We start from the raw sequence: 72,089 nt of genomic DNA, 5'->3' as shown, positions 1-72,089 counted from the left end.
CTTATAGCTTCACTGTCTGCTTGTTGTGCGTCTTTTTTATATACTCGCAGGTGCTCGCATATGTTTGTTTGTCTTTTTGCTTGCTTAGTCTGTATAATTTGTTGTTTAATATTGCTAGGCTCAACTCTTTCAGATGTTCTGACATGATCCGTACTACCCGACGTATATTCTTGTTGTCCTGAAGAGTTATTATAGATTTATTATGTTGTGTTATGATATGATATGTTATGTTAGTGCCTTCAAGATATGTTTGTGTTAGTTTGGTTTTTGAGGCTGTTCACAGCCTCTCTGCTCGTGTATTTGTAATTATGTGTCATGAAAATAGGTACCAGAAATTATAAAGTTATTGAGAAAATGGTAATTTCTATATATTTGTCTCATATTTGATCACAATTTTCATGATATATGCAATACTTTCATCGTACTGTTTAATTTTAATATAGCTGTCTCCCTTTCTGATTTACACTTTAGTACAGGTTTTTTGTGTAACTCTATTTAACACAGAGGATACCAAGAAATTTTATTTATAACAGGTATTTTTAAAAACCAATTCCCCTGTGTCCTAGATGTCATGAAGATATTTGTACCATATTCTTTGTTTTGCTTTTTTATATCGGCCTAGTTTCTCCATACCATTTTCCAGACCATATCTGCGTTTCTATGCTCAACCTTGAAACATATAATATTATTTAATTGCATTATTAATATTTCATATACTATTTTCATATCTACAACTTCCCATATTTCTCATGATCCCTATGTTTAAAGATAATATTTGCATAATAACATTCTACCAAAGACTATCGCATTATTCAAATTTGTATTCACTAGTCTTTATTAGTTGAAGAGGAAGTCCAGGGTAGCTGCCTCTCCAGTTCCCTATCAGCATAATTTCCGTTTTTGCAAGATTTATTTTTTAATCATAAGCTTTTTCCAAGATCTATAAATTCTTTATCAAAATGCATTCATCTGAAATAAATTGGTGCAATCACCTTTATGATGCAACATGTTTATTTGTTTATAAGGTTTGGAATTGTAATCTCTTTTATATTTTTGCTAAATTTTAATTTCTGTGCTCAGTACTTCTGTGGCTTATTCATATAAAAACATTGAACGATAAGAACTGTCTAACTGACCGTTCTATATTAAATGTATCTGGTTTTGAGCCATTTAATTATACTCATGGGTATATGTTTTTATATAGAATATACACCCAATTCTCTTCCAAAACCATATTTCAATAGTACAATATCTATATTGTATAACTGCACACACACACACACACACACACACACACACACACACATATATATATATATATATATATATATATATATATATATATATATATATATATATATATATATATATATATATATATATATATATATATATATATATATATATATATATATATATATATATATATATATATATATATATATATATATATATATATATATTGTACTATTGAAATATGTTTTACTGTGTCTTTATGATCATATTAAATTATGGCCCCTAAAACCCCTTTAATCCAAATAGTCTATTACACAAAGCATTGTTTAGTATATTTCTCCCATCCTCCAAACAAATTTGATAATTGTGTACGATACTCAAGCAAATGTTAATTCTGTTGGCCAGGAGTTTACTTAAGATTTTATAATCTTTATTTAATAAAATATGGGTCTCTAATTTCGTTTTTTTTTCTTTCTTCATCTTATTTGCCCTTATATAAGATAAAAATCATGCCGTCTATCGTTGTCATTGTCATTTCATTATGTAATAATATATTATTATATACTTATTCTAGTATTAGTGTAACTATTGTGTGAAATCCCATTTGAGTCCGTCAAAACATGGTGATTTACCTTTATGTAATTGTCTGATGACCGTTTTTCTTTCGTTAGATGTAATCATTCTTACATGTGTAATCCTGGAAGCATTTGCAATTTGCACAAATCATACTACAATATTCAACAATAGTTTTCTGTTATATATTTTGCTGAGTGGATAATACCTTGTAATTTTTATATACTTCTCTCTTTAATATATGTATTCCAGATTCTGATACATAACGTTTGTCAATTCTACTACCTAGATCTATGTTGTATTTGTAGGTAAATTCCTCTTTGTCTGGGAAAAACATCCTATAGGAGACTTTGTATTTTTTAAAATAGTAAAACCAGTTTTGAGTTTTTGTAGTTATTATTATTATTTCTATTTAAATCCCTACTGGTGAATCTACTTAGTTAAAATCGTCACCTAAAAGTTAATTTTCCACTGAACAGTTTTTAATGTATTCAGTCAAGTTTCCAATAAAGTTCTTTTTAAATTTTCCACATTTACACGCCACGATATGAATTAATCTCCTTTAAAAATTATTCTGTTACCTTACATGTCCATTGTAGTTTTTGAGCTTTAATACATATGGATTCTCCAGGAAAATGCTTGTTTGCTACTGTTGTTCGCTATAATTAGTTTTTCGAATTGTCGCCTAATTGTTTTATATGGGTTGCGTCTGAAATTTGTATTTCTTGTATAAAAATAAATCGTAATTTTCCGTTAGTTCCTCATTATACCCTATTTTACATTTAATTTCATTTACATTTGAGGATATAACAAAAAGATTTTGTTCCCCATCCCCATTGTATCCTTAATAAAGAGTGCTTTGATTCTAATTGTTTGTTTAAACTTTTTGGGTAAAATTTATTTAGAATTATTGTTTATTTGTATGTGCTTAAGTTTATATTCTTCAGCTGTAAATGTATTTCTTGTTACGGACTGTTCTAATACTTGTTGAGGGGGGGATTCATCATTACTGGGTTTGATCCCTCTGTTGAATGCCCTTCAGCTGACGTCATAACGGTTATTTTCCTCTAGAATGACTTTGATGTTGATGCCATGTGGGTTTCCCCATCTCTTCTATCATGGTTTCCGCCTCCATGATAATGGTAATGGAGTTTTCTTCCATTTCTACATTCTATCTAATGATGTAAATGCACTCTAATTGTGATTATATCTTTTCATTTAAGACCGAAATATTTATCTGAATGTTCGTCTATATCCGTCCCTTAATCTATTTCATTGTCTCTCGATTCCAAACTGAATTCTACCTCCTGGTTTGAAGCTCCATTGTCATCTCCTTCGTTTTATTAGTTGCTTATCTATGTCGTTTGTGATGTCATCATTAACACTGTTTACATTGCTCGAAACTTGATCATTTTTACCTGTCTCTGATTCGGTCCCGTTAATCCCCGATTCCAAATGAGCCTCTTTTTCCTGGTTTGGAATCAACTCGTCATCCTTTTCGTTAGATTGATTGTCTCCTGCATTGTTGTCGCTGTCATTACATAATGCTAAGTCTTCCTTGTGTAGTTGATTCACGTTCACGAGTATCTCATTAACAACATTCGTCTCTGTCCGTATCTTTCCTTGTGCCATGTTCAAGAACATCTCATTAACAACATTCGTCTCTGTCCGTATCTTTCCCTATGCCATGTTCAAGAACATCTCATTAACAACATTCGTCTCTGTGCTTATCTTTCCATATGCCTTGTTCAAGAACATCTCATTAACAACATTCGTCTCTGTCCGTATCTTTCCCTATGTCATGTTCAAGAACATCTAATTATCAACATTCGTCTCTCTCCGTCTCTTTCCCAATGTCATGTTCAAATTCTTTCTCCTGGTCAGCGGTATATACATTTGTCTCCGGATCATTTCCCTGATCCTGAGTTGTCTCCCCAATTTATAACATGATATCGGGAAACCTTGTTCCCGACAAGTTTAGTGCATTTATTTTAAATTTCTTCTGTCTCTTAACTTTAGATGATATTTTTAAATCTGGTTTTGAAATAAATTTTATCTTTTGTTTCGTTTCCCTCTTATTTATATTAGGGTATTTGGTATCTGCGGATTTGTTATGAAAATATATAAAGTTTCCCCAGATGTCTATAGCGGTAGAAACTTTCCGTCTTTAATGGGACACGTGTGTTCTGTGGATATGAGCAATATATATATATATATATATATATATATATATATATATATATATATATATATATATATATATATATATATATATATAGCAATTTGATATATCAATACTGTTGGTATATCAAACTCTTATTCGCTCATTGCGCAAAAATACGAATATATAAACATGAAAGGAACTGTATGCTCTCGTTTATAGGTCAGCATTAGATACAAAGTTTATATTATTATTGTTTACGAAAAACAGTCAGGTCAAATTGAACTGAATTTCTGGAAAAGAAAAAAATATAAAATCCAGTAAATAAAATTACATTACAATAGGATATAAAGGAATATAAAAAAAATATTAAAACTAACAAACAAAAAATTAAATTAAATCAAATACACATAACAATAAAAATTTTTTTTTTGGTATTTTGCTATCTTTCTTGGAGGTTAATTTAAATGTAATTAGAGCATTGCATAAATATTTATTATTCGTATTATATTTTTACAATAATCCATCTGTTTTTGTTCTAACCTCCCTCATGGAAAACTATGTATGAGTTTCCTCTAAGCGGTTTGCATTTTATCCACGTACAATTTCATCCTGTCAGACAGTGATCCCATATTTCATCTCAAAATTTTGTATGGAAAGTGTGAAATAAACATTGAATGACACTGTATCAAATCATTTTAATATATTTTGGTGTTGTTTCGCTCTGTTTTAATAATAATAATAATAATAACAATAATATATATATATATATATATATATATATATATATATATATATATATATATATATATATATATATATATATATATATATATATATATATATATATATATATATATATATATATTCAATATGTTTCCCTGTTTGTAAAGATCTCTACATAAGTCCGATTGTTAAGTATTGTTGCATTGCTACATAATTAAATTATCTAAACTTTCATGACGATCTTCAAACATGGTTCACTATCACTGAAAAATGCTTGCAAATATTCATTGTTGCTACCGGAAAATCTATACTTACTTATATTTTACTTAACTTACTCTCTAAACCTTCCCGTGATAACTCAGTATAAATTATATGTGGATTCATCTTCTAAATTCTTTTCTTGTTCGAATATCTATTGACATTTTTATCTCTCGCATGGTTTGGAATTGTTGTATCAAGTCTCGAATGTTCATTTTGATTTAATTAACTCTACGTATTTTTTAATGTATTTAACTATTTTACAACTGACCTTAATGATATAAACTTTGACCGTATTATACATTTTTGCAGTGTCCACCTCATTGTTTTATTCATTTTGTCCTGACGGTAACTATATGCAACTGCACAGCTTAGCATTCACAAGGGAGTGACATTTAACTACACGGCTTGACACTCACAGGGGAATGTCACACTTAACAACACAGCTTGACACTCACAGGGGAATGTCACATTTAACTAGATAACTTAGCACTCACAGGGGAATGTCATATTTAACCACATAGCTTTACGCTCACGGGGGAATGTCACATTTGACTACACATCTTAACACTCGCTGGGAAATGTCAGATTTATCTACACAACTTAGCACTCACGGGGGAATATCACATTTAACTGCAAAGCTAAACACTCACAGGGGAATGTCACATTTAGCAACACAGATTAGCACTCACAAGGGAGTGTCACAGTTAACTACACAGCTAAACACTCACAGGGGAATGTCACATTTAGCAACACAACTTAGCACTCACAGGGGAGTGTCACAGTTAACTACACATCTTAACACTCACGGGGGAATATCACATTTAACTGCACAGCTAAACACTCACAGGGGAATGTCACATTTAGCAACACAGATTAGCACTCACAAGGGAATGTCACAATTAACTACACAGCTTAACACTAACAGGAGAAAGTCACACTTAACTAGACAACTTAGCACTCACAAGGGAATGTCACTTTTAACAACACAGCTTGAAACTCACAAGGGAATGTCACATTTAACTGCACAGCTAAACACTCACAGGGGAAAGTCACATTTAACTAGACAACTTAGCACCCACATGGGAGAGTCACATTTAACAACACAGCTTAAAAATCACAGGGGAAAGTCATATTTAACTAGACAACTTTGCACTCACAGGGGAATGTCATATTTAACCACACAGCTTTACGCTCACAGGAGAATGTCATATTTAGCCATACAGCTTGACGCTCACAGGGAATGTCATATTTAGCTACACAGCTTAACACTCACGAGGGAATGTCATATTTAACTACACAGCTTAGCACTCACAAGGGAGTGTCACATTTAACTACACAGCTTAATACTCACAGGGGAAAGTCTCAGTTAACTAGACAAATTAGCACTCGCAAGGAATGTCATTTTTAACAACACAGCTTGAAACTCAATGGGGAATGTCACATTGAACTGCACAGCTAAACACTCACAGGGGAAAGTCACATTTAACTAGACAAATTAGCATCCACATGGTAGTGTCACATTTAACTACACAGCTTAAAACTCACAGGAGAAAGTCATATTTAACTAGACAACTTAGCACGCACAGGGGATGTCACATTTAACAACACAGCTTAGCACTCACAAGGGAGTTTCACATTTAACTACACAGCTTAAAACTCACAGGGGTAAGTCACAATTAATTAGACATCTTAGCACTCACAGGGGAATGTCATATTTATCAACACAGCTTGAAACTCACACGGAAAATTCACAAGTAATTAGGCACCTCAGCACTGTCAGGGAAATGTCACATTTAACTACATAGCCTATCACTCACAGAGGAATGTCTTATTGAACTACAGAGTTTAGCACTCACAGTGGAGTGTCACATTTAACTACACAGATCAGCACTCACAGTGGAGTGTCGCATTTAACTACACAGATTAGCACTCACAGTGGAGTGTCACATTTAACTACACAGATTAGCACTCACAGTGGAGTGTCACATTTAACTACACAGATTAGCACTCACAGTGGAGTGTCATATTTAACTACACAGATTAGTACTCACAGTGGAGTGTCACATTTAACTACACAGATTAGCACTTACAGTGGAGTGTCACATTTAACTACACAGATTAGCACTTACAGTGGAGTGTCACATTTAACTACACAGCTTAACATTAATGGGGTAGGGGGAATGTCACATTTGTCATTTGCGTAGCAGATATTTATCTACAGTCCGCTATCTTTGTGTTCCGCAAATTATAAATTATATTTCACCATCTCCATCTTATTTGAATAGTAAATTAAAAGCTGTGAGTTTGGGAGGTAAGATGTTCTATTTTAAGGAAGTATCTACAGTACTCTGGATTAAATATTAGACCCTTTTTTAATCATTCTGTATATAAATAATTGTTCAAAGTATGTGAACTATTTTTCAGTGTCAATTTATGCAGCTGATTAATCACATTATGTTATATTATGACCATATAGTCTTAACCTAATTAACAAAACAGGAGCTAAAACCGTCAAATTTTGTAAAATTCAAACAATAATTTACTTCAATAGAATACAGCTTTGACATTTAAAAAGAACTTACAGTATTGCGAATTAAATCTAAAAAATCCTAAAAGTTTGACCACAAGTCCAAAAAGTATAGATTATTCCAAATGAATTCCAGTGGAGTTGCAAATGAATTAAATCTTGAAAAAGCTGATTGACTGGAGTAGTGTTGATGTGCTAACAGTATTAGTGTATCACAATGATATGTTTCAAAATGTCTCAAAATGTATTCACAATAATCCCAAAATAGTGATTTAGTCCTAATATATTACTGAACGATTTGTAATTCCAGTAAATAATTTAAATAAACAAATCCTCTTAAATATAACTTAAACACAACTAAAGTTGATTCCTCTAAAGATTGATATTAAGATATAAACATAAAAACCCTAGGGATAAAACCTAAGCATAATAAGACGAACATGTAGAGGGCATCCTAATGGAGATTTCCATCACACTGTAAACACAATTCGTTTCTGAAATCTTCTAGGGTTAGAATCAAGACTGTATCTGGACCTCAAAACCAAGCGAACATGTCTCTCCTACATAACATTTCGCATGTTGGCCCAAACTCATACCCTCAGTTATAGACAAAGGTCAATCACACCATACAAATTAAATATACACAGCAGTTACTTAAAAAGATATCATAATAACTGAGAGCAAACTTCATGGAGACTTACTATGTGCGATTAAATTGATGTATGCTAATACACATAGCTTAAATATACCGAAACTTCAGCGTCTGCCTATATGCTGAGCAACACTAACGGCAGCTAAATATGGACATATATATGCAGATCTTATTGTCATAAAAATGAACGTGTTAAATGTGACAAAGTTTTGGGTGTCCTTACTGATAATACTTTATGCCGGTCCTTTTATCAAAGTATCAAAGAAACTGAAAATGGTTAGCGGTCCTATGAGTTCATCTTAAACGTCTAGAATACAGATGGTGTTGGTAGTGTTGTTGGTATCTAGAATACAGTTGTCACAATGCATTTTATCTAGTACTGTACGGTATTGGGAGAGACCAGAAATTCGTTTTACATGCATAGACTAGAATCGTAGAAAATAGAGCAGCCAGAGTGACTTGTCAATGTTAAAGATGAATTAACATCGACATATTTTCGTTTCTACACTCTTAGATTGAAGTCTATTAACGACTGTATTATTTGTTATAAAAGCCGTTCTTACGTTCAAAGTTTTAAATAATTTAGCATTATAAATATGAATATTTTGTAACCTTGCAAGGAACATTAGCACACGGAATACATAGTCAAGTTACATCATTTATTTGTAAATACCAACACATATTTTACATATCTCGGTACAGTCTAATGCGTACAGTGTACTACATGTATACGAGATTAAACACAACGATCTCGTACACGTATTGTAATAAGGATAGCCGACACAACCCGTGACATATCAATGATATTGCTAAGTGGAAATGAAGTAGTTGTATGTAATCTTGTTGATCTCCAGACTCCAAAACGCCATCTGTATCGTCGTGGTTCGTCTTAAGGGATATGTTACCATGTAGTAGAGAGTACCATTTGGCACCGAAAGTAGTCAGGCTATTATAAATTCTATACTTTCAGCAATGTCTGGGTAGAATGTATTTAAAGGTCTACGGTTGCAGTTTCTCTTATAGTCTTCTAGCTGGGTATGACTTTGGCGTACGAAGACTCTTTTGTGTTCAGGAGACTGCTTGGAATGAAATGGGTATTTAGGACGCATTAAGTGGTATGGTTTCGAACGTAATAGTCGTCTAGATAACTACATCAGGTACGGAGCCAGTGTCTATTCATAGTTCAAGCACCGTGATTCTGGCATCAAATTATAGAATGAGGCATTTACTGTAATTGTTCTGCAAAAATGTCTCTTTGAAACAGCGAGTTCACGTTCATGTGGCGTTCATGTGTATGTATAAGCCTGCATGTGTTTATAAGAAACACGATGGTTGGACGGTATGTTTTCGATTTTATTTAAAGAGTCACTTTTGTGCATTAATGAATTATTCAGTTGGCATACGAGAGTGGCCTAAATGTGTACAAGTCAGACACTGATTTTGATAACGAACCAGAACTGTTCAGTGGAAGTACCAACACAATGACCCTTGGAAAAACTGAATAAACTCATCTCAAGTCACCTTTACACAGATTCGGACCCATAGTTAGTGCTTAAGTGGAAGCTGTTGCTACTTTACGAATCAACCAATTTATTTGTAGATGCCTTTTCGATATCTTTTTCTTTTGATAAGCTCACACGTCGACAGTTACAATACCGTGGTTGTCTAGATTAGTACCTTTCATGTTGTATCTTCCATCACAAGAAATTGATAATCAAGACTGTTGTCCTTTTTTATCTTTAAGTTGTAAACCAGACAGCTCGGAAGAAATGTAACTAAGAAAAATGACGATTCATACTGGCAACGAAACGAGTTATTTATTGCACGCCTGTAAATTGCTCGTGTTTTTGTCTTTGCAAATAATTTATGCTCAATATTTAACAAGATATTTTATCTCGTTTGTTTCTTATTCCCATTTTTCGGACGCGTTGCCATTGGTAACTTCTCTGCATAACATTATACGTAATGATGAAGGCATAGTATGCTTACAAATGATGTAGGTGTGTATAGAACGGGTATTTTAAATTCCTTTAACAAATCTCATTTTTATTATCTGTCATACCTAAAACTTTCATAAGGTATCATGAACAAATTACACCTGAGCTTCAGAATTGCTTATTTAATACAATAAGCTTTTGTATATGACTAGCTTAAATGTCTGTTCTTAAGGGTAAAAAATGTTCCATGGAACAGTGGCAAACAAAGAAAGATTATTTTTTGTCATATTTCTGAGCAAAACATCGAAATTAAAATAGCGTATAAGGAGTAAGATTTACCTGATACTCTTAAAATTCCATGTAAACAAAAACTGGGCTTTAGTAAATTAGAATGCAAAAACAATTCTTAAAACAATTGACAGAATTAAGATACACAGCTTCCGTATTATGTACCACGTAACAAACTGTGTATTATAGCAACAAATTGTGAACAAGCAAGGAGTTACAATCCTGTCTCATCTCTATGTCAACACAAAGTAGATAAAGAAACGAAAAACAACAGAGAAAAGAATTAAAATTAATTATGTAGATCTGAAAAAATAAATGTCAATTTATAGAAGAAAGGATAAAAATGGAAAATGCCACTTTTCCACTCGAAAGTTCACTACATGTCTCTACAAGTTAGTTCGGTCCATAAGTCCAAACTGTCCTGTTTTCATTGGAACTGCTTTAACTTGTGTAACTTTTTAAAATAAGGATATGTTTCAGTAATTTTAATCGTCTCTCATGATTCCTTTATGATAGTAGCATCCTTTCATAATGTAAACCAGGAAGAAGTGTTTGTCATTTTGTGTTGACTGTAATTAAGAGAAAAAATAATGTAATAACATTCATGTGGTGAACGATGTAGAAAGTTACCACCAGCATTCTACACTCAGAAAAGAAAAATGAACACACACACACACACACACATACAAACACAGAAATGTTATAATTAATATAACAAAAGTGCACAGCGAAGCATATTGGGATAAAAACTGTGGACATTATGGAAAGTACGGACTTATTGGAGCAAAACACTGTGGACATCATTATACATTAATTAGTACGTAGTGAACAAAAGGTCAGGACCTAGCGGCAAGCAAAAGGTCAGGACCAAGCGGCAAGTGCAGACACGATAGAATAAAATTTCTTGTTATAATTGAACGTAATACTACTAGAATGTTGTGGGCGTGATGGAACGTGCGATTGTACTGGAGTAAAAGGATACGGACATTACGGAACGAATAAGTGAGTGAGGATACAAAGGAATATGTAGACAAAATGGGACACATCAGTCGCAACTCTGACATGATGTATGATGTATTCTGGTCAGATCGTCACGAAATAATTAGGTTTTTTCTGGTTCACTTTCCGAATATAATATATTTTAAACACGTAGTACATATATTGTCTACATTAAATCATCAGCGTAAAGATAGATCTTCCTTAGAAAGGATACGTTATACCATCTGTTCTCTAGACGAAACATTTCCAATTTATTTTATTTTTTTAAAAAAATATCTTAGTGGAACTAAGGAGCCCAGATAACGTTTATATATCTGGGTTTATGTATATATCCTGAACGGTTAGAAAATTGTTTGATGTTTGTGCCGAAAACAAACTTGGAGAAATGCCTGAGATGGATTTAATTTTACGAATAACCGCTCGAATAGTTAAACCAATCGAAAATTAACTGATATAAATGCGTTTGTAAAAGGATAAAGACTTGCAGTTTGTAAATATCTTTTTAAAGCAATATTCTTTAATCAAACACGACTCACTTGCCTAGTAACCGATCAAACCACTTTTGGATAAGCTATGGTTCCAGCCATCCATACATTTATCAGCTTTGCCTTCAGAGCATTTTACAGCATAATCGTGCCCTTATGACATTAAATGGAATACAATTAGATCATAAAGAAAGCCGAAACGCACAAAATTTAAAAATAACAAATAACAAAAATATATCCGTGCATAGAAACACCGAAACGCACTAAAACACTGAAACGCATCGAAAATACCGAAATGTACATCAGTTGTCATATATAACATAGTGTATCATTGGTTGTGTAAGTATAATTAAGACATGTTTACACCGTGAACCCCAGCTGTATGCTTAAGTATAAATCGAAGTTAGATCGGCCAATTTTGCTTTATGTTTTACAGACTCTTGTTAGTCTAAGGTAGCAACAGAAATGGTTATCTCCCATACTAGGGCGGAGTTATATCTGCTATGCGGAGAGTTAATTAAGTGCATGATAACAGTGCATGCATTCTACATAACAAGAAACTGTTTCTAGTATCATTAATAGTGCTTAGTCCATAGACCCGTTACTGTTAAACCACAATTATTTGTTTTAATCAACATTTCTTCGCTGCGAATTGTATGGACTGTAGTAGTCCTACAATGTTAGACGTCTACCCAGATAATTACGTTGGCCGCGTAGACGTCTTCATTCTTAATAAACGGCGTTGTGTAGTGTATTTCACATCGACTTACATGGGAAAACGAGGCCAAATTTTAAAACATTCTTGCACACTTGCAAAGGCGAAACAACCATATAGCAAGAGTATGCAAAGCATAGGTGGTCTACGAATATTTTTTTTTACATTATTGATTCGGCAGGGGCCCATCGACAAACTATGCATATTTTCCCGCATAGGGGCCCATATATCTTAGCTAAACCACTGCGCCCTTGGCATACAATATAGACACTTTGGAAGAAAAAAATAAAGTCTAATTGCTTTAAGTGCTTTAATCTGTCAATACTTATTCTGGTGTGTTTTTCGTGTTGGAATCAATTCTGGCACAAGCTAGTTTTTAAGTTCGGTTGACATACAATTGAGGTGGTTCAAAATCAATGAAAGCCGAGGAATGCCGAAGTCTGTTTTAACAAAACGAATAGAAACATTCTAATATACACAGAAACGATTTTGTTAAAAAGACTCAACATTCTTTAAGACGACTTAGATTTTTATTTCATACTATCACATTCAAAAAACACAATATAGACAATGATTTCATTATATTAAAATTATCTTCTGAAATCAAATTCTCTTGTTTGCGAATATTAATACACATTGAATACCTAGTACTCAGAGGAACGTGGCTGTCACTAATACCATGAAATCACATAAGACACCTCACTTTGTGGGGAAAATAGCTATATATACACTGTCACACACTAACACTATCTGGATAGGAGAAAAGAAATACACATTTACAGTACAGTATTGTAAAAAATTGCCCCATGATCAGGTCATACCCTTAGCTATATAAACTGGAAGCTAGGAGATATGCAATCTGATTATTTACCTAATTATAATCCTATCTCTCACTTTGGATTAAAATGAATTTGATGTTGACACAAGCAATCATCCAATGCTAAAACTGTACACGTAACTGTTTCCATTGCTTTTTGAAGAAAATGTGGAATCAAATAGTTGTGCAGTTTTGTAAAAATTCTTCCAAAATGATTCTCATTAGAAGGATTACTCAGACTAATAAACAACTATATTGAATAAGGGCCATTTTCTGTACCACCCCTCCAATGTCTTTATATTATACACACAGCACGTATGAGATAGTTAAAATTTATTTCTGACATCAGTTTTGTGCTCACGTGCCACTCGCCATTGCTAGAAAGTGTCGAACAATTATCAGTAAACAAAACTTCATGAAAAATGGTAATATTTTCATTCTACTTTTCACAGATACTGCTTTACCATGAACTATTCGCTGAATTAAAAATTACAATATGCAGCTTTATTATTCTAGAGGTTATAAAACTATTCCGAAATCGTCCCTAGTAAACAAAACAAAAAAAAAAAAGAATATCTCTCTTATACGCCAGCTAAAAACTGTGCTAAATTACAGTGACGAAAAAAAGAAACGTTATCATAAAATCAAAAATGTTTCTAAATGAAATATTGTTAAGTATTATTAAAAGATTGTAATTGTTATGATTGTAAATTCGGCGCTAACAGGCTTGCGTTTTGTTATTTTATCTTCACTGGAAATGACAACTGTTCTTTATGCATTTTTGTATTTTTTATCCTTATACTGTCATGACAATATCACACACACACACACACACACACACACACACACACAAAGATACACACACACACACACACGTTTGAGGTAACCTTTACTCAAACTTGAATCTATATAAATAAACTGTATATGGGTTTGCACAATAATGCGAATGCCAAGTCATATTTAATAGCCCTTACACAAACACCTTAGTATATTTTATGTATTCTTGTGACGTAGTAATGGTAAGGCGCAAACAAAAATCATCTAGTGTTTTGTATTGGCAGCGCAAATGATGATGGCGCGACCACACTGTACAGAAAAACGGTCAGGAAGCGCAATATTCAATTTCAAAATCTAAACACTTGGTCACACGGTAGTAGTCGGCTTTCATAATTACTCTACAGTCTATATCGAATTAGTTAAAATAACTGCAAATAAAGAGAGTTTGAAACATCTATGATGCATACCACTACACTGATTCTCTAAGATATTTAAATAAAATTATTTTATAAAGTATCTTCATTTGAGGAATTGGTATGTGTATTCTTCCCAACTTTATGCTTCCGTAGAAATATAATATGCATATCATGTCAATAAGAAAGGAAACAATATTGGTTCAACACTAATAACGAACTTATGAAAAATGTGAAATGATGTTTTGTAAATGTGCACATCGGAAACAGTGTGTGTTGCGATTCTTTCTTGAAGGTTAAACTCGTAGATTAATGTTACATTTAGTGTTCTATTTGTAACTTTGAATCTGACAGAAGCAGTGGAATGAAAATTGGTAAACTTCTACACATATGTATAGGCCAGAGGTGGGGATGGTTGTATTTGTTTGGAGCTGTAATTTGCAAACTTTTAAAGTAAAGTAATAAACAAAAAGTATGGTATAGCTGTACATCGTGACTTCATGTTGTCACGTGGCATTTTCATGAACCAGTCTCTAAATGCCATGTCTCAGTTCTCAGGTCAATATAATTTTTGTGTGTGTCCAAACTGTCAGTCAAAAGCTTTTGTTAAGATCATGGAATTAGATACTGTCAGTCAAAAGCTTTTGTTAAGATCATGGAATTAGATGTTTTCCCTGTAAAAGCGTAGCTTGAGGATGTATCACTTGTACCTATCATGAGTATCGATATCATGGTCCCATCAGCTAGATCCCATTCATGTGTGAAGTTTACTCACTCTTCATGTTGGGACTGTAACTCTCAAGTCATTGCAGGCAGTATAATTAAACTTATGTTTAAGTCGTAGCTTATTAATGAATCATTCAGTTTTCATCGTCTTTTTCATCAAGAATTAGATCAAAGATCAACATTATCTAAAAATTTTTATGTCTACCCTCCATTCACAAAGTCTCAAGGATAGTGAGATGTCACATAACACAATTTTATGATCAATTTGAAAGACCAATCTTAGTTTTTGTAAGTGGGCTGTAGTTCAGATGCTATTTAAGTAATTTAAATAAAATATTTTGGATGTTTTGCCTTGTACCATCCGCAAAATTAAGGTCATGATTATCGCAATGTTTTTTTCCTGTACTGTCTTATGAGTAACCTAAAGCCATTAAAAGTTGTATCATCCAACAAAACCCATATTTATAGAAATTAAACTCAACATGACTATGTCCATCATAGTCTGACAGTGTTTCATATACCATTTTCATGGTCCTATCTTAAATGTGAACCGATTCATTTTTTTTTTAAATCCAGACTGTAGCTCTGAAGCGGTTTAAGATATTAGGAAAAACGTATATATAAAAACAGAGAGTGTGTTGCATACCATGTTCTATGTCATTTGTCTATTTATGCATTAATTTACAACCGTTGTAACTTAGATATATTATGGGAAAGCATCATCTCTCCGTCCTTCTGTCGTCTTCGCTAGCCAAGGTTCTGATATGTTAACCCCATCTACACCTTAGCGTGTCGGGCAGATATTGCTGTGCTTCTATGACACCGCATCCATGCAAAATTATGTTGTTCGAATTTGAACGCTGTTCCTATATGATAGAGACAACGGGAGCACACAACTTCAATGGACTGAAAAATAAGCAATTTTGAACTGCCGGTCAATGTTTTCACAAATGCCTTTCACCCAAATGCATCTGCAATTGCTTCCTCCTGGTACATAGTTATACTTCCGATGTTAAAATTACAAAGTATCCTTTTTGGGTCAATTGCCTCCAGCATCTTCGGTCGACACCACGCTATTGGTTAGCTGGCATTACATACTAAGAGAGGCAACTCATGATGTCCAATAGATGTTGCTGGAACCAAGCACAAACATATTTGCTCGATCCGCCAAGGTGTAGATAGGTGATCTTATCGAAACCTTGGCTAGCGAAGATATAACTATGTTAACTTTCGCTTGCATAGCCCACAACCGTGTGACAGCTGGAGGTATGTCATGAAACAATGTATATATAGCGACTAGACGGTGTTACCATATACAGTTCCAACTAGGTCAAGTTCACAACAGGTAAGGGGAAATGTAATTTAATGATTCTGTACATTTTCTGATGGATAACTTTATGAAGGCATTTTAATGAAACTTCAGCCAGTTTATATATCATAATTAGAGCTACCATAGTGATGACTTCAGTTTCAAGCATAAGGTCACAGCCAGGGAAATTATCAATCAATCTCTTTCCATGTACATAAAGAACATTTAAACCAGTCGGGGTATTTTCATGCAACTTTAGCCTTCTGTATATATGGACTTAATAATGTCTCCTGTATTCGTAGTCATTCCCAATAACTACAAGATTAAGGTCAAACACAAGAAATTTCAGTGGCCTGGTTCCTTTTCTAGGCTATCATTTTTACCTACCTCGCATATTTTTTATGAAAGTTTATACAGCTCCACAGTTGCAGCTGTAGGTTTGTGGCTCTAAGAGCAAGGTCAGTGTTGAGGAAAAGGGCACTAGACTGGCCTATAATGTTCTATTGAGAGAGAGAGAGAGAGAGAGAGAGAGAGAGAGAGAGAGAGAGATTATTGCGTAAACTTTCAAGTGGTAATGTTTTGAGATGACACCCACGATCCCATTACACATCCAACTACCTGCTTTATACACTTCTCCAAAATTGCGTATAAAAACTTCTTTACTTAAAATGAGAGCACGTTACTGTGGATTAAAACGAGAGAGAGAGAGAGAGAGAGAGCTGTTATAAAGTAAACTTTCAATCTGTAATATGTTGAGACAGCATTATAGCTCCCACACACTTACACCTTAGATTATCATGTTGAGGCAGGCTCTATTTTCAGACGAGGAATGCCTTGCGTACTTCGAGGTACCACCGTCTTTAAATGCGATTTTCATTCTTATTAAATTGAGCACAAGCGTGCTATTAGTTTATAGCAAAACCGTTATAAAAGTATGCTGTAAACCAAAAACCTGTTTGAAAGCAAAATTCACTTTTGTAAGATTTTATTAGTATGCCTTGTAAGACTAGAAAATTAGTTCTGATAAAGAATCCACTTTTGAAGTTGTCAAAAGATATCGAGGAACCAATTACTGGTAGTTGCAATTAAATGAGTGAAAACGGTTAAAGGAACGCAAACATTTGCAGTGGTATTTCCAGGAAAACTTCTTAGGATCAGTCTTGATTTGACACAGATTGAGTCAAGTATTGCACATCTGGGAAATTAGAATCTTCATCAAGTAAGTCCAAGGGCAATTTAATTGCATCAATATCACCAACATTATTCAATTAACTGCTATTCAAACTTCTGGTAAACAAATATAATTGTTCAACTCATGAAGGAAGGTAATACAAAGTAACACATCGATTCCAAAAGAAGTGGATAAAATATTGGAAGGAAGATAATGAACTACCCGAAGAAAAATATAAAATGTAATAATCATTGCAACATAGTATAATTAGGACACATTAATAAAATCACAATAATTAAAATTTATTTTATTACAATAATAATAGATATACTTTGGTGACATACAGATTGTCGCAGTAGAGCCAATGTCACTGCTATCAAATTCGCTACCTTAGCCTGATAAAGGCACAGTAATGGATGAATGTTCAAAATTATTACTCGTTGTTATGTATATTTAATTTACATTGTGTGTTGGCTTTTGTCCATGATTATATGTTATGTATATTTAATTTATATTTTGTGTTGGCTATTGTCCATGATTATATTATATGTATATTTAATTGGAATTGTGTGACCTTTTGTTCATAACTGAGTGTAGGAGTTGGATCTACCTGACTCTTCAACTTTTGTTAATAACATATTGCATAACTAATTCGTGTCCATGATTTTGGATTAAATTTTAAGATCATTATTACTTCCCTTGCTTACAGAAGTTGAGTTCAATGCTAGTTTGTTTTAGAATGTTCTAGAAGCAATTTATTTAGAAATTTGATTGGAAAATTACACTCGTCCTGGTTCCGTTATTGAGTCTTAGCTTTGCAAATAAATGTTGTTTATTTTGATATTACTCACTCAGTATCCTTATATCAGTCTTAGTGAAATCAATTTAAATTATGTTTCAATTTAAATTATGTTTCAGTTAATATTTGAGAAAATTTATGTATTTAAATTATTCTTTGGAATTACAACATGATTTTTAACTATTTCGAATCAACTCGCTATTATTGGAATTATCGTGAAGTTATTCAAGGAATTTTCAATTATATCATTGTAATATATCGCCATATAACAGACTATTGGTACATCAGTACATTAAAAATGGAATATTCATTCGGGAGACAACTCGAATAGATTAGGAATAGTCTATACTTTTGGACAAGTGGAGTATAATTCAAAATACTGTAATTTATATATATATATATATATATATATATATATATATATATATATATATATATATATATATATATATATATATCACTTTGTATACTAAGGAAATTTTTAAAAAATTAATTTTACAAAATTTATTGGTTTTCGGACTTGTATGTTACTTAGCTTAAGACCATAGAGTCGTAATAGAAAATTGGGGTACTCGTCCACGATTCAAATTTCTTTAAAGTAGTTTAGAAAATTTCCATTTTTTACAAAACATTTGTATTCGCTCTGTTTCGGAAATTTTTAGTCTTTGGTATTTTATTTGCACATATTTGAGAATTGTTTAGAATGGAGAACTTTCTTTTAAATCCTAACTGGAATGTTTTGAGTGTAGGAAAAGTAATTACAGCTAAACAGAGGGAATTATAGATAAGTTTTAAGCTTCAGAGAGAGAGAGAGAGAGAGAGAGAGAGAGAGGAGGGAGGGAGAAACAAATGCAATTAGAGAGAGAATAGTGAAAAACTCAAAGGCAGTGAAAAAGAAATCGCTGACAAATGCAAATAGAAAGTGGAAAGAGAAATGCAATATAGATTAAAAGAATTAGAACTCGATGGTTTGATGGTATTATAAATATTAAGTTAGTCCCTTACTATGAAAAAAGAAGCTGGTTAATGTTTTTCATTTAGAGAAAATTACTCAAAATGTTAAAGTATATGGCAAAACACGTGACATTTACATTCCACTGTCAGTACAACAGATTGCTGATTATGACGTGGTTATGGAATATATCTTGAAGGATTATGTATTTGGTACGTGAGACAAATCAGCAAAAGTTTAGGAACTGAAAATGGACACTGGACAGACCTATGTCGAATTTCCAAGATAAAGAGAACGACTACTTCAAAGAAGGTTTATGATAACCTCTGTCAGCTCATATAAACTGAGAGTTAAAGTAACCCGAAGAACAATCTTGAAGGCTAAAGCTGACGATTATTCCTTGACTCACAAACTTTCATTTGTCAATACATTTTCCTATTAGCAGTTGTTTTCGGTTTGAAAAATCCATCTCAATCTTATAAGAGCACTTCTTAATCTCATTCTGGCACAAGTTATAGAAATCAAACCTCTGATAACATTGATCATAAATCCTTATCTATCTTGCACGTATTGCGCGTTATTTCTTATTGTTCCAGATTGAATAACGAGCAGTAGAATACATTCATATATATATATATATATATATATATATATATATATATATATATATATATATATATATATATATATATATATATATATATATTGTTTCTAATGCTCTTTTTTCCAAGAGGTCATGGTCACGGTCATGTATTGAAAGCAGCACATTTGCTGGATCAAACACTCTCAGTCTGACTTTATTATGGAGAATTATTAACCATTCATGTTGAAAGGTTCTTTTTCGCGTATTGTTGATTTTTTGAAGCTTATCAATGTTTAAATTTTAAAGGAAAAAGGAGCTTTTCAGAGTCTGTTATTATCAGGTAATGTTCCTTTATCTAAGCAGCCTTCTTTTAGTAAAAGTGTTCTTATTCAGTGGGTAGAGCACATTTTTGTTAATATTCCCCACGTTCGTGTACATTTATCATCAGACTTAGTCTCAGGACACGGTACAGTCGCAAAAGTGACTCACTGGTCCAGAAAGAGTATTCACTTAATACTAGGCCATGTAGGTAATACGGGGATACGGTTGTGGTTAATCCATTTGTAACTGGCAAGCCTAGTTTGGTTCTTAAAGTACAACCTGTTGATATTGAAATCCATTATGTATCCACCGCTTCTGCAGTAATATGGCTATTGCGAAAAGACCTAATGGGAATGATGCTGATCAGGAAAGCACTCCTTTAGCTGACACATATTGGTCAGTCTTTTGACGAGGTAAATGTTATTCCTTGCAACATTCAGTCATAAGGTATTAATCACAGTGATCATCTTTAAAATATCATTCTCTTTCTAAAACTCAGTGTGTGTGTGATTTGGATTTTTAACGTAGTTTCAAAAACATTTCAGTTATATCGCTACGATGTCTGCAGTGTGGCAGTTTATAGTGATGTCTAGCACTAGGGCATCATGCCGCAGACATGTAGCGTGATGTCCCATCCAGTCACATTATCCTGACACCAGGCCGACCTGTCCTAACACTAACCTCTTAATTCTGAGCGACATACAAGGCAGCTGTTAGTATCATTTTTATAAGTCTTTGGTATGACTTGGCCGGGGATCGAACCCACGACCTCCCGCATCCGAGGCGGACGTTCTAATTACTAAGCCACCGGAGCTGTCTCCTTTCAATCAGAAGAAAAATGACAATCACTTCCGGTCGAATAACAACAAGAGTGAGATCCCTTGTTTGTTTCAGGTGTATGTTATCGAAACTGAAGCCACACAAGCCCCTGTTTGTTACTTTGTACCTGAGGTACCCGCTGTTGGCGACTGGTCAATGAAATATCATATTGTTGTTCCTAAGGCATATCGAAAAGAAAGTTTTAGTCTAGCCCATGAAACTCCCTTCCCTGCACATTTAGGGGTCAATTAAGATGTATCACATAATTTTAACTCCTTTTTATTGGTCGAAATTTAAGCGTGATATTTCCAATACCGTAGATCATGTTAGAATTGTCAAATGGTTGGATATACCAGTAAGAAGATACATAAAATTTATATGCAACCTATTTGTGTATTTCGCAGAAAAACTATGCTGGTCATCAACCAATAATTACTGACCACAATGTGTAAGTCCCTAAGATTTCCAGAGAAAATCTCTTTGAGGAATATTAAAACTAACACCATATTATAAGCTCTGATAAAGCTTTCTATACACATTTAGGTCTTCCCACGTCTGTCCAATCCGATCAAGGTTAAACCTTTATGTTTGGAACTTTCCAGCAAATTATGCATGAATTAGGCATCCATAGGTTTAAGTCTTCTACCTAGCACCCTGAAAGTCAATGGGCTTAGAAAGATTTCATCAGCTTTGAAGAACAATATTCCTTCATATTGCTTCAGTTACTGTTGTTTGCTGTTTGGGAATATTTCAAGAATAATTACGTTTTAATCCTGTTGAACTTGTTTTTGAATATTGATATTATTAAAAGTGAAACTTCTTCTAACAAAAGATTCAGAAAATAATCTTCTTGACTATGTCTTTGAGTTCGAATACAAGTTGTCAAAGGCTCATGACGTAGCTAGAACCAATCTTCACACTTTCAGTAGAGAATGAAAATATTGTATGGCAGGAATAAAACATAAAGTTTTCAACTTGGTGATAGAGTTCTGGCTGTCTTTCCCATACGTCAAAATCCTCTTCAGGCTAAGTATAATGGTCTGTATACAGTTGAAAAGTACGGAAGTGACTTAAATCATATCATTAACACTCCTGGAAGGCGAAACGAGAAACAAATTTGCCGCATAAATATATAAGCAGTATGTTGATAGAGATAACACCATCGACCAATCGGTCTGTTTTATGTGAACCTGTCCCACAAAGTGAGAATTTCATTATATCTTATTGATAATTGTAGTTTTGGACTTTACCTTGTCCTTTTATAAACGTCAAGGAAAATCCCCATGAAATGCCGGTACTACCAGTTATTTACAACATTTTTTAAATTATAATTTTAGTAACATACCTTCTAATTATAATTAAGGTTTTATCTTGTAAATATTAGGAATCTTCCAGAATGACATTTTGCTGTTAATTAAAATTTTTTAAAATAGAAAATGCTATTTGTAACCTGATGTCAAGCAGAGAAATATATAATCTTGTTTATCTAGAAATTATCAATTCTTGCTGTAATATCTGAGAAGAATCAGTTGTATTATTGTTGTGTCTAGTGCTTCATTTAGGCTGGAATGTATTTATTAAATTTTATTTAATTCAAGTTATTCTTCTCTAGAGATACAAAGTGATTAAAATTAACATTCTTGGAAACTGAGACTTGGGTTTATATTGAAATTCATAAAGGTTATATTCTTGGATCGTATTGTTGTGATTCAACAAAAGACTGTTAGCACATCATTACGACAATGGCCATCACAGGCACATCAACGCTTGGATTTATTTTGGATTGTCACTAAAGTTTACTCAAAACATTAATAACGAGGACTTGTGTTAAAACTTATATGATTATTTGGGATTTAAATTCGAAATACGTAAGGTCTTTCTACATTTTTCACGTTTTGTATTCACGGAAATAAATCATCTTGCTGAATTTTACAAAATTTATTGGCTTTCATTTTTTTCTGTTGAGTCGTAATAGGTTAAAAAACGGTGTCTAAATTTTAATGGATCGAAAGTCCCTGTGACCTGGTTTTATGAAGATACACTGTACATGCACTCAAGAGTCACCAGGCCTATCAGCTGTGTTGCTTGATGTAATCCAAACAGGTTAAAGGTTATCTATATAGCATGGCTAAAATGTGCGGTGGAAACGGATGGAATGTACTATGCAATATTAGAAAATAGATGCATTTGATTGAAGTCTTAAATTTAAAAAGTTTTGGTGAAAAAAACTACGGTCAAGACATCGTGCAATGTAAGATAATGGTATACATGACTCTGTATTCATTTAACTGAAGAGAGCTGGGTTTGGTGAAGGTTTCATCACGATGTTGTATATCGAATTAAGGAAAAGAATAGAACAGAGGGTGATATACCCCCTTCATTACTCTGTATTACTCTACAGTTTAAAAGGACCAGACTTAATTGAAAAGATATTAAATACTTTAATTCAACACCATCTTTTGCCACTTAAATGATTATAATTGTTTTTTGTTCATTTAAGAAAAGAAAAAGTAAAGGAAAAAGTTGTAAGGGGGTAGTCGAATATTTAACGATCCTAACCATTTAAAAAATGAATTGTTTCTTTGTTTTAAAAAACAAAACGCCGAATATCAGTCAAATACTCTTAATAATGGATGCGCATATCCCTTTGAAAGATTATACAATAGCGTCTCAGAAAATGAGCCAAATGTAAGAGACTGGGATATATGTCCGTTACGTGACTGTGTGCTCTGTTTGCATATTGCGTGCATGTGTGTGCATGCATCTGTGTGTTTATCAGATACGTGATACTGGCATGATAGGTTTTAACAATTTTAGACTAGTCCTTTAAGTGCGTTGATAAATCTGTGAATGAATACAAAAGAACTAAGTTATGTACGGACATGTATTCATCAGACACGGGAATCAATAATCAGCCATAAATGGTGCCGCGAAGCATAGTCGCGCGGATTCTAGGTTAAACGAAGGGGGTCAATCAAAATGTCCTGACTAAAGTCACCTTCATTTTCTCGAACCATATGGTGTGTTGAGAGGAATACATTATGTCGTACCCAATGTAGTGCTTTAGTTATAAAGAGCTTTTCGATTCTCTTCATTGTTAGACAAGATCACTGCTAATATTTGCTAACAGTTAGAATGACGTGGCTTTACAGAGTGTTTCCTCTGTTGTTTTGTCTTCCAGCCCTGTCCTTACAAGCGATGGGTGATAATGATATATGCCCTATTGAACTGAAACCATCCGATGTGGAAGAAAGGTAAACTCTCTCTCTCTCTTCGAATCTATCAACTAATTAAACGATTTCGTTAGACTTTCTCAACAGAGACAGTGTGTTTTTAAGACCAGACCAATATGCGTAATTAAGACAAACAATGATTAGAAACGTATACATATTTTAAAATATCTGATCACAATTGAATTTCCCTTTAGAACTTCGTTAGAGTTTAGTTAGAAACTACTTTTACAGAGTTATATAATTTATTAGATCGTTGGTGAATTTAGTTTTGTAATATGGCATATAATGAAAGGACTATGACCCCTCTATGTTCAGGCCCGGTCCTAGGATGCGCGGGGCCGAAGGCAGCAAGCGATGAGCTCTGGGCCCCAAGCAAATAAATTGCGAAAAGAGCAAAAAGCATGAAAACGCACGAATATATGGTTTCGTTGAAGGAAAGTGTCACTGTAGTTTGTAATTTAGTAAATTCCCTGTAAATGATGTTTATGAAATAATGAGTTCGTCCATCATACATATACTGAAGATTTGTTTTGTTTGAACTTAAACATTTGAGCTCCATACATTGTTTTTGCATTTACAAAGTGGAATCAGAGGTCAGAGATCGAGCGCGTGTCCACTGTGTTAAAACCATTGAACAAAATATACTATTAAATTTTGTCATAAACGAAATATAACATTAAAGTGGACTCTACTTCTTTTGCAATAAACATTTCAAAATTATATTTGCATGAAACGCAGCATAGAGCCTTCCGGTGAACCATGGATTGTTAGGCGGCGGGGCCCATTACGGCAAAGGGAAAACGTTATTGTTGTTGTAGTGGTGCTTAACGCCATTTTCACTCACAGAATAGGCTATACATAGTTGTTAGTATACCTGGTGGAGTAAGAAGCCGGGATAACCCAAAGAAGAACCATCGAGCCCCGGGAAGCTACTGGCAAGATTTCTCACATACACACATTGGCCAAGCCAGAGACTCGAACCCACAGAGACAGAGGAGAGACGGCGGTGATCCGTAATGGTGAGCGCTTTAGACCACTCTGCCACCCGGAATAACATAAGATATGAGAAATATAAGACGGGATTGTGTGTGTGTGTGTGTGTGTGTGTGTGTGTGTGTGTGTGTTTGTTTGTGTGTGTTTATGTGTGTGTGTGTGTGTGAGAGAGAGAGAGAGAGAGAGATATTGAAGAGATTACTGCAGATTAGAGTGGTAAATATAAGCATACTGTTTTTAATTTATATTTCCCAAACCATACTCCATTAGTATTATACTTATACTTTATATTTATTATTATTATTGTTGTTGTTGTTGCTCATGTTGGTAGAATTATTAGAGACCGCTCCGGTGGCCTAATGGTTAGAGTGTCCGCCTCGGATGCGGGAGGTCGTGGGTTCGATCCCCGGCCGAGTCATACCAAAGACTTACAAAAACGGTACTAACAGCTGCCTCGCTTGGCGCTCAGCATTAAGAGGTTAGTGTTAGGACTGGTCGGCCCGGTGTCAGGATAATGTGACTGGGTGGGACATCATGTTACATGTCTGCGGCATGATGCCCCAGTGCTAGACATCACTATAAACTGCCACATTGCAGACATCGTAGCGATATGACTGAAAAATTGTTAAAGCTACGTTAAAAATCCATATCACATCACATCACATCACAGAATTATTAGAATAGAAAAAAACGGCAATTATATTGTTTACATGCATGCATCTTCCTCAGAATCAAACCTTTGATAAGCAAGCACGAATCGGCCTTACTCCTGTTACTTGGTTTTGGCGGGTTCTCTATTCTTCTTGCTTATGGATACAAACTGATTCGGAAGCACGTGTACCGTGATTCACACAACTTGGACACAGTCTTCGATGCCGGAGGTCGCGTTTCTCTTAGTCTTACAGCCGTTACAGTGACGTCACAAATGCTATGGCCAGCAGATTTCCTGCAAAGCTCGACTATGATCAGCAAGGTAAGATATTTTGTGACGGAAGCAAACTTTGGAGTCCTTCTTGCAAATTTTTTATTCATTCTTCGTCTTCTCATTCTTGTAGATCACATAACTAGATGTTTCAGTAAAGCATGGGTACACATTACAATGGTGGGTATTCAAGCTTACGAATTATGTTTATAGAAGTAAATCCTTCATCTTCTCAGCTACGGGCGCTCATACTTTACAGTCCAAAAGACGAAACAGTAAAATAGAAATTCTTATAGGTGTTATGAACATCGACTTCCATCGATATGCATCTCCATCTATTTATCATATATGTCTAGTTTCAAAATGTCTAAATATCGATAGATTGAAATAGCTACAAAATAATTTAAGGTATGATACAGTGTAAATAGTTTTCCTCGTGTAAAATTTCGCTTGGTAGGGTTTGGTAACTGATAAAGTATTATCATATACTTCATGACACTTCTTTGTTAACCACATTTTAGTCCAGTTACGACAAGAAAACGTGATTACTGGTTTAACAGTGATTGTAAGATGGTTAAAACAGTAAGGTACAAGGAGGGCATAAATTACGTTTCTATAGTGAGTAAGTACTCATTGTACAAAATTGTTTAAAGATCTTGTACGTTTCTCTACTTTATACCTAGAGATTATCTTCAACATGAGGGATAGAAAATCGAGGTGTTTGCAGACTTCATTTATAAAAACCACCTTTGCATTGTAGCAGTGTCGAATCTAGCCAGAACCATCACTTGCAAGACAATATCGGCCCATTCCTTCATAAACATACACATGTACACATTATTTCATGAATATGGGTCCCACAACAACAAAACGTGTCATGATTAATGGTTTAACAGTGATTGTAAGATGGTTAAAACAGTAAGTTACAAGGAGGGCATAAATTACGTTTCTATAGTGAGTAAGTACTCATTGTACAAAATTGTTTAAAGATCTTGTACGTTTCTCTACGTCAATTCTACTGTTATATGTATTTAATTTGTACTGTGTGCTTCATCTTTGTCTATGATTATTGTGTACCTGATTTTTTTGTTCGACGTTTGTAACCTGTTGTTGTTGTTGTTGTAGGGTTTAACGCCATTTTTCAGCACACGATAGGCTATACATGGCGGCCAGTATTAATGGTGGAGGAAGAACCCGGGAAATGCCCAGAAAGAACCACCTACCCACGAGAAGCTACTAGCAAGCTTTCTCACATACCCACATTGGCCGAATCCGAGACTCGATCCTACGCAGACAGAGGTGAGATGGCAGTGATCCGTAACGGAGAGCGCTTTAGACCACTCGGCCACTCGGGGCCCTGTTTGTAACCTGTAAAAAAGCTGTTACTGATAACAGGGTCTAGCAGCTTTATTTACAAACTTAGAATGTTCTGAAAGCGAACTTGTGACCCACCTCCTGGTCATTTTAGGTTTTTATATAAGAATGTAATAAACAAAATTATTCATTACCGTTTTAAATCCATTCTGAGGAATCTCTCAGTGTTGTGCTCAGGTAAAATTTGATAGGAATCATTTATTTTAATTATTAAATGGATTTTAAAAGTGCTTATTGACTTTTGGACTAAAATACTATTTTGGGATTAATGGAATTCGCTAAAAGACATTTTGGATTATATCATTTTGTCACGTTTGCTAAGCCCCAGCTATAGAGCAATGTATAGACTATAATCTACCTGTCTTAGGAATATTACTGCTTCGTTGCGTTTAATCTCTAAAGATTGCCACGGGGTTAGTGTTGAACTCTTACGCAAGGTTACCATGACCAGCCAGAGACCGGAAACTTGAGTTGGAAAATCGACCGGTCACGTCACTTAACAAAGGTTTGCCGTTATCAAACCTATATGTTAAAAGTTAGCTCAAGGGTCAAAAGGAAAGTCCACTGGGTGAACGGTGCGTGTTCTTATCCGTCCCCACATTGATAGACAGCGAGAGGGACATTGTCCGCTAAGTTTGATTAGATCGGTCCACAGCGATATCCAATATAAAACTTGAAATAGAGGGCGTGATTAAAATTCAGATGCGAATGGTACCGTCCGAATCGTAAAAATATAATTTAGTATTCGCCTAGAAGGATTGCTGATCAATAGGGTCTACTCTGAGAAACGAAGCCACTCGCAATTTGGCGGCTGAACATAGAGGTAAATTGTAAGGAAAGAAAAAGCTTCAAAAAGGAAGAGTTTTAGGTGACAGAGAACTTCCGGTTCCATCGAGTCCCAAGTCTTCAAGAGTTGGAGACGGAATTGAGACTTGCCGAAACAGTCGAAGTCTACAGAAGTTCAGTCGTGGAGGAGAAAGTGGAGGAGAGATACAATTTAAAAATCTACGCTGGCAGAGTCATTAGTAAACCTGTAATTAAAACACGCTGAAATAAAAGAAGTAATTAAATAAATATTGCAGCATTAATTGATTTCATTTAATATTTATTTAGAAAGCTGATGTCACGAAGAGTTATAACAAAATTAGGAAAACTAGTTCATTTGAAACCAGATTCGACACCACGTGAATGCAGTAGTATCTGGCATAAATTTAAATGTGAAGATATCTCAGTTTTGAAGTGTCAGTTGTTCCTGTGAAACACGCGGCCGCTGGTACAATTTTCTGAGAATATTAGTCAAGGAAGAACCTGGAGAAACCCCAGGAAGAAACACTGACCCACGTGAAGCTACTGGCAAGCTTTATCACATACCCAAGCTGACCGAGCCGAGATTTAAAACTACGCCAACAAAGGCGAGATATCGGTTATCTGTAAAGACGAGCGCCTTCTACCGCTCGGAAAACCGGAGCCCCAGCCGAGTAGTAAAGTTTCTATTAACCAAACGAGATTAAAATGGTGTCAAATTGGTGGAAATGTTTGAAAAATCGAAGAGAAAAATCAAGAAAGAATTAAACGTGAATGTGAAAATAGTGAACAGTCTTATTTTATAATCAAGAGAAAGTCCAATGACGTGGTATTTGTTTGAATCTAAGCGATGGGTTACAAAAGATACCACTTCATCGTCCCTAAATGACCGTTAGAAATACAGAAAGAAACTAGCGTAGCTCCTTACCCTTGTCCTGTGATTCATTTTAACGCAGCTAATCAGTTTAACTCATCTTAACATAGCACATGGAACGTATTTAACGAAATAAATATTTGCTCGACTGAAATTCAATATCCCTAAATGCTAGGCATTAGGTTTATTGCCACAATTTAGAATTTGTCAACGATGACTCTATGAAAAGAAATAGATCACCATTGGACATGAGCTTTCGGTAGAATCACCTAAACTAGGCAGTGTGGGTGGCAACATCTGGTTGTGGTATTTCTTACTGGAATTTTATGGACAAAATTGTGTAAGAATTTTTCAAATCATTTATTACACATTTCATGTTTATTTGCATAAACTGCTGCCTGAATGAAAAACACCTTTACCTGATGACGCCACATTTAAATCAAATAAAAATAGGCATATATATGAAGCAAATTAATTTGATTGGAAGCAATTTTAATCTTCCAAGGGAAGAAACAACTACTTGTTTAATAGTTGGGCCAGGAGAAGATTTAAATGTACACCAAAGTTGTGGAATCTACATTTGATGTTGTGTTAGCTGTTTACCAAAGTAACTTTAAATATTGAGAAAGTGTCGATGAGTATTCAGAAAAATTGCCACCTTAATGAAATTCTATTGCACAAGACCATTAGTAACATACTGGCTGTACTTTGTTCTTCCTGCAAGATAGCAACATTATGGTAGAATTTCGTCACTACAAGTTAAATAGAGACATTATAATATGCCTTTTAGTGGCGACAGTGTCTTTTTGTTACTTGTGACATTAGACTCTGCCTTTTAGTGACGACAGTGTTTTTATTTTGTTATTTGTGACATTCGACTACGCCTTTCAGAACCGACGGTGCATTTTGGCTACCTGTGATATTAGACTTTGTGTTTTAATGCGGCAACAGTCTAGTTTTGTTACTTGTGACATTAGACTACGCTTTATGGTGGCGACAGTGTCTTTTTGTTACCTGTAACATTAAATTATGCGTTTTACTTGTGATAGTGTATTTTCGTTACTTGTGGTATTAGACTATGCTATTTAGTGCTGACAGTTTCTTTTTGTTACCAGTGACATTAGATTATGCTTTCTAATGGCGACAGTATTTTTGTTACCCGTCACATTAGACTTGAGACGACAGTGTGACAGTGCCTTTTTGTTACATGGTCTTAGAAATAGAAATATTGTCGGCTCCAGTAGCTTATTTAAATTCTGCTTAAACCCTAACATCAATAGGATGCAGAAACGACATGAATAGCAAAGGCTGATAAACAAACTGTGACAGTACAAGAAATAATATAGAAACAATGACAAAGTGTGAAATGTAAAAATGTCATAACACGTGATAAAAAACGTATATAAAATGAAACGATCGCGATCTTAAATATGTACGCAATATGCATTGTCAATGGCTATCGTGTGAATAGCTTTAGGCCTAACGTGCAAATCAGATAAGGGACTGAGTTTCGAATGAATCCCATTAAACGGCATCGTTTAGGCTATTGCATTCCGTGTACACGTGTAGATATTTTGGCAAACGTTCATGCCATAGTAGAAGGTATTAGAAACATATTGGCCTGCATTTCAAAGTGCAAAATACTACTAATTGTAACCTGTTTTTTATATTTGAAAAAAGAGTACCTTCCTAATGTTTACATATCAGGGCCACTTAAGCCTTTGAAAATCCCATCCCGACAATAATCGGTTACTGATCAAATAGTGCGAGATAGTAGAAAAGCCGTTTGTTTGATAACGTTACTTTTTTCGTTAAACTCGAAAAAAAATATGTACAACCGTATACAGTTACTCCAGCCTAGCTCTAGAGCCCTCGTCATAATTAACCAAACGGACAGTGCACATACTGATTGCCAACAATATGTACACTTGCAACTTACGGTATGAATAGAAAACCAAAATACTGAAGGTTGATATCCTTTGATAATGATGACAGCCATGATTCATCTATTTCCATAACCTGGGATGTATCCCTTTGAGAGATCCAATCCATGAACCCCTTTGCTCAAGCATGTGTCTACTATAGACAATGACATACAAAAAATTCGTTTGCCGAATCCACGCTCATGCCATATAGTTTGACTGTGAACTTGACCTCAAGGTCAAAAGTCGTAAACAGGTGTGATGCAAAATAATTGATCCACCCCAAGAATCCATCAAATAAATAATAATAAGCAAATTAAAAACTTTATGAAAACCTAACAAAAAATCTTCTAAGTCCGTTAATATGATCCCTATATCAAAAGATTGGGTAGGTGTGTTACAGAATGAAACTTTTACTATCATCCTTAGATCAAAAGATGACATTGGTGTGTCAAAGAATGGAACATTTGCTTAATAACACATAGTATCATGTATGAACGTAATCCGTCAGGTAGTTAAAGAAATATAAGTTCCACTCCGACTCCCACCCCACCCCAAAAAGTGCTTATCAACACCCACAGACAGTGTTTGATGGGTGTCATAAATATATTAATAGCTTTTCCTTTTATGACTCCATATAATATATTTGGTCACAACATATTAAAAAAGTCACCATAATAAATTTCTTTGTAGCTAACATGTGATCTTTGAAAGAGTCACGCGGGTGTAATGGAATCACAAAATCCACATTTAATATACATCCAGTATCGTTCTTGGGATTGTTTGCTAAAGTGGTAGTCATGGTCATGTGTTGTTTGCAACAGATTTTCTTCTATCCGTTTAATTTATTCATCCGTTGCCATTTTAAAGAGTTTTGACCCGTATATATTGGCTCATGGTCCAGCGTAGAAGATTTTAAAATCTGATGTACACTATGAATGCACTTGGCCTTGACCTTTCGTTTCAGCTTTTCTGAGCTGTCGATTCCGTGTATTTGACGTAAGTATAATTTTCTCTGACCATCTTTGTTGAGTTAGTATTACTGATTTGCGTATCTATGTAGTATCAAAGATAATACCACTGCTTATACCACTGTTACCAGAAACATAATACAGTCTGTTCAATATTTTAACTAAGAAACTAGAAATCTTTATTGATACGTCATCTGCTAAAGTAATACTTGATAAAAATATTGTTGTATCGGTATATGAGACTTAAAAGGAATAAAATTGTTGTCAGGTTTTCTCAATATAGTTACTACTAATATTGCAGTCCGGACTTGGGGGATCTTTCTGGTATTCCATCTCAGCTGTGATTGGCATCCTTATGTTTCCAATTCTGTCATTTCACCTGAAGACCCGGGCGCCAGGAGCCAAAACTTTTCCACAGGTGAGTTGATATATTTGGTGGTTCTCTTATCAGGGACATATTTTACTTTCTCCATTTGTCAGATATGTTTTTACCTTGGTTGTGAATGTGTAACTTCATAATGCCAACCACTATGACAACGAGGGTTCGGCAGATGGAATAAGGCAGACACTGAGGTGATAACATGTTAAGCACTGATATACCATTATATGATCTAAAAGAAGGTGGTAGGTAACGTCACCGTATCTTTTCCTCTTGTAAACAAAACCATGTTTCTTACTGACAAATTTTAGGCCGCAACATGTATTTAGTGAGAAAACCAAGAGACACCCACAGTTATGTAAGTTACGAATGAGACGAGAAACATATTTCACATTTAGACAATGTTTGGAGTTTTGTCGTTTTCTTTCTCATGTAACCAATCTATATCCTTGGTAATGACACATTGGAATATGGCGAACGGGTGAACGACCCTGGAAATAAGCATTTATCATATCTCTGAAAAAGATATCATTACGTAAATGAATATATATATATATATATATATATATATATATATATATATATATATATATATATATATATATATATATATATATATATAAGTGTAACATGTTTTTCAAGGTTTCCTGAAATATTTAATAGAAAACATGATAAGTATGTTTTGTAATTATGTAATTGAATGCCATTCACGTCTAAACTGCAAGTACCTGTTATACTTAGGTTGGAAGTATAAAGTCTTGAATTGTAACGGACAACAAGAGTACCTTCACGAGTATATATTCTTTTTCAAATAATAACTTTTTTAAAGGCAGAGAAACTGATAAACTATACTACAACTATCCATATAGGTTTTAGTATGATGATAGAATAACATGCATGCCAGCTAAAGGACATAAAATATTCCATGTTAGAAATAATATTGTTTCAGATAAAATATTCCATGTTAGACGTAATATTTTTTCAGACTGACCGTGACAATCGCTGCCTTGCTAAATATGAAATTTAGAATCCCGGCAAACTTTGCCACGCACTTGTTTAGTTTAGCACTATTTTATGAGAGTAAGATTCCCAGCAATCAAGACTGATGATGAAAACATACTGCCTGATCCATCAAGCGAGATTGAATTAAATTAGCAGGTAAAGTAAGCAGTTCGTTAGAGCATTAAGAGGGGATTTTCAATGCAGCTTAGTTATTTATTTTTAGCTAGTTTAGGTAAGAAACAAAAGCATACGAGAGCACAGTCGCTGCTAAAGAATGGCAATGCTTTGTCATAGCCAGGTTAAAGTTCGGACAATCTGAATCAGTAATATTTGTTTCAACAGTAATGTTCAGATTAAAGTGTGGTTTCAGTGTGGATTATCTGTGTCATACGATTCTGTATACGCCAATGAAATATCACACTAACATACCCATTATTTCTGTTTAGCAACATGCCACGTAATGTATTAACTTTTCTGCTTCAAAGTGACCATTATATCTGGTTTCGATTCTTTGTGCATGTACTTTCAGATTGCGTATGCCCGGTTTGGGAAAGCTGCGCACCTGGTATTTTGTGTGGTAGCTTTAGTGACTAACCTCGTTGTCATAGCCAATCTTCTTCTAGCTGGGAAAACCGCGATAGAGGTCTTAACAAAAGACATCAACACTGAATTCATTATGCTGATTATTGCAGTATTGTTTGGATCCTACTGTCTCATTGGTGGACTTGGAACGACATTTTACATTTCCTACTTCAATACTGCTTTAACTTTCATCTCAGTTACGGTTTTCATCCTGAAAACGACCTACTCCAGCACGCCTACTGAAGATAAATTCGTTACTACAGAGACAATGTACAAAGCCGCTAGGTGTATTCGTGGTCCCGATGGCAACTACAATAATTCCTACCTGACATTTCGAAGTGAGTCAGGTATCATATATGGGGTAATACTTCTTGTTGAGGCTACTTGTCTATGTTTTTGTGATCAGGCAAACTGGCAGAGTCGGATAGCAGCTAAACCTACCCAGGGAGTTCTCGGATTTATCTTAGCGGTGTTCTTCTGGTTTTCACTACCCACATCTATCTCGTTTACAGCTGCTATGGCCTATTTTTCCTTGAGCTTCGATAACAACCAGACGCATCTACTATCCACTGCTGACATAGATAATGGTAAGAGCAGAAGAAAACTAAACCGGAAACTCCTTAATATAACGAAATTCATCCGTCACTATTTTCCTTTGTAAGATTGTGTGATTAATGGACTTCTAGACTGGTTTCTTATTTTCGAAGGCATTGCTCATGAGTAAAATTTCGGAAAGAGGGAACAGGAAATTAATAGTATACATAAGCGATGTTGAGGAGCATTATATGGCTGAATTCCATTGCAACAGCAGTCACTTCGAGTAAAATTCGGGATCCCGATTCAAATGTATGTGTAGTAGTGATATGTAACATATCAATACATTTTGTTTGCCAGGCGGTAGTACTTAGCTGGAATGTTTCTATAGAATTTATCGTCTTGAGGAGTATGCATGTACTACTTATTGCATTTGAAACGGAATTCCAATCTTGTCGGAATGTGCTTCGATGTTACGTATTAAAATTAGGTAAATCATTAAAATTAGGTAAATCATTAAAATTAGATAAATCAATAAAATTAGGTTAATCATTAGGTAAATCATTAGGTACATCATTAAAAATAGGCAAATCATTAGGTAAATCATTAAAATTAGGTAAATCATTAGGTAATTCATTAAAATTAGGTAAATCATTAGAATTAGGTAAATCATTAGGTAAATCATTAAAATTAGGCAAATCATTCGGTAAATCATTAAAATTAGGTAAATCATTAAAATTAGGTAAATCATTAGGTAAATCATTAAAATTAGGCAAATCATTAGGTAAATCATTAAAATTAGGTAAATCATTAGGTAAATCATTAAAATTAGGAAATCATTAAAATTAGGTAAATCGTTAGGTAAATCATTAAAATTAGGTAAATCGTTAGGTAAATCATTAAAATTAGGTCAATCATAGTTTTCGACGCGTCTGCTGTATGCCTTTGACAAACGTAGTACAACTGGGTACTAATTTTCTCTGACCCTTTAAACTACCTATTCCATATGAAATAAAAATGTCAAATATGTTATATTTCTGACAGCATGTAAGAAATGCTGAAGTATAACCGTTGTATCAAATATCTGGCAGAAAGGATATAATACAGATGCAGTCATGTTGATTTAATATGCTTGCCATCACCCTGTATGCAAACACCACTTTTAATATTACATATTATAAGCACAATATGTTATTCTCTCACTATCTGTTACATCTGAAACATAAGTGAGAGAGCAAGTATAGATTTCACTTTTTATTCATAACTTACCTGTTTATGATAGGCAGTTGTTAATCGAGACAATTATAAAATTAATGATCCACACGAAGCGGTAGGTAAAAGGCAAGCTGAACAAAGGGCGAGCAATATGTATATCATATTGGAAGGGTTTCATACCCGATAGGTTCCAAAAAGAAGGTAAATAAACAACATTCTAGGTTTGTAGACAACTTTATATATATATATATATATATATATATATATATATATATATATATATATATATATATATATATATATATATATATATATATATATATAGACATAGAAACTGCTGTTCAAATTCGAGAACAGCTTGCCCAAAACCTTACGACATGTTTGTTAAACACTGCAGCAGCTTACGAATATGACATCATATTTGTAGAAAAGCATTTCCCATAAGAATGCAAGGAGAACGTTGCACGTTTAATGAAGGATTAATAGAAACATTGTAACATCAACTAATGATTCAAATATACAGTGTAATAAGAAACGTGCACAGTGAGTTACTCCGAAGATTATTAGTACGGTATGTGGCTCTTTCAAAACATCAATTTGTACCTAAGATATAATCGTTTAGTTTCATATTATTGTTTTTTATGTTTTACCTGACCGTGAGGCTAATAATCTGTGTGTGTGTGTGTGTGTGTGTGTGTGTGTGTGTGTGTGTGTGTGTGTGTGTGTGTGTGTGTGTTAATTATATTGCATATACTGAATTTTGAATTTATTTGAATTATGCGAATAACTTCATTACACCAATTTGAGATTATAGAGTTTTATTAGAACGTACTGACCTATAGCAAGAAGACATACAAAAATGGACTTAACATAAATAAACTGAAATACAACTCAAGACAGAAAACAAGTAACAACAACAAAATTAAACACACAATGATATTAATATTAGCACCCTACACAACAGCAAACCAAACTAGAATGGACCTTTGATCGTTATATTAGGTTGGATAAATCAATGGAACGAATAGGTTTATCATTTTGAGGAGACAGAACTAAATATCCTCTTGAGTCTAGTGTTGTAAAAAAAGGCAACCAATTCATTTCCACAAAATAATGAAGTGCAAACCAAAGGCACACATGAACAGTTTGATCAACAGGTTGAAGATGTTGATGCTATAATTGATGACTATCGCGGAAGAATTCTAAGGGATGAACTTCCACCTGCGGTTCAAATGTCATCTAAATGACAAGAGGATCAATGTGTTATATAAATGCAACATAAGATGTCAGTTTGAAATTATATTATATGTAGCAAGCTGTAGAAATCATACAATCAAATGGGTGGAAAACCAATGAAAAAGGTAATAAGACACGTCAGCAATTATACCCCCAAAACAGAACAAGTGAAAAGTGTTGAAAATAAGGAACATATGTATGTAGACTTGTATGACAGTTGGAGAGTTTTCACAGAAAATTCAAAAGTTACAGATCAATTTATGTTAGGGTTAAAAAATAGCAACAAATGGTCTGATGATTGAGGTGCAGCCTTGGAATGACAACACATGCTATAAAAGGTTTAGCACCCCATCTAGTTGGAAAGACTATATCATCACTGTTGTAGTGTGGATGGCAACTTTAGGTTGATGTATATCTTGCTCATTTTAATACATGACTGCATTCCTGAGTTGCTTAAAACTGGTGAGAGTTTTCATAACACATCTGACAAAGAAACTGTACAAGTTTGTGCCAATTGACGATATATTTCATCCCACTAATAATTACATAAATCTGCAACAATGTAACATAGTATGCATCATTATTAACACTCCACTCCTTTGTGATGAGTGACTTGTTGAATGAAGTAATACAAATATAGTTGCTGATGAAAGGGGCAATAACAAACATATTAATCTTTATCTGATTTTAAAAGGAAGAAAAAAAAAACTAATTTAAGGGGCAACGAAGAATTTGATTGCTTTAATTGGTAGTTATGGAACGTTAAAGCGCCGTACAGCTATTTAATGGGAAAATATATACCGACGTGTCAATAAGATGGACTTAGTTCTTTCTGCAACGTATCATCAGAATAGTACAAGGTTAAATCAGTGTTATTCTTCCGCAAGATCCACTGGTCTCCATGACACTGATCTCATTTAGTGTAGTGAGATAATTTTCACGGGCGATTATCAACTGTTACACAATTGACCATATACTTTTTGTTTTATCAGTGCATATCCTTTACTTTTAATTTTTTTAAAAAAAGTTTCAAGAATTTTTTTAATTTGTATATTTACCTTTTTTGCCATATAGGAATAATTCTTGCTGATAAAACATGTTCGTTATATCCTGTCTCGTTATGTCTGCCGGTTTGTAAACAACTGACTCGTTTGTATTCTGATTTTAATTAGTTAACTGGTAACGTTAGCCACTGTTTTGAATTTTGATACTCCGAGTCTATCACCATTTTTAATTTAAAGTTTTCTCAAGGTACCAGTTGCAATAAATAAAATGATTTATTTGTATTTTTGATATGTTTACTTCATTATTTATTTTTTTACTCGAATCATGGATGTTCAACTGTGACTAGTGCTATCATATCCTTCTGTTACCTTTGGTACGACAACACTCCATTTACGGGTTTTCATTTTGAGTTAAAAAAATACTTCCCGTTTCTAGGATTTTTAGCTTTTAAGGCCTTCTTTAACAGACTAAGTTAAAAAGTATTTAACTTTCTTGTATATGTAATACACATTATATATATATATATATATATATATATATATATATATATATATATATATATATATATATATATATATATATATATATATATATATATATATGAACGCTGTCTTTTTTTCGCACATTTACATGTGAATAATATCTGTCTGACACAAGTTATCCATTTGGCTAACTCTTTGATAGGGAAGTCTTTTTCTCGCTTGCTTGTGTAACGTGTATGGAAATCGTTTGTTAAAATATCCTTCAAAATCTGTGTATTTTTTATATTGCTCAGTTATTTCTTTCAGTTGATTTATATTAGTGTAAGCCACTGGAACTTCGAGATCAGAGTAGATATATTTGAATTATTGTTCTTTGTCGATCATTCAAAAGACATGGAAACCTCTTAAAATATGTTCAGCTTGATAAGCTGTCTTTTGGTGTTATCGATAAGCTAATAGTCGGGCAGCCTAAAACAGGAACACTTTACTTTCAACAACTGGCAACAGTTCTTTTCAGTCCTTTTAAACGTACGAACGATTTTAAAGTTCTGCAAATTTTATGGTTGAATTTAAAATAGCTACATCATATATGTAGTAACCATGATCTATTTTAGTTACAACTTCTTCCAAAAAGTTATATCTATGTTTTTGCTGCATTAATGCAGTGTCACGTGCAAAGTTAACAAGAGCTTCAAGTTTTAATGCAATTTGATCTAAGTCAAATTTGTACATATATCCGAATTAAATATAGCTATCATGGTTGACGCTACTTAGCACGATATAATCGTCATTGTAAGTAATTTGTAAGTTCAGAAACATTGTAGCATATCTTTTTTTATGTCTGAAATAATAAATTATTACGATTATTTTGAATGTTTTCTTCTAACTCAGCTAATTTTAGTCACAGTTTTATTCCGTCACAACTTATAAATAAATATGCGTTATCACGTGATACCGATATTTTTGTTCCAGCGGTAAACTCATGTACTTATTCTATTACCTATCGGAGTGATATTGAATTCAATACTGTGTAACTTTATGCCATTATTAATATCTGGGAAAAAAATTAATTTATTAATTTGTGTTCGCAGAGCGATTGTTTTCACAGCCTGATTGCACTAGAGAATACTGACGTTTAGTATAGTGTTCTCCTATTTAGCTTCAACTGTTTTATTGTGAACAAATATTATACTCCTCTGGTAAATATGAATTATGCATTTTTGGTATTGTAGGATAAGACTCTCTAGGGTAAAGAAAAATAGTAGGCAGCGATAGTCATTTTTTTAAATTAAAAAAAAGTTGAGTGTTCTGATTTGGTTGCAAGAAGGAAATACACCAAAATATTTTGTTGTTGCTGTTGTTTTGGTCTGTACGCCACGTTTCAACAAATGATAGGCCATACATAATAGAACATGATGGGCCACACATACCGTAATAGGCCATTTTTTATAGGCCATATATAATAGGCCAGTGTCTCGGGTGAAGGAAGAAACCGAGAAAATCCACAAGAAAAACCCACGACCCAAAGCTAGTTTACATATTTCTCAAATTTTCACGTTGGCCAAGACCGAGACTCGAACCCACATGGACAAAAGTGAAATGACAGTGATCTGTAAAGGGGAGCCCCTTAGACTCCCACAAAACATGACTGCAATAGCAATTTTTAATTTTGATTTTTAATCGTTTCATATATAGGTGTAAAATTATTATACATAATTAGGTGGCTTTTATATCCTTACTAGTCACTTCGAAAAGTTTCGTTCGGGGATCTCAATTTGCCAAACCATTTCCTACAAGGAACGTGTAATAATGATATAAATAGCTTAGAAATAATTTCTAATATTAACGACAATCAAGCCCAATGCCTACAAATAAATATGCAAATAACGAAAATCTTGTCTTCGCTCAGTATTTGATATTCTATTTTGGTGGCGTTATGCTCTTAGTAACGTTACAAATCCTTTTTCTATTACCAAATGCCAGCTAATAATTATTAGTTTACTTATATAGCCTCAAATGTCTGTTAGAGATTACATTGATAAAACGATTTAAATAGTGGTATATTCCCGAACTGCTAGTGCTAGAGCGCTCTGTACTGGTAATATGTATTGTGTCTATATTCTAATGTACATTGTGTTATATCAGTAGGTCTAACTCTAACATGGACAATATCAAGTGTGCTAAGTTCTATACGTGTCAAGTGTGCTAAATTCTATACGTGTCAAGTGTGCTAAATTCTATACGTGTCAGAAGTTAATGGAAAACTTTGCGTTTTCTATATAACCTGTACTTATTGCTAAGTTTGTAAGTATGAAAGTATGTGTGCATTTTGCATTCAACCGTCATTATAATTTACCAAGTAATAAAGTAGTAGATACAATTACATAGGGGTTGAGGTAGACAAATGTTATTTCATTCTATCAGAAGATGACGATGTGAACAGCCATACTTTAGTAATGGGTTTGTCATCTCTAGTTATATATGGTAATGAAACCATTTGTGATGGAATCATTCCTGGGTTCTACATGCTGATTACAGTTTATTTGGAATATATTGTATCTAAATGACATACAGGTTCCATTAAGCCATGTATCGTATAGTTTCTCCACTCCGTGTATTGCTGAATATTACGTAGGATGATCGGTATAGGTATCACGGTACCAATTGTTTTTCCATAGACCTTAATGCTAATGTTTGGGGAAATAAATATATTTTCTATCCTACTTTAGCATGCATGTCACACACTTTTCTAGAGAGCAGTGTTAGATTGTCAATTTGACAATGACAGAACCAGGTACTCCATTGCATTTAAGAGAGATAACTCCACTGGAACTAGACAGGGGTGAGAGTTATCTAGTCACAACAGGCACATTTTCAGCCATGTGTACCATATTTTTAAAAAATCATAAAAAATACAAAATATAATCTAAATAGAAATTAACATACACTCACATGTTGCCAAGAGGCTACACTTTTTTTTAAGCCTAACAGAAAGTATAACTCTTACATAATGCACAAATCACAGCTAGTGTTGTTCTTTATTTCTGAATGCAATCTTCCCTACACCTTAGGCTCCGCCCACCTGGTCTTGCGCAATTGGTACCGTTATACCTATAGGATTATTTTATATTGTTTTGAGTTGTTTTGTTTTTCAGGCTACACTAAGCCCTTTGTACCGATATCCCTACTGGCGACTACCGGCGATAATTGCATATACAAGTTTATTGATATATATTTTATATGTATTATTTAATATCCATATTTCATCACGAATTATTTGACGAGAGATTTGATACATATTGTACTTCCGCCGAGAGGGAGGGATATATATGTGACACGTGTCCATCCGTCACCTCATGTCCCGTCCATTCGACAGCCATTACAATTTGTTCTCACTTCATAACCTTAGAAGGACTTAATAGATTGAAAAGACCTTTGGATAAGGCCTTATATTCTGAAGATGTAAATAACTTTGAATTTCACCTTTATCAGCCAAACGTTGACTGATTTGAGGACCTTATTTCACGTAGAAGTTTGTCCTTGCATCACGACTTTTGGCTCCGCTAAATCTGTGTTGAAGATTTTCATGCCTGGAAACCACGTTTGACGAGAGTAGATCAGTTCAAGTGTGATTTCACATTTCCCTAAAACATTTACAAATGTATGGCTCTGTTTGACTTAAGTCTTAGCCATTACAATGCATGGCTCTGTTTGACTTAAGTCTTAGCCATTACAATGCATGGCTCTGTTTGACTTAAGTCTTAGCCATTATAAATGTATAGCTCTTTTTGACTTAAGTCTTAGCCATTACATCAAGAAATACATTTCCACATAGATTTAAGCTCTCCATGGATTTTTACCGAATCTGAATTTGGACTTCATATCAAAAAGACCTATACTAACCTTTTATTATTCATTGTTTATATTTTTAAAATAGGAAATATTTTATGAATTTAAGATTATGTTGACCCTGTTTGACATTTGCTTTTTTAAGTGGGGGAACCATCAGGAAACTTTGTGCGTGTATATATACTACTATCCTTTAGTCGATATCATACAATTTGGTAACCTTGGGTGACATCATTGTTTAGTCATTATGCACAAGCCATCAATTGTAATCATATTGTATATTTTGTGGGAGTCAGTTTGGAAGAGATGTTAAATGGCATGATAAATGGGTGAAACAAAATTAATTAAAAACATATATGTTGTGTCGTATGCTTCATGTCGCACAAAGGTAAAATAATCGATGTTCATGTATACGACCTTTCATTGAGTGACATGGCATAATGGTTTAAGTGTATGTTAGGACGCAGAGGTATTTCGTATATATGACGCATTAAGTTTTGCTTGCGGTATCAAATTGCAACATAACCAGAAGTCTGACACATGTAGCCTTTTGTTTCAATGCCATCATTACCTTTCCTTATTGCAGTCATTTCAGGACGTAAAACTTTAAAATTGAAACATTACACTGTTGTTCCTTTTATTGAATGCATCAAAAAAGTAATTCCAGGTTAGGAATAACTATTTAAACTGGCTATGTTTAAGCTTTCACATTTAGTACTAAAAATTCTCCGTAATGAACACGGATTTATTTTTAATCTACTGAATAGACGTTTGTTGAATAAAAAGTCATTATGGATACTTATTTATCATGAAACGTAGTCCTTCCAGAGATCGGATCACTAATTCATCTCCCATGAAATGTAATGTTAATATATTAAAACATGAAAAATAATTTGTGCATTAGACTGGTATACAAACTACACGTGCTTTTATCAATGACAAAAGCACCTCTTTCAGCCTTGCACACAGATCGATGGCGGCATAGTGGTTAATCTGCTGGACTGGTTACTATAGAGTGCAGGTTTGAATTTCATCATTAGATAAGCCCCAATAGGCTACCACCGTGTTTCCTCTGTCAAATCACTCAAATCCAATTGCCTCGGCAATAAATAACACGAGTATGTTGCTGTGCTGTAAAACCAAAACGAACCAATCAGCCATGAAAATTTGTTCTTTCCCCGGCATGTTTTTAAGCCTCGTGCTAAAAATAGGTCTGGACCTAATAACACAGATTCACACGAAAGGTTCATATAATATCTGGTCAGCATGAATGAACAGGATATCAAAATAAAAGTAAATATTTTCTTGTCAACACAAAAAGTGCATCTCGAAAGATTAAGCACTCTAATTGTAATTCATTTTTACTTCGGGCAACATTAAGTTTCCGACACCGAATTTGTGTTTAATTTGTTATGTTTCGCCCATTTTGTGTGTGTATATATATATATATATATATATATATATATATATATATATATATATATATATATATATACGGGTTTGCAGTTTACACTTAGTATTGCTAATGGCCTACTAGTGGGAGCCTGATTTGTGATGATGTTTATGTATTTATTGTATATTGTTAAGTCACTTCTAAGCATACATATTCCACGTCAGGTTACATTACGCCCTACGTAATGGAGTCCCTCCTTGGCAGCACCGGTGGGTACCTGCTTATGACGATGATAATGATGGCTCTGATGTCTACGGGTTCTGGGGAGATAATGTCCGTCTCCTCCATCATAATCTACGACTTTTATAAAATTTATATCAACCCATTCAGGTAATATCTGTAATCTATACGATGAAAATAATGACGTACAAGTCTTTAATTAAGTCATTGAAGAAAAAGAACATTTCTATGCTGGTTTTCAAATGAATATCAAGTTCCATGTAGTTAAGATACATCCACCGCTCTTTACAACTCACATAAAATTCAGTTTTATTGTTTACAGCAGTCTCTTGAAGCACTTAAAGCACATGTTAGTTTGATTTTCTTTGTCATCGAATAACAGTTTCTGCCTTTCTGCTTTATTGACGTACGTTTGTACACTATGACGACCGTAGTCCTACCTTTGCACTGGAAAGTTGTTTTTATCAACGTAAGCATCATATAAGATTGTTGCCGATCTGACACATATTGAAATTCTAAAAGAAAGATTACAGAGACAGCTTACAGTTTGTTTTGCAAGGGTATTTCTCACAGCTGGCCATTTGTACAGCGAAACCCATGATTTTCCTCTTATGCAGAATGTTGCATTACGATTAGTCGGGGTTGTTAATAATAGCCTCATAGGGAAATCTTTGGACGACCTGGAAATAGAATTCTCTAGATTGACATGGGAACTGGTCAAATATCTACCAAAACACTAATGACAAAACAATCTTCAATAAAACTTTATAATAGTGCCGATCAAAACTGTGTTCCAGTCAAGAAAAGGGTGGGTTGGGGTGATGTAATATTGTTCCCTGTTATATAATCCTGAAAAAGTTTATACATATTTTCTGAGACACAACCATGCCAAAAGCGTCAAATATTTAGTTATCTGTTCCGATCGAGAATTAGTCAACCTAAGCACGTGCGAAAACTAGTGGGTAACTTCTTGCCCATTAGTTTGCTTTATACATTATATACAGTTAAATATGGCCCTGTTTCAGTTATCTTGATTCTGCTCAACTGAGTATATACCCGGTTTTTGCTCGGCTCACATCACATGACTACAATGAATTATCAGAGTGTGGCTTTTCCTAATTAGCACGCCACCAACATACAGATATGTTTTCGTCTCTGTGAAATTCGTTTAAGATGATCTTCATGTGATTCACAGAGGATTCAGTATGCATTTCTTACATTCAGATTTTGTTGTCGTTGTTGTTGTTATAGGGTTTAACGCCGTTTTTCAGCACAAGATAGATTGTACATGGCGGCCAGTATAAATGGTGGAGGAAGAACCCGGGGAAAACCCTGGAAAAAACCACCGACCCACGAGAAGCTACAGGCTAGCTTTCCCACATTGTCTGATCCTGAGACTCGAACCCACGCAGACAGAGGTGAGGTGGTAGTAGTGGTGAGCGCCTTAAACCAATCGGCCAATCAGAGCCCCCATTCAGATTTTGAAAAGACTTGATTTGCGGGAAAAGTGAAGAATTACTTATTTATAATAAGAAATGTACAGTAAACATGTTTAAAAAAAAGATTTGATTATAAAAAAGGGCATAGACGGGGCTTAGATCAAATTTTGGGAAGGTTGATATTGTCATATTCATTAGATAGTGAATCGTGCAAAACATTCATGATAAATAGGCAAGTGCAATTAAAAACATTCAATGTTCGTGTTTTTCTTTCCTTTATACTAGTATATTATTTCGATAATGAAAAGTAATTTCAATAGCATGCGGTCTGATGGACTGAACTAAGTTGTCACGAGTAATTTATTAACACACGAATGTTGAAACAGTCTAGTACTTTACCCTTGCTTTCACTCGTAAATTAGCTTAAATCAAAATGTTAGCTGAATAGAACACAGTGTATAGCATTAAGGAAATTATACTCTATCCAAAATATATACCATGACTATTGAAAAACAGAACTCCGTAACTAGTAGGGTTTCAAACAAAGTCTTCTGAGAAGTAGATTTGATGGCTAAAAATGAATTTAGTCAAAACGTCTGAAAAAGAGAGTTTCACGTGAAAAGCAAGTCAATAAATGCTTTGTCACAGAGGTACACAAATTAAGTTCTTTATATTTCTTTCATTTATTTCCAAATTTGTGTTAAAATCCAGTGCTTTGGTTATAAGTTCTAATGCACCAAATCTGTCTTACTTACGTTAGGCTCTAATGTGGACAAAACATATACAAAATAAGCCTGGTTATATTGCATTTTCTTAACATAGGTGCATCTGAATAAGACGAATGGAAATTCTAGTGCAAGTAACATCTCAGGAACCGGCCGAATCACACCGGTTTCCTTTATCATCTTACGCACAAAAATCAAGAAGCTGAACTCAGTAAACGTCTTTTTTTTTACTCTTTGGTGTTTCATTATGCTTTCTTTGTAATGCAAGCTGTTTAGTAAATCTCCGCTATATATATATATATATATATATATATATATATATATATATATATATATATATATATATATATATATATATATATATATATATATATTTCTTAGTGACTGTTTGCTCTAGAGCGGTTTTCTCCAGAGTTAACTTCTCTAGGAAGAGAGAGCTCTAAATGTAGGGTCTTGTCATATCGTAATGTATACATGGAAGGTCCAAGCACAAAGACCCCTTGACCTAAATATTCAAGGAATGAAGCTTCATTGTTACGGCTAGGCTATTTTGTTACAATTAAACCTTTATTTTATGAGTGATTTTTATTTTTAATTTGAGGATATTTTTTTTGAAATATTTTAATTTAAAGAAATGTTTAAAAGTAATCATTTTTGCAAAATCTCCCCCTTCCTTTCACATGTTCTGCAACAAATATTTTTGTTGAAGTGAGATGTCTCAAAAATGTTTCAAATGATACTTCTGATCTCCCAATAACTGGATCTGAAGAAAGTGTGTCACCTATGGTGCAATAAGAGGTACTGAGATCCATGGCCCCATCCAGAAATATCAATCTGCGCAGGTACTGGTGGCCTTGGCCCCATCCGGAAATATCAATCTGCGCAGATACTGGTGGCCATAACATTGGTATTATGAATCACAAAGTGTGTCATAAATCCATTTGTATGCTGAGTTCCAATTTTCGGAAGATATTCACATTAATGATGACAGCGAATTCAAGAATTTGATACATTCAGAGCCAAAATTTAGTCAATAGTATTTGTGTTATCTTGAATAGATAAATCGAACACTATTCCTTCATAATTTTAGCTACGATAATCGAAGCATTATGCAATCTATGCAATCAAGTTTTATTTGCATTCAAATGAAGTTTCAAATAAATTCCAAGCTATGTAATCATGCCACCAGTGAATGTGTGTAGTAGGTGCATTTGTATGAAAGAAGTCTCAAACTGATGCACCTGTCTTGTAAAAGGGAATAGCCATATTTATCAGCATTGCTTTCGTTACAAATTTGCACCGAACAATTGATTTATGTAATTATTTCTATGATTCTGAAATAATTAGATTTGAATGCTTCCCGGATGCTTCATTATCAAAACAATGTATTCACCATGGATTGTTCCCCTTTATGCTTTCCAAGGTCTTACTACACTAATTAGGTTCCTCTTATATTTTCTTCAGTCTTCTACATTGTTCATAAGATCCAGTGCATACATTATAAGTTTTGATTCACCAAGACTAATTTCCTCATATTAAACACTAACCTTGAAATAACATACAAAATCATCACAGATTATATTGGATTTTCTATTATATTGGATTTTCTAAACTATTGTTGCATTTTCAATGAAACGACTGGACATTTTAGTTGCAAGTGACCTTTCCAGAACCGACCGAATCACACCGGTTTTTTTTTCCTTCTACGCAAAATCCAAGAGGATGAACATAAATATTTTATTTTCTGTTTGTACTTAAAAAAAATTCACGTGAAATATCCTGAAAGGAAGCTTCAAAATAAAATTCTCAAGACAATTTCTTATTGCATAGTCCATTGGACGAGAGCATACTTTAAGATGAACAAGAATGACAAAATATGGTGATATGAGCAGCGTTCAAGAACTTTAAATTTAAGAGACCTCTCGCACTACATAGTTTAATAGTTAATAGGTTAGATAGCTTCTGCTTCTTTCAAAAGACTATTTTCTCGCATCTCAATACTGCCTCTTGCAAAAACGTTTTACTTTTATTTGTTCTCTACGACACATACAGACTCTCTCTCTCGTTACAGTTCTGCATGTACAGAATAATATTGCTGTGTATTTCTGTTAGCACGCTATTCATAGCTTATGACATTACTTTATCGGCTGCTTCCAGAAAAACCAAATCCCCAACCTGCTGCACCTTGTGTGGCGAAGAAAAGGTGTCAGATGAAAGCGGTCCAATTTGCAGATGCCCAACATCTGAGAACTGCATGAGCTGCATAGAAGACATTGAGTTACTTGATCATGGCAAAGCGACACTTACACTTCAGTATTCCTGTGAGGTCCACGGTAAATACCGCCATTATGAGGACCTTCTAATGAAACAAAAGGCTTGGTGTATGATTTGGTTGTTGATTCTGATTGTACCATATGGACTGTTGATTTCTGAGACAGGGGTGAATTTGAACTGGGGATTGTACGTCGGATCAACAATGTTCAGCCCTTTTCTTCCATCTATTTTCCTCACCATGGCATGGGCACGTGCAACTTCCGCTGGTGTTATTTCAGGTACAGATATTTGCGTATATGATAGACTTTCTGTGTTCTAGTCAATAACGACTGACGTTTGAAATAACAGTCCTCTTGTATGCAAAAAATGTAATATCTGATTGAGAATAATTTAACTACCACATGCTTTTATAAGGTGCCACGTTGAGTAGAATTTTGAAAGTTATAACTTTACTAAAATATTCTAAAATTCATAATGCAGCCTTTATCGTTCCAAATGTTCACATTGGCATTAAAATGCTTCCTTAATGTAATGTATTTACATCACCTTTTGTCTGCAGTTGTATGACTGAATTTCAGTCTTTGTTTGGTTATCCTTTGATGTGTTTTTGGTGTATTGCAACTATTTTCATATTTTCAGGTGGATTAATAGGACTCGCGTGTACAATCATAGGCAATTTGGCCACTGGATCAACCTACGAAGGTGGGCTGGGGGATTTCTTTACTAATACAGCACGGGAATATAGTTTACTGGTCGGACTCTGTGCTGGGATTGCAGTTAGCGGAGTAGTTTGCTTGATTGTGTCCCTTTGTACACACAAAATAAAGTGCAAGAAAGATGCTGATAAAGAGTGGGAGAAGACCATGAGTATCGACAATCCACTGAATCCTTACAGCGCCCTCTATCGACAGGAAATAGAAGAGATTGATGCCGACACAGTTCACATCACGACAAAAACGATGACAAGAATCTTTCGGAGGGCGAAGAAGTATGCCATAATAGCAAGCATCCTAAGTATTATTATATTCCTGGTAATTTTTCCTCCCGTTGCTTTGAGTTTTGAAGTATTGAGTTACGAGCAGTTTAAAGCCTGGCTTTCAGTGTTCCAAATATGGAATATGGTAGCGACTGTGTTGGTTGTCATTGTACCTCCAATTGAAGAAGGGATTCAAATTTTAAGACAAGTCAAACAAAAAAAGAAGACGGACAAGGACAAGACGTCGAAGAGAATGGTAACGACTCGATCGGAGCTAAATTCAATTCTTTGAGATAACATGGTAAACATGCCTGTAAAATGCTCACAATACTGTTTTTAAAGACACCATCGGTTTTCCACGATTATCCTCTGGAATTATAATTGTATCGAAAATTGATGTTTATATGATTCTATATCATAATGAACTCTCAGATATAATGAATCAATGGGATCGGTCTGAATCTTTGCCCTGAAATAAATGATTCTTCGGTAGCCTGCATTTATGCTGACTGTTCCCTTCCTAACTCAATCGAACACTAAATGTGTATATATTCATATGCTTCCTCAGCTCTCCGTGCACTATATATTGGACTTGAAACCAGAAAGATGACACTAATTTTTTTGCAATCAGTTTATGTTTTCTTTGAATTCACTTCTAAAACGGAAATACCGTATAGGTTTAAGCAAGTCTGAAGATATGGGATGTCAAACATGTGTTTAACTAATAGATGTAGATGGAAAAGTAATAGATTTTCATTTTATACCTGTATCATTGTATATCTGCAACAAAATGTTTGGAAATATATCACTTCCAAGTCCCAGTAAACTTTGAAACAATGAGACAACAACAAATGGAAACGATAGAATACTAAGCAGACGATTAACAATGGCTTTGATATATAAAACGTCGCCTCGGCAATATATTACCTTCCTCTGGTACAAAATGATCGTATAATAAAGTGTGTACTCCTTGAAATGGTCGTGTAAATATGTTGGTATTTCCAAACCTACCTCTAAAATCACACTGTGTCACTAGCATGAGCGCCGTTCAAGAAATTCTTATTTGTTCCTCACTCGACAACGAAAGCGTTTCGCCGGCATCTATTAGCTCGTTGTCTGGTGAGGAATATAAATTTCCCAAATAATGGTGTTTTTGTACCGTCACAGAAAAAAAAAAGATCATATTGCAGTTCATCTAGAATGCATCATATCGGTTTGTTAAAGAGATCCCAAACAGCCGTATTATATTTGGGTTAGAGTGTACGCCTCGGATGAGGGACGTCGCTGGTTAGAACCCCAGCTGAGTCATACAAAAGACTTGTAAAATGCTACTAGCAGCTGCCTTGCTTGGCGCTCAGCACTAAGAGGTTATTGTTAGGACTAGTCGGCCTGGTGTCAGATTAATGTGACTGGGTGGGACATCATGCTATATGTCTTCGGCATGATGCCCCAGTGCTAAACATCACTATAAACTGCCACACTGCAGACATCGTAGCGATATGACTGAAAAATTGTTAAAGCTACGTTAAAAATCCAACACACACACACACACACACACACACACACACACACACTCACACACACACTGTATAATATCTTACATACGCATCGGGGGCCCTTAATAATTTAACCAGGTTAGGGATCGCGTTGGAGCGAGCACGGAGAAAACACTGTAAATAATATAAGAATGATGGAAAGTCATTGCATAATGTCAGCTAAGAACAATTCAAGTCGTTGACGTTAACGCAAGTGTAAAAACAAAATGAAAAATCCAAAGATGTCATTGATACTGTTGAGAAAAATCCAATAATGTTGTCGACAGTTGAGGAGCCGTGCTCACTCCAACGTGATGACTAACCATGGTAATCTCTTAAGTGCTCCGGATACGTATACGTAGAGGCGTTGACACAGAAGGCAATAACATAATATCCAGCACCAAGTTGATCGGTATTTCCGATCCAGATAAAAGTAAACAAAATTGTCTAAAAAGCAACTAGATAAATTAATATTATTATAAGTATAATTTGACACCTGGTCATGGATGGTGATCTGTGCCACCTCTAGCACTGAAGTCACGAATGATAAGCTTGTTTGTTTTTGGTACTTTTGCAAAAGGAGACTCAGGTCTACATAATGCGTGTGGTTTGGTCAATAGGGGGTGTATAGGTACTTATGATAGTTCCATGTCTTTCTGCTAGACAGTGAGATTCTTATTTGCATTAATCTGTCATTAATGCCCTTTGGGAGATTTGTAAGCATGCTAACTACCTGTAATTCGATGGCAAAGCCAACACCTGGTTCATATTGCTTTTCTATACTTTGGTCACTCCAGGACAAGGATTACGCGGCTCCGGCTTCGGTGAGTTGTCTTTCCTCTGCTCTGCAGGTTTCACGCAGGGCTGCTGTCTTGATGCTGAATCTGGGGAGTTCTTTACCAATTAGAGTGTTCCTCTTTCTCTGTTTTCTGATGTACTGCCCGTTAGCGTGCGTACGTCCCAGGTACCAATGGTGAAATGCGTGACCTTTGTCCTCATATGTTTTCGACCACTTCAGTGGATCCCTGAGAGCTGACCAGGGTGATGTGAAGGAGGTAACGTTTAAAGTATCTTTACTAAACACTTCCTCCTGTCCTGTGATCCTAAAGAACTACTCGGTCACGTACGAGGTTGCAGAGCTCCACTGTAGCTACTGCTACCATATTATCCACACCGTCTGATTATCTGTTCCAACATCATCACAAGACTTGATAATATCTGATACGAGAATGAGAGTAATGTCATGTCTAGCGCGTGAGGTGATTTAAGCAAAGGAAATCTGCGCAGAGTCGCCCACACTCTCTCGTTTAGGCCTGTATGAATCCAGTGGCAAAACAATGTCGAGACGCCTGGAGACAAGTCCGGATGCAGCGGTTGGCCTTCAGTTTCTTCTGAACCTGTGCTGATGCCCTGTGTTATATTCACATCTCTTGCCATCTACCTTCATGAACATATCTGACCACTGCCTAATCTAACAGAACGGACTTTCCATAGGGAGCCAGGTGTATCTAATCATTCTGGGCCACCAGTTACAGGTAGTATCCTTGACTATTGTTTTTGTTTAAAACTGTTTTCCGACGCGACGGAGCAATGATCCGCCATTCTAATATCGAACCTCAGGTGCTAGCGTCCCCAGCCCAGTTGGCTTGTTTTCTCTCCCACGAACATGATTATGACCCGCGATGACATAAGTTAGGTTTTAGTGGGACACACAGCTTGATTGAGAAGGAGCTTTCAGCTCCAACGATGAAAACTTGGCAATTACTTCCACATCACTGGCGCTTCCAGATGAACCGCTGTCAGTTGATTAAATCTACAGTCGCTAATTTTTCGCTTTATAACCCGCGTGTGTAGGATGGTCACTTGCGCAGACAACGACTCGCACCAGTATTTGATACATAAATATGTGTCTTTCCCAAAACCACATAAGCATACATGACGTTTTGGTTGGGTTATCTATAGTTCATCAATTCGCTGCATTTTCTCAATTTCAGCCTGGACAAGCTCGTCAACAATCCATCGTTTTACAATCACTCGTCGATACAGTGACACTTCCCCTGAAAAACCTGACAAGTTCAAACTGTCCACCCGCAAAGGAACTATCCGCACGAGTATATCAGCGACAAGAAAATGTTTTTCGAAAATCATTTGCCACCGATTGAGTCCAACAATTCGTCGCCTGGAGAAAAGTCTGGTGCGGGATTGGGAGTAATGTCATGTCTTGTGAGTGAGGTGATTTAATCAAAGGAAATCTGCGCAGAGTCGCCCACACTCTCTCGTTTAGGCCTGTATGAATCCATTGGCAAGACAATGAAGATGCCTGGAGACAAGTCTGGATCCAGCGGTTGGCCTTCAGTTCCTACCACACCTGTGCTGAGGCCCTGTGTTATATTCACTTCTCTTGCCATATGCCTTCACAGCTGGAGGATGACCATAACTGACCACTGCATGATTCACCAGAAAGGAATTTCCAGATGGTGCCCGGTGTCGCTATTCACTCTGGGCCACCAGTTACAAGTAGTATTTTGACTGTTGTTTTTTTTCTTATGCTTTTTTTCCGATGAGACAGAGCACTGATCCACCATTCTAATATTGCACCTTGGGTGCTAGCGCCCCCAACCGAGTTGACATGTTTTCTCTCCCGCGAAAAATTTTATGACTCGCGATGTCATACATAGATTCTACCGGCGACACATTGCTGGATCCGTGAAGGAGCTTTCATCTCCAACGATGAAAACTTCGCAATTATTGCCACATCACTGGCGGTTCCAGATGGAACGCGGACAGTTGATGGAAATTCCAGTTGTGCTTTATAACTTACGTGGGCAGTATGGTCACTTAAGCATTCAACGAGTCGCAACGGTATCTGATACACAAATAAGCGTCTTTCCTAAAACCACAGAAGCATACAAGACGTTTTGGCTGGGTTATCTGTAATTCATTGATTCGCTGCAGTTTCTGAATTTCAGCCTGGACAAGCTCCTCAACAAATCGATCGTTTTACAATTACTCGTCGATTCGGTGGCGCTTTCCCTGATGAACCTGACAAGTTCAGATTGCCCACCCGCAAAGGAACTATCCGCACAAGTATGTGAGGCCTTCCATTCGTCCGTGTCCCCAGAAGCTATTTTAGCCGACGACTACGGGCACGTGAAGAAAGTCTTATCCGTGTTCAGTTGTCGGAATCTCGGTGACTATCACGATCTGTACAATATGCACACATGTCTCTGAGGCGTTCCGTGATACAACCATGCGCGTGTAGAAGATCTACGGAGCTTATTACTTCTGATCACCGGGAAAGGCAAGTGATTCACTGTTGTCGAAAGTCTGTGCCGGGTTTTAACTGCTTACCAACATTGATCAAACTTTGTCCTTCGAACTTGATATCTGAGTCGGAATTTCTATGGTGAGTCACCATTGTGCTCGCGTAAACAACCCACAGATGGACGGATGCGACCCCATCCTCTCAATGAGTCACATCATGTATCTTGATGGAAACAGTGGGTACAGAGGTTAATGATACAAATGATGCCCGTAGGCGAATTTCTGTGAATAGATCCTGTATGGTGATAAAACAAAATATATGCGACTACGACGGTAATAGTGACGTCGAGTATTTATTCCAAATCGACCTCAGTTATCCACTGGCCCCAGAAGCGTTGTTGGTGCCAATTGAGTAGTTGTACTCGTACCAGTGTAGGGTTGTAAACGATTTCGGAACGCACCAAGCTGATTCTGATTCTATGTGGTCCATGCATGAAAACTGCAGTTCTATATGCGGTTGAGGATGAGTATGCTACGAAGTGCTACTATTCCACCAACTCGCATGGATGGCTTATTATATTCTGATGCATAAGGATCTGCCAGCCACCGCCACGGGCGAATTTGAAAAGGACTTCTTCAAACTTATAAACAATGTCCGGGTAAAATGAATTCTTGTCGATGTCGTCAATGAAAGTGATCAAGATAAATTTTGCTGACTCATTCGCATTCGATTCACGCAAGATGTTTGTAGATGAACTCGTTGCCGAACTCACAGTCGCGCATTAATAACTGGTCCTGCAGAACACGTGAAAGCTCAACTGTTGCTTAATCTAATCACGTGATGATCAATCTGGGGTCGGTGTACGTGATTACAGTATTTGAAAATGATCATCTGTGTTACAATGTACTCAGGGAAATCGCGGACGCGCTTGCGTATCATAAATATCATGATTCGTCAGCCAGCCTTTTCTTTTCTACGATTGATGAACCTTCCACCGTTCACGACCTTGACCCGGACCTTAATAATATTGTCACGTACGACGATGTGACCCTGGACAACTGTAACATACTGATTTCGTTTCTTAGATTTTGCCGCTCAGGGTTTCATTGGACTTGGTATTCTGATGACCATTTGTGCGTTTAGTTTCGGAATATGTTCCTGGAGGTCACCAGAGACCGGTAATGTTTCCCCACGATCGATCTGAGTGGTGATTGAGAAGAATAATCGTGCGGATTTGGACTCGCACGTGTTTCATTTAAACGCATCTCAAACTAATATGTAAAGCAATTTAACAACAACGCGCTGTATATAGTGACGAAAACTGCTAGCAATGCCACTGCTGACATATGCCTAAAAGTGGCCCGCAAGCACATGGAACTTCTCAACCATTCCATAGATAACGTGTCCAAATAAAAAAGTCCGATAATATTTAGAGGAAATAACAAAGTTACTGAACGTTTGAACATAAATCAACGTCATCCTCAAACATGCACTAAAAGTGACACATAAAGAACAATAAATAATTTTTATATGTGGGCACGGAGAAGAAAAACACAGATAAAGAACAAGGTCTAAACAAGAGAAAATGAACACCATAAATAGCAACAATTGCAGATTATAGGAAGGGGTCCATCTCTTTTGCAATCGTCTTTTACGTTTACAAGAAATATTTATTTAAGCGGAATCATTCAGTATTCTATCGGTAATACGGTATTTACTAACAAGGAAAAGACCTAAAGTCAGCAGATGAAAATCGAGTAACATACTTTAATGAACTGTTTATTTTGGAAAACTCCATTTTTATGTTAACTGTTGTCTCGTACAATTCCAGAAATTTTCCACCACAAGTGCTGTACTTATTCTGCTTAGTTTTCTTATCTTTCTTCCAATTATTCTTTGATTTAGGAGGGATTAATAGTCGCTTATGAACATTTCGAAGACTAATTTGCCCAATATCAGTATGCCTAATATCAGTATACCCAATATCAGTATGCCCAATATCAGGATACCCAATATTAGTATGCCCAGTATCAGTATGCCCAATATCAGTATACACAATATCAGTATACCCAATATCAGTATGTCCACTATCAGTATACCCAATATTAATATGCCCAATATCAGTATACCCAATATCAGTATGCCCAATATCAGTATACCCAATATCAGTATGTCCAATATCAGTATACCCAATATCAGTATACCCAATAACAGTATGCCCAGTATCAGTATACCATCTCATAAACAATCGGATTAACTAAAAAGACTCTGAAAATATAAACTTCTGTAAACAAAACGTAGAGTTTGTTTTGTTTTCGATCCGTCAACATCCTCCCCACCAGTTAAAGTAATTTTTGTGCAAAATCATCAGTTTATAACATTTTGACCAAAGTTGTCATGATTATTCCTTCATTACCATAATCAGCACCGATGGATGAAATTGTTGAGCTTTATTTTATTTTATTTTAGTTTATCGAGCTAGGAGACCTTTCGAAACCAATCATCTGTTACGTCGACAAACTAAAGTCCATTTAACATCCACTTGTAAGAAATACCAATATGAACTCATTTATATGTAAACTTAAAAAAGTAAATAAATCTTAATGTCCAACAGGACAAGGCGTGTCATTAGCTGATAATAACTGTAGAGTCCACACAATTTGGTATAAATACGAACTTTTAAGCCTGGTGAAATACACATTTGAAAACTTTATTCATCACGCCATAATACTCAATGCATATTATCTGTTAAATGATTCCTGTGATGCCAATACTAAGTCTCTTATCGGCAGACGTCACGATACAAATGTGTGTACTGTAGGCTGAAGCCAACCACAAACTCTATAATGCTTATATTAAATTTACAGGTATCACAAAGTTAATATTGAAAGCTCGAGAACTCATACTTGAGCCTGACCTCTTTTAAAAGGGATGATCTTTTGTTTTGAAGACAGCACGTACCGATTTGGATTGCCTTTGCCATAGTGCCTACACTTTGTAACAAATGAACATATATGAAAAAGTCATACACTTAGAGCGTTTTCTTCTTCTTTCAATAATGTGCTGGGTTTGTCTGGAACATAATCGCACATGGTGAACTATGTAAATGTGGTACATGGTCCAAGTGCAGCTAAAACAGGTCAACTCTAAACTCTAAATACACACAGTGTGCGTCTTAGTATTGAATGAAAACTCTAAATACACACAGCGTGTGTCTTAACTAATACATTAATACTCTAAACTCTAAATACACATAATGTGCGTCTTAAGTAATGAATACTGTAAATACCACAGTGCGCGTCTTAGTACTGAATCTAAACTCTAAATACACACAGTGTGCGTCTTAAGTAATACATTAATACTCTAAACTCACACAGCGTGTGTCTTAAGTAATACATTAATACTCTAAACTCTAAATACACATAATGTGCGTCTTAGGTAATGAAAACTGTAAATATACACAGTGTGCGTCTTAGTACTGAATCTAAACTCTAAATACACACAGTGTGCGTCTTAGTACTGAATCTAAACTCTAAATACACACAGTGTGCGTCTTAAGTAATACATTAATACTCTAAACTCACACAGCGTGTGTCTTAAGTACGCAATGACCATGCCAAACTCTGCTCTGAAAGCATCGATGGAAATGGCGTTGACTAGGGTAGCTAGTCAGGAGTTCTACAGGCGGATTCCTGATGGGAACAAGGAGTCTTTGTAACCGTTGACTCTGGTGAAGGGGACGAAAAATCTGGCATAAATGTCCTCTAGTGTAGAAGCCTTTTTTGAGGTATTGTGCTGCTGCGATGTCAACTAGCTTGTGTACAATCCGGTACCTCATAACAGCTTTTTCTTGTTGGCGTCGAGCTTAAAGCTCTTCCCATCACAAACGTTGAAGCATGGTGGAGACACTACTGGTCTTTCGATAATCATCAATATTAAGCCTTGCTGCCCTTTGCTGTGTTGCTTCAAGTTTGGCAATGATTGGTTTGGTAGGTGGGTCCCAAACGGTCGACGCATACTCCAGCTGTGGGCGTACAAAAGATTTATAGCCCTTACCTGTTCGGGGCATGTAGGCAAATTTCTACAAAGAGACGCTATGGTGTTGTTTGCCTTCTTTGTAACAGAGTCAACGTAGCTGTCCCATGATTAGTTGCTATCTATGGTGACTCCAAAATATTTGGCCTTGGATATCATCGTCAGTTTTTTACCAGGATGGTGTATATGACTGGGACGATCGGTGTCTTGTTGCTGATTCGAATGACTTCATATTTGTCAGGATTGAACTCCATTTGTCAGTCTTTTTGCCATCGTTGTAGCCGGTCTAGATCTGCTAGTAGCAGTGATGCATCCTGATCATTGATTTAGATGAAGAACAGCAAGGACCCATGACCGTTCATTGGAGTACGCCTGAAATGAAGGAGGCTGATGAAGATTGCTGGCCTTCTAGCACAAGATGTTGCTTTCTTCCATCTAAAGAGCTGTTATCGATTCGAGGGTCTTGCCCCGACACCATAGTGATGAAGCTTCGCTGCAAGGCACTTATCTGTTTGTTGCAAAGATCGGCTGCTAGATCCTGGAGTGTGATTATAAGTTTGCTCTCGCATGATCTCTTTTTTCTGAAGTCATGTTGTCTTTCATATAGGACGTTGTTACTTTCGAAGAACTGCATCAGGTGACTATGGATGATGTGCTCCATGACTTTGCAGTAAATTGATGTCAGTGACTCTGGCCTGTAGTTCGAGGCTTTGCTTTTGTCGCCTTTCTTGAACAATCGGCTTACGAATGCTTCTTTCCAGTCGTCTGGAGTCAGACCCTGCTCTAATGAGGCTTGGAATAGGAAAGTTCGGGCTGGAGATATTGAAGGTGCCTTCTCTTTCTAGAATCTTGTCGAAACCTTGTCAGGTCCAGTTGCTTTATGTCGGTTAAAGTTTTGGAGGAGCTTAACTACACCTTTCTCATTAATCTGGATGGGTGGGGCAGTCGGAGTGTTGCTAGTACCGAAATCAGGCATGTGCATTGTGTCTTCAACAGTAAAGACGGACGAGAACTGGGCGTTCAGGATTTCTGACTTGTCAGATGTACTGCAATGGATTTTACCATTCTTGATCAGATGGGAAACTCCGGAACCATCACATTTCGTACTTTTCACGAAAGAACATAATTTCTTGCTGGTGCTTGTGTTGCTGATCATATCGCTGACGTACTCATTATAAGCATTCCGGCAGTCTGTTTGAGTAATTTTTTGTATATGCCGATATTTATTCCAGCCTTTTGTATGGTTTGTCTGTTTTGCTCTCTTATATGCCTCTCTCTCTTTCTCCCGGAGAGTCTACGTACCTGACGGTTACACCATGGTTGGCTGAATCTATAAGATGTCATGCTCGAGGGTAGTAGGTCTCGCCCCCATATTTCAAAAACATTCAGATTAGGAAAATGTGAAATGTGGCGATTTACATTTTGTCAAAAGTATGCATTTTTCTGCCAAAATGTGAACTGCATACCGATCCCTTTTCATGACTGTATCTACAAAAGTGTCAGTGATCACTATGACCTACTTTTGCTTTAGTAATACTCACCGAGGACAACGTACCATTTCACAATTAGTCAGTGCACATTTGACATTAAGCCTGAACTGAGAAGGGTGGTTTGTTTGATTGGTTGGCTTAAGAGATCAATTATTTGAAGTAAATTATTGTATTTTCTCTGTATATCATGCATGTTGCTTTAAAACCGTCGTTTTAACCCAATCCAACCTAACCCCCTCCTTTATCTTGGCATCCTGGCAAAGTGGAAAAGTGATATGATATCATCAATAAAGCATATTCTGGTCGCTTACACTGCTCAATAATAATAATAATAATGATAATAATGAGACTTTGTATAGTGCCTAATCTTTAGAAGCTCTAAGCACTTTACAACATTGGACAACACCTATAAAATAAAAAAAAAAAACATATATAATGATATGATTACAAACACAAACACCATGAAATTAGAAAACATAGAAGAAAAAAACATGCTGAGAATATTTAAGGTAGGAAACATTATTAGGTCTTTAGGTTTGTTCTTGCAGTCAAAATAAGTGTGTTTTGAGAGCACTCTTGAATGTGATAACTGTGTCTTTGTGTGTATGTTCAGTGGGCAATTCATTCCACGTTGCTGGGCCCTGGTATGCAAAAGAACGCTGTCCATATCGTTGTACACAAAAAACAAAACAAAAACGAAACCCGAGGACGTGTATTTAATAAATAAAAGGATTTATACAATTCCGTGACAGCTTCTCATACTTTTCAATGACATCACTGGCTGACATTTTATTTGGTTGTTTTTTATTGTTAAATTTGCGCGTGAGACACGTCCTTGGTAGACGTTTGCGTCCAAACTCGCACAATATTGATCCCTGAAAGTTCTGGTCAGATCAATAGCGAGACAATTATACAGGTCAGAGTTTATCTCCGTAAACATTTCACGAAATTCATCCCACGTGTGCTCGGTTGCACCCAGTCCAATGAATATTTCCAAGCCCATGTTTATTAATATCACGAAATATTTACATGTTACAATTGTCACGGATCACTTTTGGCACATGTGCGTATCGTTGAGGCAAATAAATCATGTCAGTTTGTTTATGATTTTCAAGCATCACATAGTCGTTCACGACGAGATTGTTTTCGTTTGCATCCAAAATTGTCAATGGTAGGTGGTTCGTCAAGGGATGAAAATAAATCTTTGGTGTTGTTCTTACCGATTCACCATGATCTTTTGTCACTAAACGTTTTTTGAACATCTTTTAAAACGTCATAACACGGTTGATCATGAGCCGATGGCGCAATCATGTACAACCGATCCGTCATTAGCCAACGTAAAACCATATTTAACAACAGTTGTATTTTTTCCTGATCCAGCAGAGCCAATGTATAGTGCCTTCCAGCTGAGTTTGGAAACACGGTTCCATCACCATGCCTGGATGGTTTATGCGTTGCTTGTGCAGAAAAAATAATGACTGAAAATTCGTTTATTTTTCTCAAATCATTGTTTGCATCAAAAGTATATGCAAATTTCCTTTTCCGTGATGCCATTGAATAATACGGTATTATTAAAACGATCATGTCTTCATATTGGGGGCGATTTGTTATGTGAAAACACGTACCACAAATCCAACTCGAGTTCAGACACGTAATGGACGAACAGTTATAACGGGAACTTGTGCTCGATGTTGAGCCAAGAAATTCATGTTCACCAGGAAAGCCGCAAACGCAAGGTTTAAAAACAATGAAACGGACAGACTAAGTGTTCTCAAATCATAAGGAAGAGTCGGTATTTCAAATGTTTTGATGCAGTTCGCTGATTTGATGGTGATCGTGTGATAAGTGCATAAATGATAAAATAAGTGTTCCAAAATCGTTGAGTTGTGAGTGCAAATAAATCATTACAAACAGTCTTTTCTTCTCTCTCTCTCTCTCTCTCTCTCTCTCTCTCTCTCTTAAAAGTCTATTTCTAAAATCTTGTATACCTGTCCTTTCTCTGTCTATATACATGTACATGTCTGCATTGAACTCTTTCGAATCTGCATATCTATAGGCATCTGGTTGTAGGGTGCCAACAGAGATACAAAGGAAACAAACGTTTCGATAATTATAATGCAATTACCTTAAAATACACCGTAATTTGTCATGCTGATTTACTCTTGTCGGGATATTATGTTTGGGGCAACCTCACATTTTCCAAGAGCAAGTCAGCTTGCGTGCATGTATTGAGACAACCATGTATCTTTAATAATTCGGATCAATATGAGATTTTCTTATTTTGTTCTTATCATATTTTGCAACAAATAATTTTTGCACTTTCGATTATGCAAAGGTCCACTGTCCACAACTTATGCTATATTGAAAAAAAAAATCGGTATATTCTAATCATGATCATTACAGTTTGTTTCCTTCATATTTCACAGAATAAGTTTAAAAAATATCGTCGCTTACAACTATTCGCATACACATACACTTACACACATGTAAACAGGACCAGCCCTAGGATGTGCGGGGCCCAAGTCAGCAAGCGATGAGTGCGGGCCACCAAGCGAAACAAAAACTGCAGTGCGGAGTAGCGCGGGGATCAAGGCGGTTGCCTCGTTCACCTCGCCCTAGGTCTGGGCCTGTATGCAAACCTTGGATAATGGTATTAATATTATTGTATCTCACCATAGTACTCTTATACGTGGAAATAAGGTCACAATTTTGAGTAAACACCATCATGGCAGATTAAATGAAACCAGATTATGTAGTAAGAACGTACGTATTTGTGGCCATCATTTGTGACAGTCATACGGTGTCTTAATCGATAAAACTACGCACATGATAAACGATATCTCGTATGTCAGGAAGAAGTCATTGAATTGACACGGTCATCGGGTGTTTGTATTCCTAAAACCATTTCACTCATTTCCAGTTCTGCACATGCAAGCACAATCATGAAGTTTTCTCTTGTATTTTTGGAATATATGTTGCTAGCTCTAGGAGTCACGGCGGAAAATGTTTTCAATTTTGAGGTCAGAATGGAGAGCAGCATAACACAGGTATGACCAGAATCTGTGTGTTTGTGTATGATTTTGTTTGTCATTAATATTCGTCTACAAACTGGGACAAAGAGTGTCCCTCAAATGTAAGGAAACGGTTTACAAGTGAAATGTCCTATTTTAGAAACTGTGCATTTGACCATATTAAACATTGTTTGACGGGGTTTGGCTTTTTCCTCTTCTTTTTTTAATATCTTTTCTTCCTCATTACAGAGGAAACCTAAACTGACGACGTTTTCATGGAAGGATTGCAGCAATCCATCGTCAGCCGTAATGGTCGTCAAAAGCTTGGACGTGAACCCTGACCCCATCGTGACCCCTGGGGCACTCTTCGTGGCAATAGAGCTAATGGTGAAGGGAGACGTTTCTGCGCCAATCGAGGTTTTTATAATCCTGTTGGTTTTTTACTCCAGTGAATTGTTAATTTTCAGTCGTACAATTAGATATTAAGAGCAATAAAATACCACATTTTGGTATGGGAGACTTTGTGGCGCTATGGTTAGCGTGCTGGACTATTGACTGAAAGGGTGTGTGTTCAAATCCTACCATGCGCAAAGAACTTTAATTACATCGGTGTTAAATATCCTGCTTGTGTTGATGTCCCGTAGAAAGACGTGCAATGTGTGTATTTACAGTATTCATTCATTACTTAAGACGCACACTGTGTGTATTTAGAGTTTAGATTCAGTACTAAGACGCACACTGTGTATTTAGAGTTTGATTCAGTACTAAGACGCACACTGTGTGTATTTATAGTTTAGATTCAGTACTAAGACGCACAATGTGTGTATTTAGAGTTTAGAGGTTTTATTTCCTACGTAAGACGCGCACTGTGTGTATTTACAGTTCAGAGTATTCGTTCACTACTTAAGACGCGCACTGTGTGTATTTAGAGTTTGGAGTATTCGTTCACTACTTAAGACGCGCACTGTGTGTATTTAGAGTTTAGAGTATTCGTTCACTACTTAAGACGCGCACTGTGTGTATTTAGAATTTAGAGGATTCGTTCACTACTTAAGACGCGCACTGTGTGTATTTAGAATTTAGAGGATTCGTTCACTACTTTAGACGCACATTTTGCATATTTAAAGCTTAATGTGTGTATCGTGTTTGAGATATAGGTATAAAGTACCGGGCAATTGACCCGGCCTGATATGGGGAGGGATTAGTACCCACACTCTTCTCTTAACGAGTTTTCTTGATGAATGCGCATCTGATAACAAATGATTTATATTTTCGGATTATTGTTTCCTCTAATGTAAAGTTATTTCATAGTAAATCGTAACATGCAGTTCAATGTGATATACATTGTCATAAAATATTGTTTTCATGTTGTTATATCATGTATATATTTATGTTAGGCAGACTTACTCCTATACAAGAAGGTAGAAGACGTGTGGGTGAAATTTCCGTGCTTGGGAATACTGGGTTCGTGCCACTACGACGACTTGTGTCAGGTGCTGGACCTCATTAGCTCGTGCCCTGACCCCATTGTCGAATCGGGCATTGGCTGTCAGTGTCCCTTTAAAGCGGTAGGTATTGGTAATGTTTAAACCAAAGGACTCCTATAAATAAAGGTCATCGGTAAAACGAATTGGTCTAACGGATGGGTGGGTGTGGTATAATCAAATATCTCGTACAGTACGTAATGAATTTAAAGTTCTATATTATGTTTGTAAAACTCATCCACATGTTCAGGAGCAAACTGTTTTACGGAAAATATATTTATACAAGCTAAATTCGGCATATTAATAGTGCACGAGGACTAATCAAGATGTGACGAGTGTTACATTTTTAATATACACTTGCGTACAGTGCGCGTAGCAAACTACACGATGCCAGGTAATGGGGACTGTCATATTGGTCGTTTTTCAGTCAACCGGGTCTCGTGACTGACAGTCATATTACACGCATACCTGTAACCGGCAACCTGTAAGGGGGCAGTTAAATGGGGCTGGTGTTCCTACATAAATGAAATATACCAGACTAGCATTATGTCATTATTATTTCGCTTATCCCGGTAAAATGGTAAGAGGGCTGCTCAAACAAACAAACAAAAACTGCATAGCGTGCAGTACGTATTGTGAAGGAAAAAAAAATCCACCAATTCTATCTCGGAATTATCAAATGCTAGCCTTTAAAGAGAAAATTCAAACAAAGAACACGCACGCGCGCAATGGAAAAATAGCATTTACCACTGGATGTACATACAAAGTCTCCCAATCATTTCGTATATAATGAGAATTGCCATATACGGTGTTGATTACCACATACGAAAACTTGGGCGATATGCTACAAGAAGTTATATTACTCTTTTTATTGGTTCTAAGGGACCAATCAATGAATTTTCCAGGGAAGACTGCGGATTTTCTTTGAAAGAAAGACGTGTTATTATTTTTACTGAAGATATTTGTGTTTCAAATAAAATGATAGATAAAAAGATTTATGCAAATCAAAGCAATATTATTGTTTTCAAGCTTTGAGGGCGGGCGTGGACAGGAATTTTTTTTATAAATCCCATACTCCCCCACTCCTCCCCCCCCCCCAAACAAACACACACAATCCTATCTGCCACAACCGAAAATTAATAGTCGGTCCCTTAACGTTTGTAGATAGATCTCGAGTTGGCAGGTCTATACACAGACGTCATCCTAATCGAACTTGATAAACTGAACTGATGACTGGCAGATAAAGGTCGCAAGACTCTTGTACAATTTCACCTGACTGTACACGCACATTTGTTGCGTTCATGTACAATATTATCAACACTAATACAATAGGGTCTACGTATCAGTTATTAACTCTTGGTTGTCGCACCCATTATTTACGGCATACACAATTAAGCACTAATACACGACGATAGACTGGAGTATGATTAATAGTAGCATCATTAGCATTAACAAGAATATAAGTATCAACAGTAACAGAAAAGAGATCATTTATTTCGGTTCTGAACTCGATGTGGCTGATACATTGCTTTAATTTATTTCAAATTTGCTTTTATCTGGCACCTGAAGCTTATTTTGTCACAAAAGTATCTAATATTAGGGCCACAAGGCTCTGGTGTTTAGTCAGCAAAATACACGCGCAAGCATTCAACGTGTGTGTGATTTGGATTTTTAACGTAGCTTTAACAATTTTTCAGTCATATCGCTACGATGTCTGCAGTGTGGCGGTATATAGTTATGTCTAGTACTGAGGCATCATGCCTCAGACATGTGGCATCATGTCCCACCCAGTCACATTATCCTGACACCAGGACGACATGTCCTAACACTAACCACTTAATTTTGAGCGCCAAGCGAGGCAGATGCTAGTGTTATCTTTTACAAACAAGTCGTTGGTATGACTCGGACGGGGTTCGAACCTTCAACCTCCCGCATCCACTTTGGCTAATGGAGCAGTCCATTAAATATATATAGTAATCAATGCAAGGATCAAATCTAGTGTCCAATATAACGAAGAAGCAAGAAATGAAAGCAGCAAATTTAAAGCAATGATACGACTTAGTTCGGGTCCATTTTCACCCTCTTAAAAGCTGAAAAATTATCAGCACTGACGAGTATGGAGACAATCACCAAAACACAGATCTTTGCGATCTTTGCGATATCATCGTGCACATAAAACGATCAGAATTACCCCCGACCTTACTCCTATTTGACAACCTGCGTACGATGTGTGTTGTACATCAAATGCACAAATAGCGTTACGAAAAATATGATGACGACGATACAAAATGATAAAATAAGATTACCAAATATGTAAATGTTCATAAAATATCGGGATTATTCGCACTTCAATTTAGAATAACTGCTGCTGATTCTTTTGCATCTTCTGTTTGAATTGTCTAGACAATCTTCAGCTTCTAGTGTACTTGATGTATTTATGTCAGGATTGTAAAATATGTAAATTATTATTATAATCAGCTGTAATAATGCTCATAAATTTTTAGACATCTCTCGATATTTTATATGAACATTTATATCTTTCATTTTTAATTGCTTAATCTCTATTTTATTTTCATTCACTATTTTTGTACATGCGATGTGCAGGTCAACAATGGTCAACTGTAGATTTTCAAAATGGGAGTCCCACAAGAGGAAATTAAAATCGTTTGTTTGTGTGAACGTTGACTTAGCCGAAATGTCGATTAATTACTCTCTAGTAATATCTCATCAGTGCTGTTAATATTTTGGGTTTTAGGTGCAAAAATGGATCCGCAATACAGCGTGATATGATTGCTTTTATTCGTAGCTTTCTTTCCATGTCTCTATTTATTCTATAGCATACTCGTCTTTACGCGAACGTTGTTTATTTTAGGTTTCTAATATTTGCAAGTGTTTTCAGTGACTAAACATCAAAGTACTATTATTAGGGCCCACTTCTATATGAAGATTTTATACTTTTCAAATTCAAAGGAAACAACCTATCCAAGAAACCTTAGTTGGGAAACAGGTAATCCATTTTATTTCTAGACATTTCAAATATTCTGTAAGATTAATTTATAATACGATTTCACGAAGAAACGAAATAATCTTTTGACCTTGACACAAATCATTGGTTTATTAATGGGTATCCAGGGGGTGTATTTTTTCCTTTACGGTGTCGAGTGAGTAACGCCTGCAATCGCCATTCCTTTCGACTCAGTTCTGCCAAAATGTGTTCTATTGGAAATGCGTGTGCCGTTTTTTGTCTTTTTCCCTGTATAATCATTGATAATTTAAAATAATCTTGCCCGATTGTTAAGACTACAAAAAACCATGACGCAGGGACAGAGAGACAGCAGGGTGGAGGTCCTGATATTTACATTAGGGAAGATGTAAATGCAGAAAGGCGACCTGACTTGGAGTCACATGAAATTGAGATTATTTGGGTGGAAATTCCTCAAAATAATGCAAAATCATTCCTATCTGGTTTCATTTATACGCCACCTTCCTCCAAAGCAATCTGGAATGACAACCTTTTGAAACCAATGGAACATGTTCTTGCACAGGAGAAAGAAACATATACTCGCCAATGTAAATGAGGACCTTCTCAATACTCAAATAAGGAACAACTGGATGAAATTTATTGAATCATTAGGTCTAGTCCAGTTGGTTAATGAGCCCACATGGCTAAAAGGAATATCATGCACTCTTATTGATCACATTTATACCAACCTACCAGACAATGTGGCTTGTGTTCAGGGCCGGCGCTACCATTTAGGCAAACTAGGCAGCCGCCTAGGGCTCTGATTTCAGGGGGCGCATTTTTTTAAAAAATGTATTGTTTATAAATTTTGAAATTTATATTTTCCGGGGGGGGGGGGGCGCTAGAATCTAACCTTGCCTAGGGCGCCAGATAGTCTGACCGGGTCTGGCGCCGGCCCTGCTTGTGTTAATGTACCGAATGTTGGTCTTTGTGACCACTATCCTACTTTTATGATGAACTGTATACCAAGAAAGAGAAATAGGAAAAATACACACAAAACTATCACTTACAGATCGTTCAAAGATTTTAATGAAGAACAATTTCTCGATGACCAATATAACGTTCCATGGAAAATAATCCAACCTTTGGACGACATAGATGAAGCGCTGAGGGTGTGGACTGACTTATTCATGGATGTAGTCTCTAAACCTGCACAACTGAAAGTACATCGAGTAAAGCATGAAATCCAACCTAATTGGCTTAGGACTGAAATGCTAAATGCTATGAAAACACAAGACCAATTCAAGGCCATGGAAAACCATGCACAATATAAAGTATGGAGAAATAAAAAGACAACTATAATTAAAATAGTTATTTATAAAAATTATTATCAATCAGTGGTTGAAGACAAAAAGAGTAACACTAACTCCATTTGGAAAGTCTTCAATGAACTCATCGGGGGAACGCACAAAGATCAGACAAATAAAATTCACTCACTTCTAGTAAATGACACCATAGTCACTGATGACGCTGACATTGCAAATGTTTTCAATGATTTTTTTTCACCAACATTACCACAAAGTTTTAAAAAATCATTGATAGAAAACAACATAAATGAACTGAAAAAGTTCCGCAGTAGCAAAATCTCTAAGGAAGTATGTTTCTATATCCCACCTGTATCAAAAAACTTTGTTAAAAAATGTCTCAGTGATCTTGATACCAAGAAAGATACAGGACTTGATCAGATTGGTCCCCGACTCATGCAAACTTCTGCCTCAACTATTTCAGATAGCATAACATTCATAATCAATTTAAGTATTGCAACCTCATCTATACACAAAACATGGTAAATTGCAAAAGTAATGCCTATTCACAAATCTGGTTCTAAGGATGATACTGTTAACTACCGACCAACTTCATTATTAACAAACTTGTTAAAATTGATTGAAAAACATGTCCATGACTCGTTTATATCATATTTAACCAAACACGTGCTGTTACACCATAATCAATCAGGCTTTAGACAGAAACATTCATGTGAGACTGCCTTGATCTCTCTAACTGAAAATGGCTTCAAGCACTTAATGAAGGTAGAATGTGTGTGTGATTAGGATTTTTAACGAAGCTTTAACAATTTTTCCGTCATATCGCTACGATGTCTGCAATGTGGCAGTTTATAGTGATGTGTAGCACTGGGCATCATGCCGCAGACATGTGGCATCATGTCCCACCCAGTCACATTATCCTGACACCAGGCCGACCATTCCTAACACTAACCTCTTAATGCTGAGCGCCTAGCGAGGCAGCTGTTAATAAAAAAGTCTTTGAGGGTCAACTTTGCAGAACCTTCGAGATGTATTTACGTCTAAAAAGCACGTAGTCCTAGTATGACCGTAACAAAAACCAATCATTTTATTCTAAGAATAAGAAGAAAAAATTGTATATTTGTCTCAGTGATTTCTGAATTAAGGTCGGGAACTAGATCAGCATAAGATACAAAGTTCAGTGTTTACTATAACTCTGAGGTCAAACTAATTTCTGGAAAATATCAAATTTCTAGTAAACAAAATTACATTATTTTGACATAAAATGAAATTAAAAATAAATATTTTTAAAACTTACAGACAATTAAATTAAATCAAATGTAAATTAAATGAAATATACATAACAATATTACCTATTAAAGACCGAATCTGGTTGAGAAAAGCCAGATTAATGTACAGGATATTCAATGCTAAAGTTCCTGAATATTTACAATCACTATTCCAGTATAGGCTACCTGGTAATACTTCCCACATGCGATCCATGTCTACCAAACAGTATAAAATTTCCAAACTAAATAAGAAATTATTCAAAAAAGTTTCCAATGCTCCTTCTTCCAAACCCAATATATATAGTGGCTTAAGAGATGCAGTTAAAATAAATAAGTTTTCCTTTGTTTGAGGACCTTAAGTGTGTAACCCTCTTTAAATAAAGTCATTATTATTATTATTATTATTATTATTAATTGATGTCATGGACATTTTTTAAAATTCTAATAAAAGAAGAAACCTCAGTATAGGTGTAGGGACTTTCTTGAATTTCTAATTAAAAAAGAGACCATGCGATTGAAATAATAAAAAACTTTTTGGAATTCTAGTTCAAGAAGAGACCACACTACAGGTGTGGGGACTTTTTGAAGTTCTAATAAAAGACCTGACTCAAAATACCAAAAGCGTTTTCGTTCCAAATTTAAGGTAATTACTGATCTTCAGTTCATAAAAACATTGAGGCTTCTCTTGACCCTTTTCTACATAGCTTAATGAAGCTAATTCTGGTAATCTCGGTAATAACACACCCTCCATACCTTTATGTTTCAGGGAACGTACACCATGCCAAAGTCTGAGTTCGACATTGACGCCGCAGCGGTGGCTGCAGGGGATTACCACGCCGTCGGAAACGCCACCCTAATGGGGAAACCAGCGTTCTGCCTGGACCTCTACCTAAGCTTCTCTGAGTGATAATGTCCGTTCGTGTGCCTTTCATTGTGTAGCAAGAAGAGACTTACACAGGAATGGCAGATATTCGTTCTCTCGAATTACTTTTAGAACTACCTTTGAGAAATGGATAAGAAATGTGTTTCGACTTACCTGTGTGATCTATATATATATATATATATATATATATATATATATATATATATATATATATATATATATATATATATATCTATCGCACCTATTAGTTTACTATATGATTTCTTAATTAAATATAAATAAACTTAATATATGTGGAAAGTGGAAATATATTGTTAGTTATGCAAGCAAATAGTCTAGCAATTAGTAATGCTTTCTTTTGAAACAGAGAATAGATGTTACATCGTAAAATAAATTATCACCTCCAGAAAAAGAAGTAATACATAAACACATTTTGTATTTCAAGACATAAAATATGAATAAACTTACCTACCCAAGATCATACTGCTTGTCTCTCTTTCTGCCTCTGTCTCTCTTGCTCATATATATATATATATATATATATATATATATATATATATATATATATATATATAGTATGTACGCTGTATCAATGATATACCACGAGAAGTATAAATTTTCATTAAAAGGAAACTAGGCTTGCCCGAGCATTGGATCCAGCAAGGGATCACGTGTGTCAGCGATTGATGAAGATAAATGGAATAAACTGACAACGAACATTGCGAAAATAGTATTTAGCTAGCCGAGCGCTTTCGACTCTTTAATGAGTCTTTTTCAAAGGCAAATACAAAACATAGACAAGACAAATAAATAAAACAGAAAAACGGTTATGTTTGCGAAACCTTACATGGCTTTTTCTACAGGAATTCAACCTTTTAACTTTATATTATGTGTAAATTAGTTTATTTCAGCTTCTTGCTGATACTGGAAAATATTTGTATTGACCTAGAAATTGATGAGCCATAGCGACATCTGTTACTCTATGTAAATTTATGTTAGCGCACACTATAACCCGGATATTTCATTGTTATAGTAGTCATATATATCAAGCAAATTTAGAGAATTATTTAAAAGAAAATGTGTCGGCCGCAAAAGATAATTTTATTTGTGCATGGTTGTCTTTTTCTAGTCCTCTTGGTTTAAACCGCTTTGTTTCAATG

General features: G+C 35.5%; 2 protein-coding genes across 5 annotated transcripts; both read left to right on the top strand.

Annotated features, from left to right (window-relative positions):
* The first annotated feature begins 16,500 nt into the window (after positions 1 to 16,500).
* On the top strand, positions 16,501 to 50,163 carry LOC149797429 (uncharacterized). Of its 3 annotated transcripts, XM_089962220.1 has the most exons (8): positions 16,501 to 16,638; positions 24,429 to 24,501; positions 26,203 to 26,446; positions 32,642 to 32,758; positions 34,251 to 34,890; positions 44,242 to 44,407; positions 48,579 to 48,973; positions 49,335 to 50,163. In XM_089962220.1, the coding sequence occupies exons 2-8, from the start codon at positions 24,446 to 24,448 to the stop codon at positions 49,961 to 49,963; spliced, it is 2,247 nt and encodes a 748-aa protein (XP_089818346.1). In that variant the 5' UTR covers positions 16,501 to 16,638; positions 24,429 to 24,445; the 3' UTR covers positions 49,964 to 50,163. The 3 variants fall into 3 exon arrangements, with proteins under 3 accessions (XP_089818346.1, XP_089818345.1, XP_089818347.1); XM_089962219.1 differs by lacking the exon at positions 16,501 to 16,638 and having other exon boundaries at positions 24,070 to 24,501; XM_089962221.1 differs by lacking the exons at positions 16,501 to 16,638; positions 24,429 to 24,501 and adding an exon at positions 32,337 to 32,368 and having other exon boundaries at positions 26,260 to 26,446.
* A 12,351-nt stretch (positions 50,164 to 62,514) lies between these two features.
* Positions 62,515 to 71,113, top strand: LOC149797428 (ganglioside GM2 activator-like). Of its 2 annotated transcripts, none has more exons than XM_089960412.1 (4): positions 62,515 to 62,646; positions 63,257 to 63,424; positions 64,405 to 64,575; positions 70,813 to 71,113. In XM_089960412.1, exons 1-4 carry the CDS (start codon positions 62,530 to 62,532, stop codon positions 70,951 to 70,953), a joined length of 597 nt encoding a protein of 198 aa, XP_089816538.1. In that variant the 5' UTR covers positions 62,515 to 62,529; the 3' UTR covers positions 70,954 to 71,113. The 2 variants fall into 2 exon arrangements, with proteins under 2 accessions (XP_089816538.1, XP_089816540.1); XM_089960414.1 differs by lacking the exon at positions 62,515 to 62,646 and adding an exon at positions 62,779 to 63,043 and having other exon boundaries at positions 70,813 to 71,112.
* Positions 71,114 to 72,089: the final 976 nt, after the last annotated feature.

The sequence above is a fragment of the Sinohyriopsis cumingii genome, chromosome 6, assembly GCF_028554795.1.
Source record: "Sinohyriopsis cumingii isolate HCF-2022 chromosome 6, ASM2855479v2, whole genome shotgun sequence".
Taxonomy (NCBI): domain Eukaryota; kingdom Metazoa; phylum Mollusca; class Bivalvia; order Unionida; family Unionidae; genus Sinohyriopsis; species Sinohyriopsis cumingii.
The sequence above is the reverse complement of the archived record's forward strand: the minus strand, read 5'-3'. Positions and strand labels throughout refer to the sequence as shown.

Bases quoted from the DNA above. Each gene is read 5' to 3' on its own strand.
- LOC149797429 (XM_089962219.1), top strand. From the start codon at position 24,383: ATGACGTGGCTTTACAGAGTGTTTCCTCTGTTGTTTTGTCTTCCAGCC. The intron at 34,891-44,241 runs GTAAGAGCAGAA...ATTCCACGTCAG, and splicing joins CACTGCTGACATAGATAATG to GTTACATTACGCCCTACGTA. The intron at 48,974-49,334 runs GTACAGATATTT...TCATATTTTCAG, and splicing joins TTCCGCTGGTGTTATTTCAG to GTGGATTAATAGGACTCGCG.
- LOC149797428 (XM_089960412.1), top strand. From the start codon at position 62,530: ATGAGTGCGGGCCACCAAGCGAAACAAAAACTGCAGTGCGGAGTAGCG. The intron at 63,425-64,404 runs GTTTTTATAATC...TATTTATGTTAG, and splicing joins ACGTTTCTGCGCCAATCGAG to GCAGACTTACTCCTATACAA. The intron at 64,576-70,812 runs GTAGGTATTGGT...TTTATGTTTCAG, and splicing joins GTCAGTGTCCCTTTAAAGCG to GGAACGTACACCATGCCAAA.